This window comes from Ostrea edulis, chromosome 6 (genome assembly GCF_947568905.1).
Source record: "Ostrea edulis chromosome 6, xbOstEdul1.1, whole genome shotgun sequence".
Lineage (NCBI taxonomy): Eukaryota > Metazoa > Mollusca > Bivalvia > Ostreida > Ostreidae > Ostrea > Ostrea edulis.
The window spans coordinates 2,809,926-2,882,014 of NC_079169.1; the positions used below are offsets into that span (position 1 = coordinate 2,809,926).

General features: G+C 35.4%; 4 protein-coding genes and 3 non-coding genes across 12 annotated transcripts in view; 5 read left to right on the forward strand and 2 right to left on the reverse strand.

The window, feature by feature from the left end:
- LOC125646220 (elongation of very long chain fatty acids protein 4-like) overlaps positions 1–1,963 on the forward strand; it is an 11,740-nt gene extending 9,777 nt beyond the window's left edge. For 2 of the 3 annotated variants that reach the window (XM_048872418.2, XM_048872416.2), the window contains exon 8: positions 1–170. This exon is cut by the window's left edge and continues 818 nt beyond it. The gene's annotated coding sequence lies outside the window, so the exon portion shown is untranslated. Of the gene's footprint in view, positions 923–1,547 lie in introns of those variants that run through there. The other variant, XR_008796125.1, reaches the window with a different exon arrangement.
- Positions 1,964–2,037: 74 nt separating this feature from the next.
- LOC125646216 (NADH dehydrogenase [ubiquinone] 1 alpha subcomplex subunit 9, mitochondrial-like) lies at positions 2,038–15,755 on the reverse strand. The gene is made up of 11 exons (XM_048872407.2): positions 15,599–15,755; positions 10,170–10,340; positions 9,763–9,860; positions 8,981–9,075; positions 7,330–7,507; positions 7,064–7,172; positions 6,630–6,703; positions 5,866–5,942; positions 3,569–3,664; positions 3,395–3,452; positions 2,038–2,383 (listed from the first exon to the last, which is right to left on the reverse strand). Exons 1-11 carry the CDS (start codon positions 15,636–15,638, stop codon positions 2,195–2,197), a joined length of 1,185 nt encoding a protein of 394 aa, XP_048728364.2. The 5' UTR covers positions 15,639–15,755; the 3' UTR covers positions 2,038–2,194.
- Positions 15,756–19,633: 3,878 nt separating this feature from the next.
- Positions 19,634–20,584, reverse strand: LOC130047020 (craniofacial development protein 2-like). The gene has a single exon (XM_056141135.1). The coding sequence runs from the start codon at positions 20,582–20,584 to the stop codon at positions 19,634–19,636; it is 951 nt and encodes a 316-aa protein (XP_055997110.1).
- Positions 20,585–29,020: 8,436 nt separating this feature from the next.
- On the forward strand, positions 29,021–45,143 carry LOC125646529 (myeloid differentiation primary response protein MyD88-like). Of its 4 annotated transcripts, XR_008796127.1 has the most exons (7): positions 29,021–29,121; positions 29,252–29,444; positions 35,232–38,313; positions 38,408–38,514; positions 38,896–38,963; positions 39,677–39,768; positions 44,800–44,846. XR_008796127.1 is itself a non-coding variant. In XM_048872876.2 (4 exons), the coding sequence occupies exons 2-4, from the start codon at positions 29,257–29,259 to the stop codon at positions 44,997–44,999; spliced, it is 480 nt and encodes a 159-aa protein (XP_048728833.2). In that variant the 5' UTR covers positions 29,021–29,121; positions 29,252–29,256; the 3' UTR covers positions 45,000–45,143. The 4 variants fall into 4 exon arrangements, 2 of the variants coding, with proteins under 2 accessions (XP_048728833.2, XP_048728834.2); XR_008796126.1 differs by having other exon boundaries at positions 35,232–38,514; XM_048872876.2 differs by lacking the exons at positions 35,232–38,313; positions 38,408–38,514; positions 38,896–38,963 and having other exon boundaries at positions 44,800–45,143.
- A 6,761-nt stretch (positions 45,144–51,904) lies between these two features.
- On the forward strand, positions 51,905–51,976 carry Trnag-ucc (transfer RNA glycine (anticodon UCC)). The gene has a single exon. It is a non-coding gene; the product is annotated as a tRNA-Gly (tRNA).
- Positions 51,977–57,501: 5,525 nt separating this feature from the next.
- Trnag-ucc (transfer RNA glycine (anticodon UCC)) lies at positions 57,502–57,573 on the forward strand. The gene has a single exon. It is a non-coding gene; the product is annotated as a tRNA-Gly (tRNA).
- Positions 57,574–61,483: 3,910 nt separating this feature from the next.
- Positions 61,484–61,555, forward strand: Trnag-ucc (transfer RNA glycine (anticodon UCC)). The gene has a single exon. It is a non-coding gene; the product is annotated as a tRNA-Gly (tRNA).
- Positions 61,556–72,089: the final 10,534 nt, after the last annotated feature.

The window sequence follows — 72,089 nt, forward strand, 5'->3', positions numbered from 1 at the left end:
TTTTCATCTTATTTGTATATTTATGTACCAATTTTATTTGCAACTATGCAGGCTTTCAAGCGGGCACTTATTTTCCTTATTTGAGCTCTAGAATCCTAAAAAAAGCCTTAATTTTTTGTTGAAATTCCTACATTTTCAAATTTTGAAAGTTTTAATAAATTTGACATAAAGTAAGTGTTGGAATTTATTCAATTTAGTCTTGGTATACTTTCAGAAAATGAATATGTTGATTAAATGTACATCTCAGAAGACATCTTGATGGTTATCAGTTATATTCAGCATTGATTGTGAGCCATGGGAGTCCACCTGAATTATATCATGGTTTGTGCTGAATGTCGAATATGGCTGTTGATGACCACTGGTATGATCTTCTGAATGGGCAATCAGTTTTTAGGTTACCTGAGTAAACTAAGGTGACCTATTGCAATTGGTTTTCGTCCGTCGTAGTGCGTTAACAATTGAACATTTTTAACTTCTTAATAACTACCAGTCCAATTCTTTTCAAATTTGGTATGAAGCATTATTGGGACAAGGGGGACATAAATTGTAAATTTCAGGACTCCAGCACCCTGGGGCCCTAGGGGTGGGGCAAATACTGCCCCAAATTGACCAATTTTCAAAAATCTTCTCAAGAACCACACACATTAAGAAAAACTAAATGCATAGTGATGTAGAGCAGGAAGACCTTTACCAAACTTGTAAGTTTCATGATCCCCGGAGTAGGGGTTCTGACCCCAGGGCAGGGTCTAACTTGTTATATAGTGTTTATGTGTAAAACACTTAAATACCATTTTATTTCGTGCTTTTGATACTAAACTGAAATTAAATGGATAGAGCAGGTAGTCTTTTACCAAAATTGTAAATTTAATTTTCCCCAGAGTAAGGGTTTGACCCCAGGGTGGGGTCAAACTTAGTATATACAGTCAACTCTCGATAAACCGCCACCTTTTGTTCTTATGAAATTATGGCATTATAACGAATTTGGCGATGAATTGAATTACCGCCATCTTGAAGAAATAGAGTTACCGTTCTTTTATATGTAAGAGTTATCTTTTGTCCTTACTTGCATAAACCACATAAACAATGATTTGCAATATCCTGATGGGTACATTTTGGATGATGTTCTTGGTACGTAATGATTTGCTTTTTTTCATCGAAATTTAACAGGACCCTCTTTCGTGGCGAAACCATAGCTAAATTGAAATGTGTTTCTATGATGTATAAACAACTCGACTACAGTTCATCTCCAGTAATTTTCTTGTTTATTCAATACAGCAATTACTGGGATCCTTCTGTCCAGGTGTACGCCGGAGATCGATAATGACCAATTTACTGCTTCACTGACCACGTGCACCTATGGCGGTTTATCGAGATAATTAACACGGTGAAATATACTTTTGTAATGAAAACACTGTGGCAAATGGCGATAGCGAATTTGGCGTTTTAACGAGAGTTTTAAGTAACAGGAAAAATGTTCCTAGAAAAATGCGGCGTTATAACGAAAATGGCGATGAATTGAGTGGCGATAATTCGAGAGTTACCTGTAGTATTTATGTGTAAGTTTGCTGATACTGTATAAAATCTAAATGCATACTTAGGAATAGCAGAAAAGGATGTACAAAAAATGGTGAATTTCACAACCCAGGGTTATGACTTCTCTCACTATTAAAACATATCAATGTGCTATTGATTTTATAGCCTATCAAATGCATTTATCATGATTGGTTCTAAATTCATAAAAGTATTATTACCAATTCAGTAGTCATAGCTGATAAATTCTTGCATACTTTATGTTAGAACTTACTTCTTCAAGATCAGTGTGCAATATTCTTACTTTTGCTTTTTGTGAAATCATTGAGTGTGCAATTTTTCTGTCATTTTTTGTAAATAATTTAAATGTACTATCTATTCTTTTTTATTTTTTTGTGATAAAATGAAAATAAAAAGTTTTTGGTGTCCTTTTTCTTTGACTGACCTTTTTTCACATTAATTTTACAAGATGAGACCATGGGATATCAAATATAACTAAAAAATGAAGAAATCAACAAAATATTTATTATTTCTTCATTTAAATATCTGTCACAAAATTCCAGCACGGGCGTATCAGATTTTCTGCACTGTCCCCCTCTAAACACAAGAAACCCTCTGTCGACTGTTAATCCTCCACTGGTATGAGGTCAGGGACACCTGACTTTTAATCATCCACTGGTACCAGGTCCGGGATGTGTACCTCCCTAGTGATATACTCCTTGTCGATAACCTGGAAGGTGATGTATGGGTTGACTACGATTCTGGCCATGTCTCTCAGACTGCGAGGCTGGACGTGAAGGTCTTCCAGAGTCTTGGCCACATCTCTGTCCACGATGAAATCAGAGAGTGCTTCCTAAAGAGACATTCAAATGAAAATAGCTGATAATGTTTCACAAAGAAATACTATATCTAATTTGAATAGTGTGCAATCTAAAATATTGTACACGAGTTAACTGTGCTTATATTTCAGCAAAAATATTTCAGTTCTTGTGTAGTACTGTAAAAATATACTCTGTATTCAACATCAATTACCACTGTCCTGTTAGTAAATGAACTACAGCTAGTTACAACAGGAATAACAATACACGAAAATTTTAATGAAGTAGATTTTCATCAAAAAACTAGATTGTTTTTATGAAAAACAAATGTCTCCCTAGCTCCCAAAATTGGAAGTGCCCTGAACGAAACCTCCCTTTAATGTACTGCATGGTATGGAGGAGAAAGCACCAGCAAGAACATAGACAATATGAACTCCCATAAGCCACACAGGAAAAGTGTTCGCAAACTATTTTAAACCCTCCACCCCTCAGATCCAATATAACTATCAAGAAAACAATTGGACCCTCCTGTCCCTACAATATGCACATTTGCAAATGGCATTGAAGTATTGCACAAAATTTCAGGTATATCGGATAAGCCATATAGGAGGAGAAGCGTTCACAAGCTATTTAACATTCTCCATCTCTCTTAGATCTACTGTAACTTTTACGAAAATAATTGGATCCTCCCATCCCAAAAATAGGCAAATCTACAAATGTCAAGGAAGCATTTTACAAAGTTTCAAGTCTATCTGATGACTCATATCGAAAGAGACGTGTTCACAACCTATATCACATTCTCCACCCCTCTTAGATCCACTATAACTTTGAGGAAAATAGTTGGATCCTCCTGTCCCGACAATATGCACATCTACAAATAGCAATGAAGATTGTACAAAGTTTCAAGTCTATCCGATAACCCATATAGGAGGAGAAGCGTTCACAAGATTTTGTGACAGACAGACGGGTGAACATAAAGTACAAAAACAATGTCTCCCCCTGAAAGACATAATTCCAGCTAAAGTGAACACTAATCAGATACTTACTCTTTGTAGAGAATCAAAATTAATCTGTCTGTTATTTCTCTGTCTTATCAACTTCCGTCTAGAAAAGAATGACAAATCAATACTTCTATTTCTCTCCATGTAAGTGTGTTGCAACATTTGTGTATCAAATATGAAGACTTGAACATAAAATAAAAAGCAGAGAAGATGACTCACATGTATGAAACATCGAGGTCTGTAATTTTCTTGATGTCCTTGTGGCTTAGTTTGGTGAGGTGTTCTACAATGTTGTTTAAGGTATACCTCTCAGGTCTGTAATAAAATGATACTGTGTTCTACATGTTGTTATAGGTCTACAATAGATTCCAATATAGCCTGCCAATTATATAGTCTCCCAAATGAAGTATGGGCTTTTTCTGCGTACTACTGCCCCCCCCCCCCCCCATTAATAACTCCCTTGCATGAAATCCATTCCAATGAGAAACACTAAAATAAGGTGTGGAACATGCCTGTCAATAGTTGAAGAATAAGTTTATTTACATTTGTATCAATTTAAGAGTAAGAGGTCAAGATTACTGGAGTCACTTGACCTTGATATTAGTTTGTAGGTCACAAAATACTTTTATCCCATCTGAAGATTCCAGGTCTCTACCCGTCCCAGTTCTAAAGTAAAACAAGTTTTTTTAAGATCAAGGTCACTGGAGATACTAGTTTTTTAGGTCACATTTTGTTGCTTCTGGTTCTAGTTGATTGGTTGTATATTGTGTATGTTCTGCTCAAGAAATTTTCACTCAGATGAAGATGACACCATTGCCGGAGAAGGGCTTCAAAATTTAGGCCTATGCTCGGTGCTTACGGCTTTTGAGAAGGGAGGGGGGGTTATCGTGCCACACCGGATGTGACACAGGGCCACAGTTTTTGCGGTCCCATCCGATGGAACCCCATTTAATCACCTCCTATGACAAGTAAGGGGTACTGAGGATCTATTCTAACACAGATTCCCAAGGGATCAGTTCCAGGTCTAAAGTAATATGATTATTTATGATTAAGGTCACTAGAAATTCTAGTTTGTAGGTCAAAACATTCTTTTATCCTTCCTGAAGATTCCATGTCTCTCTCAGTCCTGGTTCTAAAGTTAAACAGGTTTTTATGTTAAAAGAGGTCAAGGTCATTAGAGTCACTTGACCTCAATACTAGTTTGTAGATTTTTGGTCCTTTCATCCTCTTATCATTTCCGAAGATCCCATGTCACTATAAGTCCCGGTTCTAAGCTTATACCAGTTTTTATGTTCATTGTCAGAGGTCGTCAGAGGTCAAGGGAATCAACTGACCGTGATGCTAGTTTGTAGACCCTCTCATTCTCATCTCATTTCTGAATATTTGTCAAGTTATGTCTGTTGAATTTTCCCCAACCCCATTTGATCCCCCATAATGTAATCTGAAAATAAAACCATTTCTGCACAACTAAATGCACTGTCCTATCATATCTACTATTTTTATTGATGGTTAAGGAGAACGGCTGCGGACAGTTTTGGGCGTGAGAAACAAGAACAAGAACAATAAGAACCGAGCAAAAACAAATAAGTCTCAAATCTTCGTTTGGGAGACTTAATTAAAATCTACGACGTTGTTTGAGGTACATGTATACCCCATGTCTACAATACAATTTGACAATGTTGGTTTTAGGTACACATCAGCAATCTGGAACTGACAATGTTGCTTAAAGGGTCATGGACACGGTTTGAGCTGAAAATTTCTAATCTTATTTTTTCATTCTTAATGTTTAGAATGCTTCACTAAGGTGTTTCTAATGGTCAACAAAAATTTAATGTCAGTTGTCGAGGTACATGAGAGATTCAGAGCTCACAATTCTTTGTTAAGTAAATAAGGCTCGTGTCCTGTTTTTGTTTACATATAGGCTAAATATACCAGTAAAAGTTTGTTTAAAGCAGAGTTTTCAATCTACAAGTTAACACTGAACATAATTTAATAATTCTAGTCTTTAGCACATCTCATTTCGTTTTAAACATGCTATTTTCTATCAAGCAATCTATATGTAAACAGAAACATGGCATGAGCCTTGTTTACATAACAAAAAATTGTGAGTGCTGTAACTCACTTATAACTTAAACACTGATATTATAAAATTTTGGTTGACCATTAGAAATGTTTTAGTAAGCATTGTAAACAATAAAAATGGAAAAATAAAATTTTCAGCTCAATCGTGTCCATGTCCCTTTATGTCTACAACAGAATTAAATTCCACAACGTTGTTACGATATATCTCTAGTCTGTAACAGAATTAAATTCCACAATGTCTACATCCTCTAGTGTATAATTAAAATCAATCCTACAAAATTATTTAGGTGTGCAGATCTTGGGTATTGAGTGAATACACTACCAATAGTTTCTTTCATTACACCACGCAATCAAGACTCCCTGATCATCAAATCAACGATTCCACATCATTTTATATTCTGAATAATTTTGAATGTCAAAAGTAAACCACTCACCCTACGCAGTAATATGTGTTTCCGGGAGCGTCTGCGTCAAAGACTGCGTTCATCACTCCAGTGGCAACATCACCAGCCTGTAAATAGAGACCTCTTCTTTAACAGCCATTTATCACTGAACTAGTCTCATAATTTACACGTTAAAATTCAAATGATTTCCTATCATACACATATCTCAAAAGTACAACAGGACCTCTGAATACATTGTCCAGGTATACCACTGTACTGTAAAAGTGCTTATTTACACTGGGGGTGAAATACACGTTTTCCACGTCCAACATAACGATGGGGGGGGGGGGGGGGGGTGGGGGAGGTTACATGGTAACTGAATAAAATATATATTATATCAAATATTTATGACTATATGCATGGGGGAAATTTACACGATTATGTGACAGCGTAATTAGTGTAGATTTCCCCCTCGCGTGAATAAACAATTACATGACAGCGTAATTAGTGTAAATTTCCCCCTCGCGTAAATAAACAATTACATGATAGCGTAATTAGTGTAGATTTCCTCCTCGCGTAAATAAACAATTACATGACAGCGTAATTAGTGTAGATTTCCCCCTCGCGTAAATAAACAATTACATGACAGCGTAATTAGTGTAAATTTCCCCCTCGCGTAAATAAACACTTTTACAGTACTAGATGAAGAGTACAGATTTTTTTTTGCATCACTTAAACATGAAAAAAGAAATAGACTGATGGGGCTTTAAATCAGAAGTCCACTGACTGCATCCACAGAATAAAAGTGAGCTTACGAAGATTGGCTGTTTGACCGTTTCATGTCCCTTTCTCCAGATTGGGAGCTTGCGACTGAACATCCCATAGCGACCTATCAATGTACAACAACAGTACAGCCATCAGCAATGAAACATAAAAATACATACTGACAATGCACAGGATATGTAATGTTTCAAAAGTAGATAGGGGTGACCATTATGGGGCACTCTTGAATTTTGTCATGGTACAGAATGAAATGCAGTAAGCATGTTTTTTTTTTGTTTTTTGGATCAAATTCATGAAGAGAGAAAACTACAACCATAAATGATTTTTTTTTTTTTACTTTTTAAATAGTTTACCACACTGGTGAGTTTAAGATAATTATCATAATTAATGTACATTTTAAAAATTTGAGTTATTTTAATCAATTCTATGATTTATTTCTGTGTCACAGCTGTACTCTCCTACTTACGCCTGTAAATGTATTTGTACAAGTATCTATCTTTGATTCCATAAATATCTGCTGGTCTGAATATTATCGCCTCTGGAAAAATCTCCCTCACTGCCTGGTCACCTTCCCACTGAAATACAAAACAAACATGTTCAATCCTTATATCAACCACAATTCCACATTGTTATTATAAACCTAGCAGTATTTTTTTTCTTCTGAGAAAAGAATTTCATGACATGCAATTTTTAAAGATAGAAATAAATCCTCCAATTGAAGTTTGATTTTACCTTTTTCTGTAACATAGAATTTCCTTTTGGAATATCATCACCGAAATGAATGAGATCAGTGCGCTTGGGGTCTGCATTCAGGTGAGAAAAATGGATTAACCTCTCTACACCCATCTCCTTGGCAATTTTAGCGATCTGAACTGCACCGTCCACATACAAGTCATGAAAATCATAGGACCTGTGGAAGAATACTCTCATATCAAGTAAATCATCCTCAAAACCTTTTTCATGTATGTAACATAGCAACAAGACTAGTTAACTTAAAAACTGTTTCAAAGAACTAGGTCCACTAACCGTCAGATTTGGCCCTATTTTTGAAAGTGATTGTGTAGGGAGTTTGTTTTGCTGTTTTCCGCCACACTCAACAATTTTTCAGTTATCTAGTGGCGCCCAGTTTTTTATTAGTGGAAGAGAGAACCATTGATCTTCCGAAAGTAAACTGGGAATCTTTCTCACTTACTGGCGCGAGCGGGATTCGAACCCGCGCCAACCAGATGTGACAGGCCGTGTGATGTTGAGCGCGATGCTCTAACCACTCGGCCACGGAGGCCCTGTGTAGGGAGTATAAGGATGAAAGATTAAAAGGTTCATAACATTAATCCATGTGATTACTGATCATATAATGATTAATTATCCATATCGATAATTATCTTTAATCCCACCCCCTGTTATCTCTATAGCAAGTTGTAAACACAGAAACGATACTTTGCTGTGTGGTATTCATATTTGCAAAATCAATTACGGTTTATGATCTTGATTTATGACTTTTTGATCCAAAAATAACCTTCTCCTCACCTAATTCTTTGCAGCAAGCATGAATGAAAACTATAATGACAGTCTTTAAACGGAGTTCACAACATTGTATCGTGACTTTCCACTAAAACATCCTCCTCCATATTACTATATTTATACCCACAGTTAACAAAGCTGATAAATCTTAAATAAAAAAGGGTCTTCCTATGCCTAATGCAAGTATTACATATAAAATTTATGAAAACCTTCCCAGGAAAGTTATCATCTGCAATAAAAAGTGCTAATATCTTACTAATATTGAAAAATTCTAAGTCCCATAACTCTGTGACGACAAAGCCAATAAATCTGAAAATTGGAAGGGACCTTCCTCAGCTTATTAAATCAAAGTATTTATGCATAAAAATCTTTACATGAAAACCTAAGTTATCGTGTGCCATAGAAAATGCTGATGAATGGATAGACAGAGTGATTTCTATTGGGTACCCAATACATGGCAAGTCACTGATAACATAGCAAGTCTGCAATACGCACAAACCTTCTGAATCTTAAAATTGTTTACAGCGATGTCACCCCCATTTTATCATTTTTTTACTTCTATCGACAGATTTCATTATAAATGTTCTGACGACATACACCCCACCGTCAAAACCATTCACCCGTGCATTCTCATGTGTTGGTGATTTGTTTATTCTTTTAATTTAATATACGGATTAATAAAGACTTCCTTTTCTGATTGATTTAATTACTTTAATTAATGTTTGTGGGTAATCATTATTTGGTGGTATTTAGCCTGACCACCCATTAATGTTGAAACAGACATCCTACAACTATATTGGCAGGGTTTACAGTTTAGAAACGTATTCTGTTACCAGGCAAAATACAAAAAACCTTCACTTACTCTGTCTCAAACTCTTTTCCGATCAGGTTGATGACCAAATTGGAGTGCATCATCGCTTTCCTCAACTGGTCCTCATGGTATATGCTGTCTATTGGCTGATAAAAAAAAAATTAAAAATTTCTTTCAATGTACTCACAGTCGCATATCATCCAGCCTGTTTCATTTAAAATTAAAATGTTATTGTCCCTTGTACATAACTGATATATATAAATAGGTGTTGACCTAATCACATATAAATTTTAAAGAACAGTAAATTCATAGGGCCAAAATAACATATGGATGCTTTTGGTTTCCTGACCCTACCTACAAGTACTTTTTTGCAGCCAACACTAAACATTTTATTGACAATATATATATAAATAAAATAAAAATCTGCAATTTTCAAACAATTTTCTAACAAATTTTTTTCTTGATGTGTTCAAGTTTCTCTGATTTACATTTTGACTACTATTGATCTTCAATATGTTTGAAAAGTAATAGTGATATATAGAGACACGAAATCAAAGTGTATCAAAAACTAAGATTTCAAATCAAATTCAAATGTTTCAATAAAATCAAATGTTTTAAAACCTACCTACCCCACATAATTTTTTGGGAAGAGAAATAGGAAAAGACATACAGGTATTATCATATTATCAAAGTTACTTGCACTAGTTCTCATAATTTGAAATACATATGAATTTTGAAATAATCTTCCCTAACATTTCCTGTGATGATATTTTTTGGTTAACAAAGGTCTAATATTGATCAGAAAGACTGTTAATGGAATGTCCCTGACTTACTGTGAACAAGATCTGTCCCAGGTCTCCAGCCAACTTCAGTCTTGCCACTCTATATGTGTCTCCTCTGTACGGAATAATCACCTGGGATCCAATCTGACCTGCATTATCAAACCTCTACTGTAGCACATTTATGGAGAAAAAGCCTCTTCAACGTACAGTGATAAAACCAATTGATACAGGAATTTTTTTTTTAGGTCATTTCGCCCTCATCCAGGATGGAAAAATTCAAAACTGGGCAAATTTGAACTTCATTATCTAGTAGCGTGGTTTGAGGTGAATTTCAGATGGCGTAATATTATTTTTCAAAGTGTCTGAGTGACAAGAGAAAAAAAATGTGGCAAAAATTTCACGGTACATTGTATTTAGTATTCAGTATCGATTGTGTAGATGAATAATTTCTTGACTACCTAATCTGTTTACAATATGTCTTCCCATAAATCCTGAGGCTCCAAAGACTGTAGCCACCACTCCACTGAATGACGATCTCCCACCACGCCCTCTTTTACACGCTGCCAAATCACTACCAGCATCTCTCTTCTGGATGTAAACTGAACTTGCTGCGGCTGGCAACTTCTGACCTGTGTGAATAGTTATTTCCCTTTAACAGCTACATGCATGTACATATCACTTATATCACAATGAGTAATGATTTCTATACCTACCAGAAATTACATCCTCAAAGTGACCATATTAAATAGTACAGTGAATCTCATATAATCCAGATGTTATGCAATCCAAAATGTTGTGTAAACTGTACACATATTTCATCACCAAAGTTTGGGTTGCATTTTATGTTGACTAATCTTCGTACGGAACATGTTCGGATTAGATACTGCGAGTTTCTCTCTACACACTTATCTACTGGCTGTGCAGCAGTGAAAAGCTAAGTTATCAAACCTGAGGCAATAACTATTACCCCAAGGGTTTTCCAGAAGAAAATGGTTTCTGCTGAAAGTTTGATAAAAAAGCTACATGTACACCCCCCCCCCCCCCTTCCCCCAGCTAATGGACAAGTGTTTTATTATATTGATATCTTTCAGAAATAACTTTAGCTATTAAATAATACTAATTAACAAAAAGACTTCCATGTTTAATCATACTAACAATTTGAATAAATTGATCAAAGCCAATATGCAGTTTCAAAGTGTCTGTTATTCAACATTTTTAGAAAGCAACTTGAACAATATCATCAATTCATACACATATCAACAATTACACTTTCCTGCAAGTCACATCCCTTGTCCGCCATCTTGTGGAGCTGCTGGAGAAACCTATCAACTTGTACGAAAACTTAATAGCGAGCGAAGCTCGTGTCGCGAAGCGACAAGCTCGCTCCAATCATTACACATGAGTCAAGTGATTTGCTCTTCATCAGCTGAAAAAAAGATGAGTATTACCCGTAATGCTACTGGGAAAATCTCACCGTCACTGTGGTATACTTCATTGACAATCCCATAATTAAAACAATTAGATTGTTTAGACAGTACCATACACGCTTTTAAATTCCAGACAAGCTTTCTCATAGCTTCGAACTTTTGTTTTTGCTTGGTTTGAAAGAAGAAGAAAAAACGTCGCAGCTAATATGACTTCACAATGTAACTGTTTACATCCACCATGTTATATTTCCCGCGTTAAATATAGAGGCGGATAAAATGTCTACAAGTCGTGTTGCAAGATGTTAATGGGCTTCACTCGTCTTAACGGTCACACCGTACAACATATTAATAATCAGCTATAATTCATAGTTGTAATCTCTTACATTTGGTAGAGTAAAGAATGAAAATTTTGCTATCACCGATCCCACAAAGGGGGACAATTTAAATTATTGTTTGATACTAACGTGTTTTGCAACCAATCAATAACCTCTTATGACATCACTTTATAACATTTACAGTTTCCAGATCATTCCATTATTTCAGTGCATATGAACGCATCTGGGAACTTGTCATATGATCTGATTAACCAATCAAATTGCAACGAATGCACTAAAATCAGCATTGCTTAATTGGCATTGCAGGGGTATTAGTCTTTCGAGGAGCTGAGACAGGAAATCTTATACCCCAGGGAATAGTTCTACTATCAACATCAAGAAGTGTAGATGTTATTCTTTTGGTGCAAAATAGTTATTTTCTCCTCTTAACCCCGTACATGGCAGATATGCATTTTTACGCATCTCCGATGGAGTATATAAAATTGTCCAGAATCATCCCTGTTATACAATGCTTATACAGAGAATATCAATCTGAATTCATATAATATAAATTGTTGGTACAAAAACATTATTTATTTTAAGGAAAAAATGGGCATTTTGGTACCCAATTGTAAAAATCTCAAATTCTCATTTTTCAAAAAACAAATGAAGAATCAGGTATGGAAACAATTTTTACTTTACTGGTCAAAACGACGTGAAGACCAAGTGGGTCAGAAATCAGGAAAACTCGCAACATATTTTTCGTATAAAGAAAACTTTACTATGGAAAGTTAAATATTTTTAGAATCCCTAGAATTAAGAAAAACTCCATGTAGATTTCGAATTAGTGCACATGACCTTCAAATTGAAAGAGGAAGATATGAATTTACAAAAACCAATTCTGGCCAGAAGATTTCTTTAGAAAGAAACAAAAGAATATGTGAATTATGCAACCTTAATTGTGTAGAAGATGAATTTCATTTCCTTACTGATTGTCCATTCTATGTTGAAGAGAGAAATATGTTTTTTAATGCTATATACAAGCTCAACAAAAATTTTATCTATCTAACAAATAAGGACAAATTTACTTGGTTGAAGATTAATGAAGACAAACCAGTAATTGTCAAACTGAGTGAATATTTTGAGCAAACTTTCAGAAAAAGAAGTGATGCTTTAAAACTGCAAAAATCATTAGAGTTTATTATTCATATGTTGGTATAATACTGATACTGTCTATTTACTTGTGTATATACATGATTAGCAATTTATATATGTATGTACTTGTTTCCCCAACATGCTGCATCCACATGCAGTTTGCAATCTATGTAACCTGTAGTTAATGTTGTAAACTTTCTTTCTTTTTTGAATTTCCTTCTTTACTGTTATGCCCTCTGGGCCCAAAATTGGAATAAACTTATCTTATCTTATCTATATACGGATGATTTGCTTAAAGTCTATAAATAAGGGTTATAACATTCAAATGAAAGGGGAAAAATCAACAAATAAGAAAGAAAACTTTTACTGATTAAAATTTACGGTAACAATTATAATTTTCTTTTAAATTCATGGAGTAATATGTTAATCAAATTGTATTGCATATTTGCGATATTTTTGACCTCGTATTATATACTGCATTTGCTAGATGTACTGTTTTCAAATAGTTGTGTGAAAATGTGAAAAGTCATAAAATCGGAATAAAGATGACATAGCAAAAGATCATACAGTTGTTTGTATTATACTAAGTTGATAAAAAAAAAAAGTAAACTTTTAGAAAACAATGTCGATTGTTGTCACTGGTTTACGTGACAGTTCATCATTGTAATATTGCATATATATTTTATTACACATGTAATAAAATCAGCAAATCACCATATATGATTTAAAATCAATTTACTAAATAACACAGAAACATACTCCTTTTAACATATCTCAAATGAAATATCATCTTATATATCGTCAAATTGTGTTACAAAATATTTCATCGGGATCTGCCAAGATCCACTTGTAAGTGGTGTACTAAGCAGGGTGAAAAAAAAGGAGAAAAGGGATATTGTATGAATGTGCTAGTTGTAATAAGCATTTCCGAGCAATTCACTTGGGCATAAATTTGTGAATTATATTGTTTCGAGTAAATAATTTTCTTTAAAATGTTATGAAGTGTTCTGTTTTATTTCGTTCTATACTGTGGTAAACAATAAGGCTGAAATGATTCACCGAAATATCGATACTGTTCAATATAAACACTCGATTCACTGTTTGATTCATTGTCTTGATTTTTGATTCAATACGTTTATTACAAACGGGTTCAGTAAAATATATAAGGCTTGGCCTTCATGTACTTCTTATTTTTACCTGGGGAACAAAATTGTGTCGAATAATTGCCTTGAGGTTGACGGAAATAAAAATGAACTTTATCAGTTTAAACTACAGAACCAACAGGCATCTTGCCGTTTGGCAGTTTGTAAAGATTTTGCTTTTAAAATTAAGATTTTGAATTTTGGTAATTAATTTTTTCTTCAATTGATGTAATTGTTGGCTTCTTCTGTAAATTGTATCATATTGAAAGTATTGAATCGTGGTATAAGTATTGCAATATGTATCGTATTGTGAAGGGGGTGTATCATTTCAGCCCTAGTAAACAAAATGAAATGTACTCAGCTTCATTGAAAACTTTACACAATTTGACCCATCTGTTTTCATTAGAATCTCTGAATGTATTGGCATTTTATCATGTCATTGACATCAAAATAAAAGGTCTATGACCTTGAACTATGGACCTAAATTAAATTTAACTTAGTTTTGTTAAATTATGACCAACTTAGGATAGAATGAATAGTAGTTTGACTCCATTTAGCCCAAGTTCACACTAATCAATAAAAGTATGGGTACTCACTAGTCACTGTTCATTATCTTCACCTTTTCACTATATCTCAGCAAGTTGGTAACTATATCATCTGAGTTCTCTGATTGATTGATTGTTTGCTGTTTTCCACCACACTCAACAATTTTTCAGTTATCTGGTGGCGCCCAGTTTTTATTGGTGGAAGAGAGAACCCAGATACAATGTACCTGGGAAAAGACCACCGACCTTCCGAAAGTAAACTGGGAAACTTTCTCACTTTCCGGCTCGAGTGGGATTCGAACCCGCGCCGACTAGAGGTGAGAGGCCATGTGATTTTGAGCGCGATGCTCTAACCACTCGACCCTCTCTGAGTTCTCTGATATATTTTTGTTTATAGTGTCCCCACAACACTTTCAAAATATATATATGCATTTGATAGCATTGGTCTCATTTCATTATCACCATTTATCTCATATCTATAGTAAATGAAACTTAGAATATAGCTATTGGAATGAATTTTCACAGTATCACTCCGTTCTTGTTGCCATGGTAACAAAAAAACATTTTGAATGTCATTTTCATAAAGTTCATAATCTAACCTTTCAGGAAATATATACTTATTTATAGGTAAATAAGACCAAATCTAGAGAGAAAATACATTGATCATACACGTAAGTTGCTAATTTACAAGAAACCCACGGATTTCTTTACCATGTCTTCATTCTAATAGAAGTTTAATAAACAGAAAACCTCCAGTACATCACGTTCATTCCTGGAAAGCAGTAGACTTTAATATATCAATTTTCATTTTACACCAAGATGTGTCCCAGTTTTTAGCAATAGTCTAGACAATGTCTTACAGTGAAAACTGAGAACCGCATTGCTGATCTTTTTATTTCACATCTACTTAATTAGGTGCGAATAAAGAGTTGAATAAGTTTAAGTAAAACAACTTCATCATATAGTGAAGCTGTGCTTTAAGTTTACAAACAACACAGCCCGACATGAATTCCATGATAGTTTTCTGCTAGTGATTACTAATTATGACAGTTGGATATCATTCACAGATAAATAAAATAATATGTTCATATTTCTACCTGAAATCAAAACAATAATACATTGATTCATGCACTAGAAAAAGATAAACCGCAAATATTGCATTTTCTATATTTGAACGTTTTTCGAGGAAATTCGAACCAAGGCATTTATACGCATTCCACATCATCGGAACTGATTGATAAAATAGGCAATACCTATGCATGAATTGAGTTACAAAACTATGCATTTTTTGTATATGTACTTACGACCAAAGCGTACAGCACAAGTCGCCAGAGAGTTGGCCATTGTCAAGGTCTTCCACTACACAATTTTAGAGCAGTTATACGTATATATTTCGACAAGTCCACCATTCATTCACAAAATATTCGTACTTGTACACAAATAGGAGAGCATTCGACTCAAATAGTGAAATGAATATTATACCCATTCAAAGTATTCTCCGCGGTTTGAAATACATAATTTCAATCTCTAAATCCATTTCTGAAATGCATCTCGGCACACTGATTTAGGTAGACCTCGGCCTCTGAGGCACTGACCGATGGCTGAGCCAAGTGTAACGACGACCAGATAAGATTTTTTTTTTTAAGTTTTGGAAAAAGGAAAAAGTCGCATGGGGCTAGATCTGGGGAGTATGGTGGGTGTGGCAAGACGGTAACCTTCTCCGACTTCAAAAATTGCTTCACAAGCCATTCAAGAGTATCATCATCCACGAAATCGTGCAAAGTGTTATCTATGGGAAGCCATAAATCTACCCGCGTTTCTTACAAATCCACTTTTGACACAGAACTATTGTTCTGCGTTCCTTTTTCGCCTCTAATTTGAGCATTCTTTCTTCCAAAGCGGAAATCCTCTTTGATAAAAAACTCTGGACTGAAACAAAAAAAAAAAAAAAAAAAAACAAAAAAACAAAAAAAAAAACAAAAATACAACGACGCTAAATACATGTAGATACACAATACGCACAAGTAATAAATCTGTTTTAATAATACGAAAGAATTAAATCAGCTTCATAACAATATCACTTTTCGTAAAACTGATAAATAACAGATGAAAGCAAAACAATTAGTTTACATTTGTAGAAAAGGTTACTTTCAGAGTTCAGATCGGATTTCGACAAAGACCTCTGTAGAGGCGAGAAGAGGTGTGTCCTTGGAACACCCTAACATATGGAATAGTAAAATAAAAATAAATAATGGTAAAATATAGATAAAGAATAGTAAAATAGTAACAAAGAATAGTGAAATATAGATAAAGAATAGTAAAATATAGATAAAGAATAGTAGAATACATGTAGTAATAATTAAAGAATAGTAAATTATATATAAAGAATAATAAATAAAGAATAATAAAATATAGATAAAGAAAAGTAAAATATAAATAAGAATAGTAGAATATAATAATCTTTTGGTATTGATACTTATGTTGAAGATATAGTTACCCCTCCCCTCCAATTGTAAATATTCATCAAAGAAGTTAATATCAGAATAAGATAAGCTTCCTTAAATCGCTAAGAATGAAATTACTTACTACATTATTGATATGAGGCGTGCTCTTATCTAAAGGAGAGAAATTGTAAGAGTTGTTTGCCATTCTGAAAGAGATATTCATATAAAAGTAAGATATATGTACATGTGTACATGCGAAGATCTAGAAGAGGGGGTCGGGGGAGGGGGGTCCGGACCCCCCCTCCCCCCCCGGAATTTGCAAAGATAAAAAAAAAAATACAATATAACGATTTATAAGGAAAATGAGTTATACCACGGGTTCGATTTTGTGAAAAGGTTCGAACCCCCCCCCCCCCTGGAAAAAATTTCTGGATCCGCGCTTGTGTGTATATTATAGGATTAAACATTCTTTTAGAAGAATTTATCGACGTGTAAACTCCGAACATTTTACACACAAACTGAATAAAAGTGCGATATCGTTGTGAGAATGTCGATATCGACATGGTAATCATGCACGACGATATGGACTCGATATCAATTTGATATTATCGATATCGACGATATCGATATTGGATTAGATCTTGGACATGTATGGGGGAGCGAGGCCCTGCAAAATGTGTGAGATATTAATAGCAATAGAGCAAAAGGAACGTACACTCCTCTTACAATTTGCCTCTAAAACGACTTTTCCTTGCACGGAGGCAGGTCATGGAAGAAATTTACCAGCATCAACCACAGTACGCTTTTCGTCTAAATTTGGAATCTGAACTCGTCCTCATCAACATCGAAACGGATGAATCGGTATTTCCGGCCGCTTGTCAACCAGTCTCTCCATACCTGACCTACATGTCATCATTATCAATCCACTTCGTCCCATGGGGGACATAGGGCGGCTACAGTGGCTTTCCCTCTCCCTCTGTCTTGTGCAATGGTCTTAGCTTTTCCCCAGGTCTTGCCAATTTTCTTCAGGTCTGATGTTAAGACCCTGCGCCAGGTGTTCTTTGGCCGTTCCCGCTTTCTCTGTCACTGTGGATTCCATTCTAGGGCTTGTTTTGTGATATTAGTACTGGGTTTCCTCAGTGTATGCCCTATCCAGTTCCATCTGCGTGTTCTGATGGTGATTTCCACTGGTTGTTGGTTGGTCCTCTTCCACAGGTTTGCATTGCTTATAACATCTGGCCACCTTATCCCGAGGATGTTTCTCAGGCACTTGTTTACAAAGACCTGAACTGATTTCATGGATGTAGATGTTTCTCTCCAGGTTTCAGACCCATATAGTAGAACAGACTTCACGTTGGTGTTGAAGATTCTGATCATGGTGCGTGTTCTCAGTGCCTTGCTTCGCCATACTGGTCTTAACATGGCAAAAGCTTGCTGGACCTTCCTTTTTCTTGCTTTGATGTCTTCGTCTGTGTCCCCTGATGTACTGATAATACTTCCTAAGTAGGTGAAGTCTTTGATGTCCTCTACTTCCATGTTGTTTATCTCGATTGTGTCAGTTTGTATAGAGTTGATTCTCATTGATTTTGTTTTCTGGGCGTTGATGTAAAGGCCAGTTCTTTTTGCTGTTGCTTCTAGGTTGGAGGCTTGATGTTGGGAGTCTTGAAGACGGTGATATAGTGTGCAGATGTCGTCAGCAAAGTGAAGGTCTTCCAGACGTCTTACTAGTGTCCACTGAATGCCAGTTGGGCTACTGAAGGTTGTTTTGCTGACCAGTATATCACTAGAAGGAAGAGAAGAGGAGAGAGCAGGCATCCTTGTCTCACCCCGGTTGTTACTGGGAATGGCTCTGTGATGGTTCCTCCATGGATTACTTGACATGTGAATCCGGCATAAAGTTGTTGTATGATGGAAATAACTTTTCGCGGAATTCCATAGTGTCCAAGGATTCCCCAGAGCACTTGGTGGTCAACGCTGTCGAACGCCTTCTGGAAATCGATGAAGTTGAGGTAGAGTGATGACTGCCACTCGATTGTCTGTTCGATGATGATTCTAAGCGTGGCTATCTGGTCAACGCAGGAACGCTCTTGTCTGAATCCTACTTGTTCATCTCTCATCTTTTTGTCCACTTCTCTCTTAATCCTAGTCAACATGATGCTGCATAACACTTTACTGGGTATTGATTACAAAGTAATTCCTCTCCAGTTGTTACAGAGAGAGGAGTCCCCCTTTTTTTTTGGTAGTTTGACAAGGAGTCATTTGTGCCAGTCTTCTGGTATGCATTCATCATTCCATATCCTATTCAGTAGATGGTGGAGATAGGATAGTGACACGTTGTCCATACACTTTAAGGCCTCGGGAGGTATGTTGTCTATTCCCCCGGTTTTCCCGTTTTTAAGATTTTTATTGCTGCGATGACTTCAGCTTTGGTAATATCACCAACTTCGATGTTCAAGGTTGGGCTATGTTCTACATTTGGTGGATCTATTGGAGGGGGTCGATTTAACACCTCCTGGAAATGTTCTTTCCACCTTCCAAGTTGGTCTTCTAGCCTGGTAAGACTTACGCCATTCTTGTCTTTTACAGGAGTGTTGCTGTTTGATGATCTGCCTCCGAATTGTCTTGTGATGTTGTATAGGGATTTAATATCACCTTTCCCACATGCACTTTCTGCTTGCTGTGCCAGATGTTCCACATAGTCTCTTTTGTCTTGTTTGCAATTTTTTTTTCACTTCACTATCTCTTTTGACATACTGTTCTGTCGCTTGCCTCTTCCGTTGTCGCGTTGTTGCGTGAAGTACTTTTTCTTTATCTTGCCTTCTTTCACATACTGTTTCCCAGGTCTTTTCGGAAATCCACTTTTTTCGGTTGTGTTGGATGAATCCCAGTGTTTCTTCACACGATGTAATGATGTTCCCAAGTACTGTTTATGTCCTCTTCGTTTGCATCCAGCTGCTGTAAAATGCTGAATTTGTTTTGGAGTGTCAACTGGAATTCCTTTGCTATGTTTGGGTCTTTCAATCTTCCTATATTGAATTTTCTTCTCTTTGTTTCTGTTCTTTTCTGTGCTAGGATTTTCAGTCTTATCTTTGCTACCACTAGATGATGGTCCGAAGATATGTCTGCTCCTCTTTTAACTCTTACATCTAGTAGAGATGATCTCCATCTTCGGGCAATGACAAAGTGATCTATTTGGTTCTCTGTTTCTCCAGTTGGTGACATCCAGGTTGTTTTATGGCAAGGTTTGTGTGGAAAGAGCGTGCCTCCAATGACCAAACTGTTCACTGCACAGAAGTCAGCGAAAAGCTCATCATTCTCATCGATGGTTCCAATGCCATGGGGTCCGATTTCACATTCTCGTCCCACTCTCTCTGACCCAACTTTAGCGTTGTCACGTTTGGGTACATTGTTAAAAACTGTTTGTAGTGAGGAATAAAAATCTTCCTTCTCATTCTCCTCTGCGTTGTTTGTTGGAGCGTACACTTGAATGATAGTAGTTTTCTGGAATTTAGTCTCGAATCTTGCTGAGATTATCCTTGATGACACTGGGTTCCATTCCAGAAGAACTCTTGCTGTTTTCTTGGTAAGCATGGATCCTACTCCTTTGTCATGTGTGTCATCTTTGCTAGGGTTGCCTGAGTAAATGATGGTGTGCCCAGATGATAAAGTGGTCATTCCTGATGTGTTCCATCTAACTTCACTGATTCCTAGGATTTCAATGTTATACCTGTCCATCTCTCTAGCCAGCTGTTGACATTTCCCACTTTGGTATAACGTTCTGACATTCCACGCTCCTATCCTCGTGGAATGTTTGGCTGAGAACAACATTGTCGGCTCTCGCGTCATGCGTTGTCCTCGTTTCATTTGAATTGGAATATTCTCCTCTTTCTCAAGTCTGAGACGAGTAAGAGGGGTTGCTACTGTAGACGTTTCTGTAACCGGATTTATCCACTGGTGGGTGGTTGGCCCTCCAGCTTCACCAGAGCCCCGTTAGCCGGCTCACACCGTTTCCAGGCTCCACGGCGAGGACGAGGGGTTGGGCTTTGGAACCCTGACCTACATGTATCTACGTGTAAACGTGAAGAACCCCTAAAGCCCAAACGACGGCTAGAGCGATGGGACGTCGGGGATTACATTCTAAATCAGAGACGATCGAGTAGGCCTCGTACTTACATGTACGACCTCCCGTGCAAACTTCGAAGACGCAGTGTGTAATCAGTGTATATCAGTATATGTATTAAAGTTTACAAGTGGGTTATGAGTAAATATCAGTACATATGATGTATTTTAAAGTTTACAAGTGTGTTATTAGTAAATATCAGTAAATATGATGTATTTTAAAGTTTACAAGTGTGTTATTAGTAAATATCAGTAAATATGATGTATTTTAAAGTTTACAAGTGTGTTATTAGTAAATATCAGTAAATATAACAATCTACTTCGTCCGTACAACCTCGCATTGGGTCAAATGCTGTCTGACGTGTTTTATACCGATTGTTAAGCCGTTCTTAGCACACTGATTTTGACTGCGGATAACTCCGTTTACCTGATCAGGATATAGGGCTCACGGCGGGTGTGACCGGTCAACAGGGGATGCTTACTCCTCCTAGGCACCTGATCCCACCTCTGGTGTGTCCAGGGGTCCGTGTTTGCCCAACTATCTATTTTATATTGCTTATAGGAGTTATGAGATTGATCACTGTTCGTTATCTCCACCTTGCATATGATGTATTTCAAAGTTTACAAGTGTGTTGTCAGTAAATTTGATGCATTCTAAAGTTTACAAGTGGGTTATTAGTAAATATGATGTATTTTAAAGTTTACAAGTGTGTTGTCAGTAAATGAAAGGTGAAGATAGCGAACAGTAATCAATCTCATAACTCCTACGAGTAATACAAAATAAAGAGCTGGGCAAACACACCAAAGGTGGATCAGGTGCCTAGGAGGAGTAAGCATCCCCTGTCGACCGGTCACATCCGCCATGAGCCCTATATCTTGATCAGGTAAACGAGCTATCCGTAGTCAAAATCAGTGTACCAAAAATGGTCTAACAATCGGTATGAAACACGTCAGACAGCATTTGACCCTGCAGCATCAACTTGTTTGTGAGTAGCCTGCCTCGATTTAAAAACTGACCATATGCAGAACAAGTTCTTGCGTATCGAATCAGTCGAGAGATATAAACACCATATACAAGTGATGATGGAATATTGCTACATAAGTATGGAAAGTTGGCGACGAAGAAGCTGAAATCATCCCGTTTGTCAGACAGTTGAGTTATTATTTTGCCGTTAATATCTCGTACTTTCAATAACATAGGTAAGTATGAAGCAAAAGCATTTTATAGCAGTGTGTTATCAGTAAATATTACTTCTAAAGTTTGCTAGTGTGTTATTAGTAAATATCAGTAAATATAATGTATTTTAAAGTTTACAAATGTGTTATTAGTAAATGTAAGTAAATATGATGTATTTTAAAGTTTACAAGTGTGTTATTAGTAAATGTCAGTAAAATATGATATATTCTAAGTTTACAAGTGTGCTATTAGTAAATATCAGTAAATATGATATATTCTAAGTTTACAAGTGTGCTATTAGTAAATATCAGTAAATATGATATATTCTAAGTTTACAAGTGTGTTATTAGTAAATATCAGTAAATATGATATATTCTAAGTTTACAAGTGTGTTATTAGTAAATATCAGTAAATATGATATATTCTAAAATTTACAAGTGTGTTATTAGTAAATATCAGTAAATATGATATATTTTAAAGTTTACAAGTGTGTTATTAGTAAATATCAGTAAATATGATATATTCTAAGTTTACAAGTGTGTTATTAGTAAATATCAGTAAATATGATATATTCTAAGTTTACAAGTGTGTTATTAGTAAATATCAGTAAATATGATATATTCTAAGTTTACAAGTGTGTTATTAGTAAATATCAGTAAATTTGATATATTCTAACTTTACAAGTGTGTTATTAGTAAACATGAGTAAATATGACATATTTTATTCTATAGTGTTATCAGTAAATATGATATATTTTATTCTATAGTGTTATCAGTAAATATGATATATTTTATTTGCAGTATATGTCAGTAAATAAGACTTATTTTAAAGTGTATAAATGTGTTATCAGTAAATATGATGTTATTAAAATAGTAGTGTGTTATTAGTATATATCAATAAATATGATGGATTGTATTTTCGACGAAAACATTGACCTTTCAACTTGACATAAAACATTTCATAAATAAACAGAGATGTCCAAAACAACGTTTTCTTTTGTCAGAACTCTGTAGCTTCAGGGGGCTTGGCCCCCTTGTCTCCCATTAGGGTTTCGCCCTGGACCCTCTGGGTTTTTAAGACATCCACAGGCCCCCATCCTCTTATGCTTACCCCATTCTGAAATTTGTGGATTTACTTCTATAGTTAAGACGACCCCCACTTAATATCCCCATTTAGAATATTTCCCCCTCCCCAATGTTTTGTTTGTATAGCTACATAACTGAACTCAAATTTCTCTCATACCAAATTTTCATGATATTATATCTGTTTCAGTCAAGATCGATAACCATATAACCCCGTGTGTCTGGATGAGTACACTGTTCCCTACACACTAGTTCATAACCATATCATCCCGTGTGTCTGGATGAGTGCGCTGTTCCCTACACACTAGTTCATAACCATATCATCCCGTGTGTCTCGATGAGTGCGCTGTTCCCTACACACTAGTTCATAACCATATAACCCCGTGTGCCTCGATGAGTGCGCTGTTCCCTACACACTAGTTCATAACCATATCATCCCGTGTGTCTCGATGAGTGCGCTGTTCCCTACACACTAGTTCATAACCATATCATCCCGTGTGTCTCGATGAGTGCGCTTTTCCCTACACACTAGTTCATAACCATATCATCCCGTGTGTCTCGATGAGTGCGCTGTTCCCTACACACTAGTTCATAACCATATCATCCCGTGTGTCTCGATGAGTGCGCTGTTCCCTACACACTAGTTCATAACCATATCATCCCGTGTGTCTCGATGAGTGCGCTGTTCCCTACACACTAGTTCAATATGCGATTCCTCTAGAGTGCTACAAGGAAGACGATCTGTTTCTGCAATCCCCTTACATAGCATTATCGGTGACAAGTCAATGGACTTAGTAACCAATCAAAATCTGCCAGACCTACTTCTTGACACATGACATTATCTATCAAAACTTCAATGACCCTTTAAAGATACCACTGCACTCGGGGACTGATAGATTTATAACTTATCAAAGGGCGCGGTGGGGTGTGCCACCTAAGATGACGCTTACGGAAAAAAGGGATTGCAGTCCTCAAGAGTGACGCAAAATGCAGCAACCGTTTTGGGATATTTTTTAAAAACTCTATAGATCCACCGCTGTGGCACTCGATAGCAATGTGCAAACTCATCTCTGTATTTTCATCAGGACATTGAATAGGACTAAGTATTTGATTTTACAAGATATACGGTTTACCTGACCAAGATATAGGGCTCACGGCGGGTGTGGCCGATCGACAAGGGATGGCTACTTGGCTACTGGGCTGTAGAGACCCTCGGGGACTAACAGTCCACCAGCAATAGCCTCGTTGCACGATGGAATATTTGACACAGTTAAAAGTTTCTGTTCACAATTATACTGAGAGTACCACGGATAAACGATGATTTCTGTCACCATATGTTTCATAAGACAACTATTGGTTTAAAACTGCACATTTTATGAAGATTATAAAGTGATATTTTCAAAGATAGATTTATGCACACTGAACGTGTTAAAACAAGCATATAGTTTCCCAGCAAAGCCACTTTTATTTTGATGATTTGTCAATAAAGTTTTATCCGTAAGGAATTTTCTCATCTAACGATTTTTATGGAGATGCAGAATAAGCCTAAGTGATAAATGCAGAATAAGCCTAGGTGATAAATGTTTTTATACTTTTGATAGAAACATTGACTTTTCGACTTGACATAGAACCCTATAAAATTAACTTGAATGACAATACATGTATATCACTGCATGTTCGTTATCTTCAGCTTTGAAAAGGAATTTTAAATGTCTAGGTTTCTTCCTAACATTCATCGATTATGTAAATTAACAGAAGCTTCTCATATTTTTATGGCAATAGTCTAGACATTCATTTCTTCACATCCGGGTATATCCATGTTTAAATTGCATCAAATATAAACTTACTTTGTAATCATTTTTTTTTCAACAGCTGCGTTTTATAGACCTCAATAGTTGTGAAAATGCAGCATCGACAACAATGTTAAGAACAGATCCAGCATTTGGACGGGTAAATTTAACCGTCATCAGTTTGCAATAAAAACCTCTGCAGAAACGTTTTGGAACTTTGAATGTAAACGCTATATCTTTCCTTGAATTTCAGACATTAATCATTTCCATTTATATGGTCCCGTGGGGATCCGGGTGAAAATAGGTCCTCAGTACCCCTTGCTTGCCGTAAGAGGCGACTAAATGGGGCGGTCCTTCGGATGAGATCGCAAAAACCGAGGTCTCGTGTCACAGCAGGTGTGGCACGATAAAGATCCCTACCTGCTCAAAAGGCGATCATAGTCCTAAATTTTGCAGCCCTTCACCAGCAATGGTGACGTCTCCATATGAGTGAAAAATTCTCGAGAGGGACGTTTAACAACATAAATCAATCATCCATATATATGTATACTCGAGGGACTTTGTGTTGATCTTTCTATGTGCTTGTTGGTTTGTCTGTTAGTTTGCCCATAATTTGCATAGTAACCATATTTATCAGAATAAAGCTGATCAAGGACAGATCTCGGTGGTAGATCAAGGTCGTCCTAAGTGACCAAAGTTAAGTGTAAGTTTTCCGTCACATAGAATAGTCAGGAGTAAGACAAGAATCACCTGCGGTGTGGGAACATTATGTCGTGTATATATAACGTACATCGTTTGCATTTCGTTGCCTAGGACTAGATCTTCGCGAGATTCTCGTTCATACACACATAGTCTCAGTCGTTGACTCTGTTATCGAGATCTTCATTAAATATAGTCCTGGTTATTTATTCTCTGATGGAGAATTCAACATTTCTTTATTGTAAATATCCGCTTACTTTAAAGTTTTACACTCAACTAGTAAGTTTATTTGTATTGTGCACTGCATAGGTTAAATGACTGGCAAAGTCAAGCATAATGTTTGGAATTTTAAAGTATTAAAAACATATTCTTATATGAAAATTACTTCTCATCATCTTAATAAACCTGATATATTATTTTCAAACCCAGTAAGTAATCTGCTTCATGTAAAACTTATACGGTACCAATTTTGATGCACCAGATGCGCATTTCGACAAATAATGTCTCTTCAGTGATGCTCAACCGAAATGTTTGAAATCCGAAATAACTATGAAGTTTTAGATCTGAATATAGCCAAAAACAGCGTGCCAAACAAGTGGAGCCAAATTCGTCCAAGGATAAGAGCTATGCATGAGGGAGATAATCCTTAATTTTGAAATGAATTTCTAAATTTTATAACAGCAATTAAATATACATCCGTATTTTCAAGCTAGTAACGAAGTACTTAGCTACTGGGATGTGACTTTCTATCAGTAAAGATGGCTGCTAGTAGCTAGCTTTTTTCACAATAGGTAGCTGGTTGACGGTATCAGTAGCAGGATATTAGTAGCCAACTTTTATCTGTTTGATTAGCCAGTTACTAGTAGCTAACCTTTGTCTATCTAAGTAGCGTGTTAATGGTAGATGGTGACTAGTAGCTAACTTTTGTCTGTTTAAGTAACCAGTTACTAGTAGCTAACTTTTGTCTGTTTAAGTAGCCAGTTACTAGTAGCTAACCTTTGTCTGTTTAAGTAGCCAGTTATTAGTAGCTAACCTTTGTCTGTTTAAGTAACCAGTTACTAGTGGCTAACTTTTGTCTGTTTAAATAGCCAGTTACTAGTAGCTAACCTTTGTCTGTTTAAGTAGCCAGTTATTAGTAGCTAACCTTTGTCTGTTTAAGTAACCAGTTACTAGTAGCTAACTTTTGTCTGTTTAAGTAGCCAGTTACTAGTAGCTAACCTTTGTCTGTTTAAATAGCCAGTTACTAGTAGCTAACTTTTGTCTGTTTAAGTAACCAGTGACTAGTAGCTAACCTTTGTCTGTTTAAGTAACCAGTTATTAGTAGCTAACCTTTGTCTGTTTAAGTAACCAGTTACTAGTGGCTAACTTTTGTCTGTTTAAATAGCCAGTTACTAGTAGCTAACCTTTGTCTGTTTAAATAGCCAGTTACTAGTAGCTAACTTTTGTCTGTTTAAGTAACCAGTGACTAGTAGCTAACCTTTGTCTGTTTAAGTAACCAGTTATTAGTAGCTAACCTTTGTCTGTTTAAGTAACCAGTTACTAGTGGCTAACCTTTGTCTGTTTAAGTAGCCAGTTATTAGTAGCTAACCTTTGTCTGTTTAAGTAGCCAGTTACTAGTAGCTAACTTTTGTCTGTTTAAGTAGCCAGTGACTAGTAGATAACCTTTTTCTGTTTAAATAGCCAGTTACTAGTATCTAACTTTTGTCTGTTTAAGTAGCCAGTTTATAGTAACTAACTTTTGTCTGTTTAAATAACCAGTTTATAGTAACTAACTTTTGTCTGTTTAAGTAGCCAGTTACTAGTAGCAAAAGTTTGTCTGTTTAAGTAGCCAGTGACTAGTAGCAAACTTTTGTCTGTTTAAGTAGGCAGATATTAGTAGCTAACATTTGTCTGTTTAAGTAGCCAGATACTAGTAACCAACGTTTGTCTGTTTAAGTAGGCAGATACTAGTAGCTAACGTTTGTCTGTTTAAGTCGCCAGTTACTAATAACTTACTTTCTTCTATTTAAGTAGCACTTACTAGTAGCTGGTTACTAGTAGCTAACCTTCCGTTTTACTCCAAGCCATGTCGTGCTACCGTCTTTAACTCTTCATCCAGTTTTAAGAGGTCGACTTTTCCAACAATATTCATGATACTTTGCATTACTTTTGATGTTTTTTCTCCTTCACATACTTCGCGTCACTTGGAAGTGTAATGGACAGGACTGAATATTATACCCTTTGATAAGCAAGTACATGCACGCAAAGACGGTAATTTTACTTCGCGTAAGCAGCCGGTGGTCAGTCACTTTGGGAAATCACACAGCGATTCTATTTGCATGGATCTTTTCAGTCGATAAACTGTGGTCGCACGCACGTGTGTTTGTTTGCAAATATAAATTAATAAAAGTAACATTGCATCAACATCAATATGTATGTTTACGTTATTGTGGTGGATATTGGTGACGATGTAACGATTAAATTCCAGTGATGCATTGGAAGGGTCGGATACTTTAAGGCATTCTATATCAAGAAACAACTGCCATATTTTAGCTACAACCATGGTGTCATATGCAGGGTTCCAACATAGAAAACTGTACTGCATGATGAATTAAACATTCTAGCTAGTGAATAGGAATGACATTCGTCGAATATTTCGAAATTGTTTTTCGTTACTCTCAAGGTTTCGTCTAGGGCAGATAACTCACGAAAAAATTAAATTGTTCACATGTAGAAATAGTCCCCATATCTTTATCTAGCCTTAACCGAATTATTGAAGCCGGTTTATACAGAAGTTATCTGGCGACCGCCAAGTAAGTTTCTTTAGTGGCCGCCATCAGATAAATATATACTGCATGACGGCCACTGGAAAAGTTTATTGCGGCAGTCAGATAATTTTATTTGGCAGCCGCTCTAAACGTATTTTGCGGCCGCCAGATCAAATATTTTTCTCGCCAGCCGGATTCCGTACCTCGATAATGATTTGTAAATTAATTTTCTGTAACAACACACTGATTTGTTGAAAGTCTCATTCATTAAAATGGAATACCTTTAAACGTCCGTAATCGCTATGTGATAACAGTAGATTAGTTTTACTTCAGTCAGCTGGTAATTAAACTGTTATCGGACAGATTGCGGAAGTTTTGTATTGCAATCAGTTCTGATCAGAAACCTGTTACATGTAGTTATATCATATAACACGGAACATTTATAACAAATCAACGAGGAAAGTGTCGCTTTTCGATTTAATGGTACAACATTTTGAAGTAACGTAACCTTGTTTGATTATCTCATATTTCAGTTTTCATTGGTTTGTTACTTAACCAATGGCTGAGCCGTGTATCTGTTCCTTCCAGTTATGTTAATTTTGTGTTTACTCACCCATTGCTAATGTTGCAGTGGTCGATATATAAATAAAACCCTGTTAAGCAATATGTTACAGTGCTCCCATTCACATATTGCTTTCATTCATATATCTCACTGTGGAAGGGTACAGATCACGAAGAGACGTGCATATTCCAATACGTCTTTTATAAAGTACATGTATTGCATGAAAGTCTATGATTGAAGTGGGATTATAAGTTTAGATGTTTAAAAAGCCAAAGATAATTGATTTTTGAGATAATTATAGAAATATTTTCCCCCTATCGTTATGTTGGTTTTTCAGCTGTGATGCATAAGATGAGGGCTGAATTTGATTATGATGCCTTTGTGATATGCAACCCTGACGGCGAGGATTTAGAATTCGTAAACAGCTTAGTGGACACAATGCAAGCTTCTCCATACCACCTGAAGATTTGTGTGCCGTGGAGAGTCACAGATAGATATTACTGCAGTGATGAACATTACATACAGCAGAGGTAACACATATTCTATTATACATGTTACTACAGAGCTATCTATATTTCATTTGCATTGTATTACATTTATTTACAGACAGGTAGCAGCACTTTCTGACAATGTATTTAGCTAAAAGTTTCGCTTAAAGCAGACTTTTCAAATTTCAAGTGACTTTTGAACACAATCAAATAGTTTCTAGTATTTGCCTCATCTCATTTTGTTGCAAACATGACATTTTCTAGTACACGTAAACAGAAGCAATACACGAGTCTTGTTTACATAACAAAGAACTGTGAGTGCTGTAACCCTATATGCATTAAGCAGTGAGAGTTCGTTAAATGCATCGTGCAGTTATGTTTACAAGCGAAGTTCGATTTATTGGCCTTGAACACCCCACTACTTCTTTCTTATAGCAGTAGAGTATAGTAGAGGCGTAAGCTTGAACCGACGACGCATTGCCTGTATGCTGAAGAAAACTTTTCTTGCTTTTACTCATCAAAATTTTTCTGACAATACTCTCCTTTGAAAAACGATGCAACGTGAATGATTTGTAGATTAGTATGTGTTGATATAAACACATAGATATTTGGAGAGCATTAGATAATGCATTTTACACAGGTACCAGTTATGGTGTCTCAGTACACGCTGTCCAACGGCCCTAAAATTCCTGTAAAATTCCTATTTTTAGTTTTGCTAAAATTCCTTTAAAGGTGTTGAATTGAAGGATAATTCCTAAAAAAAAAAAGCCCTAATTATTCATGTTAATTCCTATTATATATATATATATATATATATATATATATATATATATATATATCCAAATTGTGTTTTTTAAAAAAATCACAGTGTCCGGTATAAAATATTAAAAGAAATAGAATAAACAGTACACAAAGTTAAAAAATTAACGCAAGTGCTTTCATTAAATTTTTAACTGTGTGTACTGTTTATTCTATTTCTTTTAATATATATATATATATATATATATATATATATATATATATATATATATATATATATATACACCCTGTGTGTGTGTAACAGGGTGTTGATTGCGAATAGATAATGATGACCAACTCCTGTTGAGGTTCTGAAAAAGGCGTTTATTCAGCAAAGTATAAATTAAGTTGCTTGAAAAGAAAGCCCTGTAACAATTGTATAACAATAATCAAACATTTGTATAAATCATAAAATAGAATATTACTTTTACAGACTAATTGATATACAATTAATGATAGCAATATTTACATACTTCAAGGGAGATAACTTTGTCTTACACAAAGTGCTATACATGTAACATTAAAGACACAAATGCATCTCCCAATACTTACTCTTGCCTATGGATAAAATCTTTACTGTACACTTATGCTTATCATACTATAAACATTACAGTTATTACTTTGACATAAAATATCCATTGTGAGAAATATTGAAGTCAGTAACTTAAAATACTCAAACATACCATTCTATGGGAATAGGCCAATATATACAATGGTGAACTGCCAATGTGATTAATAAATGTCACCATATATACATGTAGTTCAAACCTGCAAGTTAATCAAATAACTTACAACTAGCTGCTAATGCAATTATCATAAAAATATTACCATCAATTAAGATACATCATAGTGAGACAATTGAACTACACGTATTTACACTTTATAGTTAAAATAAATTATTCTCTCTCACTATATACTTTTACTCAGGATGAAGTGCATAGGAAATTAATCTTAATGCAGAATTATAGGATTTACCATTTTAGATATATATTAGAAGTATATTATCATTAGTAATTAGTAACTTACCGATTGAGAGGAAAAGTCAGTCTCAGGTAGTACTATCAGGTCTATGTCAACTCAAAACTTATATACTGATCTATATGGACTGGTCACTTCAAATTTCAGACAAAGAATGAACTGACACAAAGAACTTTTGGAGGGAACAAATCCCAAAACCAATAAAAACACAAGACACAAAACTAAAACACCAATGAAATCAAAAGACTTATGGACAACTTGGCCAAGACATAATTAGGCACCTCAGGCACTCTATACCAAAGAACTCACTAAGTGTTATGCTTGACTGACCGAATATTGAATTGCAGATCCATTAAAGGATTATATAATTAAGGTCTTCCGTAGCAACGGAAGACCTACTTATTGTGCTGGTTAAGATTATTCTTATTATTCTTTTTTTTTTTTTTCCTAGACGCTAACTTTAAAGCTTCATATCTCGCTCATTCCTCAACCGATTTTGCTCAAATTTTCAGCTTTAATACATTTTACTAAAGACTTTCAAAATACTTTTAAACATTTTGGATATTCTCTTCCGCTTGCGAGTTATTTCCCTTTTAGTGAAATTTTAGGGGCTTTGGTTTCCAGATAAAGGCTCCGAGACTATAATAATTAGAGCAGAGAAAACACTGAATTGGTAAAGTAGAAGCATTGTAGTTGTGCACATCATATTTTGTTTTTTGATTTCGCCATTTAAAATGGCGATAGAGAGGGGTCAAAAATCAGGACGCCTGAAAGAGCGAAAATTTGCACATAATTTCCTTTGTATCTTTTAAACTAAAAATATTTTGTTAAGACATGTAGAATAAAAGTTGTGTAGAATTTCAAGAGCTTTTATTTGACACCAGTAAAAAGAGGCTGGCCCCTTAAATTAGGGATCTACGGCCCCTAAAAGTTTTCGCTTTATAGCTCAAAAACGGCAAAGAATTCGATATGGCTTCCGATGGAAAAGTTGTTCTTTAACATCTTATTTATCTCATGAAATTGTTATTTTGTTCGAATCTTGTGTTATATTAGAGTAAAAAGCTATACCCGTAAACAAGTAGCCATTTTCATTTGGCAAGTGAGCGAGAACTCTTCATGCGTATAACTGAAATAAACTTGCTAAAAATAACATACCTGACTACAATAGATACTAATATTCATTTTAAATAAGGTTTTTAACATGCTCTGTGGTTCAAATACAAATTATTTAATGATACATTTCTCTTTTTCTTTCGTTTTAACATAAACAAACCTTCAACAACAACAAAAGGAGAGAGATAAATTATCTTTTATTTGTTTCATATTAGAATTAAAATAAGTAATATACATAAAAATAAAACGTTCAAACGTAAAATAAATCATGGTCAATAACTGCAAGCTGTTTACATTCTTCACGGTCAGCGTTGTTTATACAGTTATGTAACCCAACTCTCGCCTCGCTCGCAGGTGGCCAGAGTGACAAGCTTGCATAATCAAAACAAAAACATCGAAGCTAACTCGGTTTTCGTCCATCGCATAAATAAACACATCAATTACTGGAAAATTATGTTTGAAATCATTTTGAATCCTTTTACATTATATCATACTTAATTAACAATTATATTATGTTTTATTTCAATTATAAAGTAATTGTAAAGATGCTACCGCAAACATTTCGAGTTAGTGATCAATGGACCTCATAATATTTGTGTCAAGTTATACATACATTTAAAAAAACCTACACAATTTTCCTGATTATTTATCGGGTTGTCATTTTCCTCACAATAAGTTTACGGTAAGGGTATGTGACGTTTCTAATTGTCAGAAAAAATCGTACTAAATAAAATGAAGTAGTTTTAAGTTTTATTAACTTATAATTGTCTGCATACAGAAGGATTTATTTGTCGGTTCATTTCATTTCATCTAAATACAATCATGCGTGCAAGTAGATGCGGTTTTTATAAGTGAAATGAAAAAGGCAAGAGCGCCCCAAATATATATATACATCTCAAGCGTCTTATTGTGTTTAATTTTGGAGATTCATCACATGTGGACAAGCAATCTGTGATTTAACTCTACTTTAGCCAGTTGATACACAAGCTTTCTGCATTCTCTACAAAGTGAAAAAAATGGATCCTTTTTGTAAGCATAACAAATAATTTATAAACTTTATTTTTTAAATCACGGGTTCTTATCATGATTATACCAACTCTAAACATGTATAGAAAATCATCAGAAATCCACATCGAATCAGTCTCATTTCATTCAGTCATTAACTGCAAGCATTTTACATACACACCGGGGTTTGTTCTTGTTTACAATTACGTAACCCATGGCTCGATTGCCCGAGTTCGGAGCCATCGCATGTGTACCAGCGATCAGCGGCAATACATGTACACACAAAAACATTACCGTTTTAATGTAATTTGCAAACACAACGATTTACAGAAAATTATGTTTTTAATAAAATCGGATTTTTCAAATGATTGGTGGAAGGACAGGAAGTTCCAGTTCCCACCCTCCAATATTTTTGCCAACATATGCTTGACAGTATACAATACAGATCGTTAATTTACGGTCATGCCCTTTCCAGGCACGTAAAACCCGGGGGGGGGGGGGGGCAGGAAACCTAACGTTTTACTGTTAATTTACTATGAAAATGGTCATTGGAAGGCCTGTTGCCCCCCCCCCCCCCACTTTTGTAGTGAAATGCGCTAATATTATGTAAAGAACAAATTTTTTGGTGTACAGAAAAGTTGGAACCTACCCCACCCCACCCCACCCCCCACCCCCCCCGAAATAGGATTTTTGACTTTGGGAAATTGTCCGTTTTCTTTCTTTTTTTTTTTTTTTTTCTTTTTGCTTGTCAAAGATTTTTTGGTAAGTGGAATTTATTTTTTCTGGCTGCCCCCCCCCCCCCCCCCACTTTCAAAAACGATGTTACGTGCCTGCTTTCAATCTGCCTTATGTCTACCTCTTTTGTTTTTACCTATTGAGGATTTTCTGTTTGGTTGCCTGCCTCTAACTATATTGCTTTCTACGGACTTGACTCGTGACTCTTATAATGATAGTACGCTGATGAAAATGTCTTTGCGCGTTCATTTCGGTGTTGAAAATGAATACACTTGCCGGTCAATGGAAGGTTTGGATTTAGATTTTTAGAAATAAAAATTGATATAGGACTTTAAATTGATACATCATTTTATATATGAAAAAACCTTATTAAGATTTACTTATTAAAGAATTGATTAATCATATTTTCCTGTTGAAACATGAAAATTTGAACACAGATTCTGAATTGCATACATGTATTACTTTAATTTATAGTAATTCAAAAAACCTGCTTCCTGGGCTTCGAGATTCAAGGCCAGAGCAGTTCAACAACAAAGATGTCGACATTTTCAAAGACCTGTATAGGACGTAAAACATATACAATAGATCATATAATCACTGGGATGAACTCAATGAGAAAAAAAGCAATTGTTGCTTATCAAAGTTCGAGGGGGGGGGGGGGGGGGGAGGGGGGGGGGAGGAGGACCTCCAAAACACACTCACAATTAAAGTGTGGAACTCGTAAGTTGATAGATCTATTGATTGTGTCAATATGTTAAAAACAATAATTAGAGTTTCAATTTTCGGTCATCTGGCGGGAAAGATAATTTCCTTTAGATATTTTTTTAAAAGTGTGAGAACTATAGGGTCAGTGAAAAAAGGTGCTATTATATTGTAAATTACATTCTTTAGGCCTATAGGTCATAAGCACTGTATATCAAAATAAAACACGTGTTACTTACGATTTGAATGACAGACACTTTTCTGATACTAATGAAATGAAAATATGTGTTCTAGAAGGATGTGCGCACGTAGTATCGGGGGAAGGGGGTGGGGTGTGAGAGGAGAAGCTTGTCCCTTACGCTTTTTTAATTACGATTTGAATGACGGACATTTTCCTTATTTAATGACCCCCCCCCCTCCACACACACACACACATACAATCACACATACACTATACTCTGGGAAGCCTTTTAATTATTTTTTTTTTTTGCATTGTAGATGATGTCGAAAATATGTGTTCTTGAAGGATGCGGGCACGTAGTGTTGGGAGTGGGGGTGTCAGAGGGGAGGCCTGTCCCCTCTGCTTTTTTTTTCAAACATAAATATTACTGTTATTCTACTAGGAAGATGTTCATTGACAGTCCAGTCCCCCACTTTTTTGAAATGTACCATTGCGGTTAACGTAAAGAATTCTTTTCTGGTCACAATGTAGTAAATTGACCCCCCCCCCACACTCACACACATACACTCACACATACACTAGACTCTGGGAAGCCTTTTTGTAAATTTTTTTGCATGTCGATGATTTTCTGGCTAGCCCTTACTTTTCATAAACGATGTGAACAAAATGAACGAAAATATAGATCTAAATAATGGCAAATTTTAATTAATACTGAAAGAAAAGTTTCCATATGATCAAAGAAAGTGTCCTGGCCTTGACCCATGCTCATATTGTCAAGTTCACTTTTTTGAAAATACAAACCCTGTCCTGAACATATGCTGTAATGAAGAAACATTTAGATTTCATACTTACAACAGATTTTCATGTTAATTGAGGCTGCATTAGGACCTGACCCAAGGACATATGGTCAAGTTAAAGGTTTTTATGTCACACAGCTCCGACGGAAGACCTCTCGTTGCTTTGCAACGAGATTTGCTCTAGTTCAATACACATAACATTGATGTTAAATTGAAATAAAATGAAATAATAATGCATACATGCATATATATATATATATATATATATATATATATATACATACAGTATTATATAATATAAGCACAGAAAATTTCACTTTATTTGGATACCCACTTCCTCCCCTACCCGGGGTTGAACTCACGACCCGCGGAACCAAATCTCCTAGCAGCATGTAATCAGCGCGCTAGACCGCTCGACCATCTACATGTAGGCACAGGGGCATCTTATCCGCTCTGTTCTCTATCACACATATATAAATACACAAGGGAAGAATCGAAAGTAGCACACGATTTGTAAACAAAGTCATAAAACACCTTACTTGAAAAAAGTTACACAAATCCTCGTATGCACTAATGCAAATGATGTCCTAGAACTTATCCAGACTCAAATATTCCAAATATTCCCAATGTAAATAGTTTTTATCCACATAAAATCCCAGCTTGCTGCACAGTTTTGAACTCTTAGGCCAAGAAAAGATAACTCTACTTCAGACGACAACTTCCGGTATTTGGAATCTATATTTGAGTAGCATAAAATCAAGGATCAATAAAGTAAAGAGGCGTTAATTTGTAAATCAGTGTCTGAAAAGAAATATTGTAATATAATAGGCAATTATACAATAGATTTTCCTTTAACTTTGAATTACAAAAAATAAATGAATAAATTAAAAAAACAAAACAAATAAGAAAAAGAAACAACAACCAAATATGAGAAAGGAACTTGACTTTATATTACAAAAGAAAAGCAGATTTTAGAAATGTTTAACGTGTCTTCAAAAATTATGAAAATAAATCATCTGTCCTCAACTGTAATCTGTCCCTGTCTGGTGCTATTTTAACCCCCCCCCCACCTTCACACAAAATAAAGAGTTTTTGAGTTATGTAATTTTCCTTTTTGAAGGTAAGAAAAAATAGGTAATCTGTCTCTGATCATCGTGGAAATGAAGAATTTGCCCTTTAATGGCATGAGAATAAATGAATAATCTAACTTTAAAAATTGTAGGCCCCCCCCATCCCCCCCCCCCCCGAATTAAATGGTATTATACCCTTATATGGTTAGTATGAATATATAATAACTGGGTCATTCATTTAATTACCATAACATGTGAGAAACAGATGAGCAATTAAAATAATTTTCCTTCACATTGAATAAAAAAATTCAAATATGGACAAGAACTTGAAATGAATATATGTATATATATATATATATAATCCAGAAATAAGTATAGAAAAATATATAGGCCTACAAGTTAGTAGCATAATAAAAATATCACAAAGCCGACTGAGCATACTTGTCTAGTTTCAGGAGTTACATATAAGTATTTAAGTTCAAAACAATATATTCTTATTATATATAAATTTTATATAAATGAATATATTGAAATTTATACAAATTAAAGAAACTAGTATTTTTATTTATTTATTTTGTATTATTATTATTATTATTACTTTTTTTTTTTTTTTTTATTGTAATATAAAGTCAAATTCTTTTCTTATATTTTATCCCCCCCTCCCCCCATTTTTTTTTTATTAAACCCGACTGTTTACCAACAATTGTGCAATGAATTACGCTAATTGAATTACAATAAAAGTATGTCAACTCCATGCTTACAATAAGATAGATATTTTTTTTTCAAAAATTGATAAATATAACCAAAAACCGGAAGTTGTCGTCTGAAGTAGAGTTATCTTTTCTTGGCCTAAGAGTTCAAAACTGTGCAGCAAGCTGGGATTTTATGTGGATAAAAACTATTTACATTGGGAATATTTGGAATATTTGAGTCTGGATAAGTTCTAGGACATCATTTGCATTAGTGCATACGAGGATTTGTGTAACTTTTTTCAAGTAAGGTGTTTTATGACTTTGTTTACAAATCGTGTGCTACTTTCGATTCTTCCCTTGTGTATTTATATATGTGTGATAGAGAACAGAGCGGATAATATGCCCCTGTGATGTAGGCAAGTCATAAAATTTACTTTATGGAATTCTCGCCACGCTGTCACACGCTACACGGTCATTGAAAATGGAAATGGGATACAGTTATTTAACGTACATTTAAGAGGATCGTACATGATACACATTGCATTTGAAATATTTTTATATAAAGCACAGAAATAGCAACGAACTCTTAATTGAACATAACTGCGCTAAGTGAAGAAATATTTGATATAAAGCACAGAAAATGTCACTTTATTTGGATACCCACTTCCTCCCCAACCCGGGGTTGAACTCAAGACCTACGGAACCAAATCTCGTAGCAGCATGTAACCAGAGCGTTAGACCGCTCGACCATCTAGGCAAGTCATAAAACTTGCTTTCGATGACGATGTAAATTCTCGCCACGTTGTCACACGCTACACAGTCATTGAGAATTGAATTGGGGTATAGTTATTTAACGTACATTTAAGAGGATCATACAATATATATATTCTAGCAATTTTGAAAATGCATTCATACTAAATGTGTATTGACGTAGTTTGCAGATCTTATTCAGATAATGCAGTAAAAGGCAGTAGACCAGTGGATCCATGTTTCAAGCTAGTTTATTGGTTGTGACTGTCTGACAAAGATGTTACTATTAAGGTATATAAATAGCAATAATTTTAAGCAATATTTTTCCCAAATGGAGATTATCGGAGGGTAAAATGCATTCAACATTTTCCGTATAGACGGTGTTTTGTGTGGTATGTTTTGCTGTGGAGTTAAATTGTGTAAATGTCTGCTAGTTTTATACACTTCATAATCAATGCCTAACATAGTAGAAAACTAAATTTTTAGTGCCCGATTCACTGTACGATGTAGCAAAAGATAAAAAAAATAGTGGTGAGGAAATGAGAGGAGGCCACTTATTGTTAATAGGGTATATAGGTAGTGGATAATTTCTTTAATATGTCTATGACAATCCTCTTTTTAGAATGTGCTGTTCTCTTACAGAAATTCATTGCACCATTCTGTATATTTCAGGTTATAGCCAATAATAGCTGAGACAATGGACCCAGGAAAACGCCCTTCCTGCACATAAAGTATTTTTTGTGAGTTTTATTGTCAAATTGCGAAGGTGATTCCATTTAAATTCCGAAAACTGCACGATGTATTTAACGAACTTTCACTGCTACGACCCCACGCGTTACGCATATAGGGTTACTGCACTCACAATTCTTTGTTATGTAAACAGGACTCTTGTCATGTTTCTGATTACATCTATATATAGATTGCTTATTGGAGACAAACACTGAAAGTTTAATTGTGTTGATAAATAATTTAAAATTTGAAGAAATCTGCTTTAAACGAAATTTTTACTAATATATTTAACCTATGTGAATAAAAACATGGCACGAACCTTATGTACATAACTAAGACTTGTGAGCTCTGTATCTCTTTTGTAACTCAACAACTGACATTAAAATTTTTGCTAACCTTTAGAAATACCTTGTATTACCATTAAAAACGGGGGGGGGGGGGGGGGGAGATAAATTTCAACACAAAACGCCCCGTTAAGATAGTATTATTTGTTTGGCAATGCATACAATTTTGTCAACTGGATGTATCTTGCAATTTGATGTGTTTTACTTATGAAATAAATTTCATTTTTGAAATCACTTTGGCATACCTGTACGAGTACTTCATACTTCATCACGTTAATATGCAGCGTGAAGTATTATTTCTTGTCTTTACATTTAATTTTGATTTCTTTTGAACTTCCCAGCTGTTACAATGTAAACTAGATGATTTTGTACTCAATCAGAAGCAGAAGCTGTATCGTGGTACTATCAAACAACTTTAATAAAAGCAAAGAAGCAATCTCTCAGCTGCAGTTTGCCCATAGTTTGTCGCCAGGTAAGTCTGGAACAGTAAAATCTGTCTCCACTGACAAGGGCTATCTATAAAATCTGTGTCCACTGACCACGGCTAGTGACACTCACTCTAAAAAATCTGTCTCCACTGACCACGGCTATCTATAAAATATGTCTCCACTGACCACAGCTATCTATAAAATCTGTCTCCACTGACAACGGCTATCTATAAAATCTGTCTCCACTGACCACGACTATCTATAAAATCTGTCTACACTGACCACGACTATCTATAAAATCTGTCTCCACTGACCACGGCTATCAATAAAATCTGTCTCCACTGACCACGAATATCTATAAAATCTGTCTCCACTGACCAGGACTATCTATAAAATCTGTCTCCACTGACCACAGCTATCTATAAAATTTGTCTCCACTGACCACGCCTATCTATAAAATATGTCTCCACTGACCACGGCTAGTTAAAAATATGTCTCTACTGACCACGACTATCTATAAAATCTGTCTCCACTGACCACAGCTATCTATAAAATCTGTCTCCACTGACCACGACTATCTATAAAATCTGTCTCTGACCACGTCCATCTATAAAATATGTCTCCACTGACCACGGCTAGTTAAAAATCTGTCTCCACTGACCAGGGGTATCTATAAAATCTGTCTCCACTGACCACGGCTATCTATAAAATCTGTCTCCACTGACCACGGCTATCTATAAAATCTGTCTCCACTGACCACGGCTATCTATAAAATCTGTCTCCACTGACCAGGGCTATCTATAAAATCTGTCTCCACTGACCACAGCTATCTATAAAATCTGTCTCCACTGACAACGGCTATCTATAAAATCTGTCTCCACTGACCACGAATATCTATAAAATCTGTCTCTGACCACACCTATCTATAAAATATGTCTCCACTGACCACGGCTAGTTAAAAATCTGTCTCCACTGACCACGACTATCTAAAAAATCTTCCTCTTATCACAGCTATCTATGAAATCTGTCTCTGACAACGCCTATCTATAAGATATATCTCCACTGACCACGACTAGTTACAAATCTGTCTCCACTGACCAGGGCTATCTATAAAATCTGTCTCCACTGACCAGGGCTAGTTAAAAATCTGTCTCCACTGACCACGGCCATCTATAAAATCTGTCTCAATTGACAAGGGCTATCTATAAAATCTGTCTCCACTGACCACGGCTATCTATAACATCTGTCCCTGAACACGCCTATATATATAATATCTCTCCACTGACCACGGCTAGTTACACTCACGCTATAAAATATGTCTCCACTGACCACAGCTATCTATAAAATATGTCTCCACTGACCATGACTATCTATAAAATATGTCTCCACTGACCACGGCTATCTATAAAATCTGTCTCCACTAACCATGACTATCTATAAAATCTATCTCCACTGACCACGGCTATCTATAAAATCTGTCTCCACTGACCACGAATATCTATAAAATCTGTCTCCACTGACCACGGCTATCTATAAAATATGTCTCCACTGACCACGGCTATCTATAAAATCTGTCTCCACTGACCACGACTAGTTACATTCACTCTATAAAATCTGTCTCCACTGACCACGGCTATCTATAACATCTGTCTGACCACGGCTATCTATAGAATCTCTCTCTGATCACGGCTATGTATAAAATCTGTCTCCACTGACCACAGCTATCTATAAAATCCGTCTCTGACCACGCCTATCTATAAAATATGTCTCCACTGACCACGTTTAGTTAAAAATCTGTCTCCACTGACCACGACTATCTATAAAATCTGTCTCCACTGACCACGGCTATCTATAAAATCTGTCTACACTGACCACGACTATCTATAAAATCTGTCTCCACTGACCACGGCTATCAATAAAATCTGTCTCCACTGACCACGAATATCTATAAAACCAGGGCTATCTATAAAATCTGTCTCCACTGACCACAGCTATCTATAAAATCTGTCTCTACTGACCACGAATATCTATAACATCTGTCTCCACTGACCACGGCTATCTATAAAATCTGTCTCCACTGACCATGGCTATCTATAAAATCTGTCTACACTGACCACGACTATCTATAAAATCTGTCTCCACTGACCACGGCTCTCTATAAAATCTGTCTCCACTGACCACGGCTATCTATAAAATATGTCGCCACTGACCACGGCTATCTATAAAATCTGTCTCCACTGACCACGGCTATCTATAAAATCTGTGTACACTGACCACGACTATCTATAAAATCTGTTTCCACTGACCACGGCTATCAATAAAATCTGTCTCCACTGACCACGAATATCTATAAAATCTGTCTCCACTGACCAGGGCTATCTATAAAATCTGTCTCCACTGACCACAGCTATCTATAAAATCTGTCTTCACTGACCACGCCTATCTATAAAATATGTCTCCACTGACCACGGCTAGTTAAAAATATGTCTACTGACCACGACTATCTATAACATCTGTCTCCACTGACCACAGCTATGTATAAAATCTGTCTCCACTGACCACGACTATCTATGAAATCTGTCTCTGACCACGCCTATCTATAAGATATATCTCCACTGACCACGACTAGTTAAAAATCTGTCTCCACTGACCAGGACTATCTATAAAATCTGTCTCCACTGACCAGGGCTAGTTAAAAATCTGTCTCCACTGACCACGGCTATCTATAAAATCTGTCTCAATTGACAAGGGCTATCTATAAAATCTGTCTCCACTGACCACGTCTATCTATATCATCTGTCTCTGACCACGCCTATCTATATAATATCTCTCCACTGACCACGGCTAGTTACACTCACTCTATAAAATATGTCTCCACTGACCACAGCTATCTATAAAATATGTCTCCACTGACCATGACTATCTATAAAATATGTCTCCACTGACCACGGCTATCTATAAAATATCTCTCTGATCACGGCTATCTATAAAATCTGTCTCCACTGACCACGGCTATCTATAACATCTGTCTCTGACCACGGCTATCTATAGAATCTCTCTCTGATCACGGTTATGTATAAAATCTGTCTCCACTGACAACACTATCTATAAAATCTGTCTCTGACCACGGCTATCTATAAAATATGTCTCCACTGACCACGTCTAGTTAAAAATCTGTCTCCACTGACCACGACTATCTATAACATCTGTCTCCACTGACCAGGGCTATCTATAAAATCTGTCTCCACTGACCACGACTAGTTACATTCACTCTATAAAATCTGTCTCCAATGACTACGGCTATCTATCAAATCTGTCTCCACTGACCACAGCTATCTATAAAATCTGTCTCCACTGACCACATCTATCTATAAAATCTGTCTCCACTGACCACGACTAGTTACATTCACTCTATAAAATCTGTCTCCACTGACCACGGCTATCTATAAAATCTGTCTCCACTGACCACGACTATCTATAAAATCTGACTCCACTGACCTCTACTATCTATAAAATCTATCTCCACTGACCACGACTAGTTACATTCACTCTATAAAATCTGTCTCCACTGACCACGGCTATCTATAAAATCTGTCTCCACTGACCATTACTATCTATAAAATCTGTCTCCACTGACCACGACTAGTTACATTCACTCTATAAAATCTGTCTCCACTGACCACGGCTATCTATAAAATCTGTCTCCACTGACCACGACTATCTATAAAATCTCTCTAATCACGGCTATCTATAAAATCTCTCTAATCACGGCTATCTATAAAATCTGTCTCCACTGACCACGACTATCTATAAAATCTGTCTCCACTGACCACGACTATCTATAAAATCTGTCTCCACTGACCACGACTAGTTACATTCACTCTATAAAATCTGTCTCCACTGACCACGGCTATCTATAAAATCTCTCTAATCACGGCTATCTATAAAATCTGTCTACACCGACCACGGCTAGTTACACTCACTCTATATAATGAGTTTTTAATTTGTACGTATTTTGTGCATTGGCTTCAATTTCTGACGCAATTGAGCTAGTTACGACTTGTACGATTGCATCTCCAGTTTTACATTTGAAAACAAGTTTGCACCTGAGATTTGGAGTAATGTTAATCTCTTTTGTATTTCCGATTTCTAGATGAAAGGAGAATTAGGAAATTAAAACGAAAAGGATGGGTCGCAATGCTTGTTATTTGACTATAGTGTTCTAAACATGGTAGTTTTGGACTTTGAATCGACTCGAGATTTATTCAATTAAACTTGATTTGTCTGTTGATGTCAATACAACATAAGCAATACAAATCAATCATTACATAAAATAGATACAAAATCATGTCTTCTAACACTACAGATAAAAAGTTTAATACTAGTAATTGAAATAAATAATGACATTTTTGCACTTGAGATACGAAATAAATCATGATGAAAGGTGAAGATAACGAACAGTGATCAATCTCATAACTCGTATCAGCAATACAAAATAGATAGCTGGGCAAACACAGATCCCTGGACACACCAGAGGTGCCTAGGAAGAGTAATCACTCCCTTTCGACCGGTCACATCCGCCGTGAGCCCTATATCTTGATCAGGTAAACGGAGTTACTCGTAGTCAAAATCAGTGTGTTAAGAACGGTCTAATAATCGGCATGAAACATGTCAGACAGCATTTGACCCAATGATAGGTTGTATTGACGAACTAGATCGTCAAAACGACCATAGAATTTACGAAATGCTGACTTCAATCGAAATTGTTGAAACTCCTGTACCATCAACTTGTTTGTCAGTAGCTTGCCTCGATTTAAAAACTGGCTATACGCAGAACAAGCTCTTTTTTTAAGTGGAGAGGGTTCATTAATAGATTAGTGACACCAATGGGATCAGTATTGAAACAGTAAATACTTAGACATAGCATTCTGCGCAGCTGTGTTCAAAAGCTTAAGAACTAATGTCCTTTAAGGCGATTATATTGCGATGCTGTACAATCATCAATAAAGTCTATTTCTATTGTAGCAGACTAAACTGAATTCTCACCTTCCATTTCATTCATTTTATACTTCTAGCTGGTAAAGAGAGACGGATTCTCCCTATTTGTTTAGACGAATGTGAAGTTCCAGGTTATCTTCAACAAGTTTCCAAAGTAGATTTTTACAACACAAAGACTCGGATGTGGCTTTGGGAACGGTTGTACTTATCACTGAAGTCATCAGCTAACCCAGTACCGGATGTAAATTTGAAAAACCTGCCTGATGTAGTACAGTAAACTAACTGATGACCGCATCCACTTATAATCTTGCAGTAGTGCATGTATATTGTAAACACATGCAATGTCCACTTTTCTTGTTTCTAGAAAATGCAAAGCTTATATATTTCTTATTTTCTGTAATAAAAAATTGACGCCTCGTAATTCCATTATTCATATATCTTTATTTCCTCCAAAGTAATGTAGAGTTATGGGAAATTGAGTACTAGAACATTATACAATTTAATATAAACAGTTACAAACAAACACAATTATATGTGTACAAAGTTATATTTTATGACAATCAAAGCCAACGAGATTTTTCAATTTGAAAACATAGTTTGCAAGAATTTGAATTACCCCTTTCCATTGATCACGAAACACATTCCCAAAGCTAGTACCATTGATGCATACCCAAAGAGAACGATAACGTGTTTCAATACTACAGCTTTCAATATTAACATATTCTTCAAAGTGAAAGGTGAAGATAACGAACAGTGATCAATCTCAGAACTCCTATAAGCAATACAAAATATATAGCTGGGCAAACACGGACCCCTGGAGACACCAGAAGTGGGGTTAGGTGCCTAGAAGGAGTAAGCATCCCCTGTCGACCGGTCACACCCGCTGTGAGCCCTATATCTTGATCAGGTAAACAGAATTACTCGTAGTCAAAATCAGTGTGTTCAGAACGGTCTAATAATCGGTATGAAACATGTCAGACAGCATTTGACCCAATGCTAGGTTGTATTGACAAACTAGATCGTTATAACGAATATAGAATTTGCGAAATATTTACTTTAAACGAGAATGTTGAAACCCCTGTACCATCAACTTGTTTGCCAGTAGCTTGCCTCGATTTAAAAATTGACCATACGCAAAACAAACTCTTGCGTATCGAATCAGTTGAGAGATATAAACACCATATGCAGGTGACAATGGAATATTGCTACATAAATATGGAAAGTTGACGATGGAGAAGCTGAAATCATCCCGTTTTTCATAAAGTTGAGTTGTTAGTTTGTCGTTATATCTACTTTCAATAAAATATCTAAGTATAAAGCAGAAGTGAACGACTATGTGGGGTCTTTTATTTCGAATTCATATATCAAAGGATGTATCAAATCGCCATATGAATGAAAGTTATTATTAATAATAGATAAAACGTCGTCGATATATTGTATTGTCGAATTGAAGGCCACAGAAAGAGATTTTATTTGTAGAAGTTTTTGAACAAATTCCGCTTGATATGAATATAAAAACAGGTCAACTAACAAAGGAGCACAATTCGTGCAAATTGGAATTCCAACAAACTTTTGAAAGACCTGACCAGTATTTTATAGACCTGATATGATTACTTCTCCGAGAGTGGAAGTAATTATTGCTTATTTCATCGCTTATTTATTTTCTCAACAAAAGACCACAATTTACCTTCAATTTGAAACCCGTCACTGCAGATTACAATTGCTTTCGTAAAATCATTCCAAATTTCCAATACGGAGAGAGAGATCATTTTTGCTATATAAGTAGCATTTAATTTGGAGCTCTAAGTAACTTTCTATTAATCAAGGTTTATCAATAAATATAACAGAACTAAAGCACGCAATTTTCATAAATTGTTCTTAGATTCATTTCAATTAAAGATATCTCTCATTCAATACATATGCGCAAACACGCATTAAAAGTCCTTCCTCTATGCAATATTATTTGTGATTTCCTGCGCTTGCGCAGGGTCATAGTTGTATATAATTTAACGTGTGGTTTCTCTTATCGGGTTCACAGCGGGTGTGACCGGTCAACAGGGAATGTTTACTCCTCCTAGATGCCTATTCCCACCCCTGGTGCGTGCTGTTCCTGATGTTGGTTTTATTTTAGTGATAGATAGATAGATAAATAGATAGATAGATAAACAGATAGATTGATAGATAAATAGATAGATAGATAAATAGATAAATAGATAGATAGATAAATAGATAGATAGATAAATAGATAGATAGATAGATGGACAGATCTATAAAGAGAGCGATTTTTGTGTCCAAAAGATGGCAAAAATATTCAGTTTTGTAAATGTGTATATTGTATATGTAAATAGCATACATGTATGTATACAACATACCTTCATATACTATTTTATATTGTATCTGTATAATACTGCTGTCTGTATATATGTTTTCAGGACCACAATATAAACTAGTTCTAAACTAATTGTGCTATCCTGTTTAAATAAAGGACATTATTATTATTAGTTTTCATTTTCGGCCGCGAGATCCATTCTCTTTGATAATAGTAAACAGCACTGGTATTGCAATCTGCACTGTATGAAAGGATTTCTGAATAAGTCCAAGAAGTGTGTATGAATACAGTAATTTGTCAACTGTATATGTACTACTTCATCCAATAATGGAAGAACAGGGATAAATAAAATATTGCTGACGCGTTTCATATTGAAAGAAGTGGAACAACACTCAAACAAAGGCTTGTGCACGACATCAATGCTTGTACTGTTCATTAATACTTCCAAGAATTTAATTGGAGGAGACAACCCGGAAGAGGAGATCTATTATTAATAATAACTTTCATTCATATGGCAATTTGATACATCCTTTGATATATGAATTCGAAATAAAAGACCCCACAGAGTCGTTCACTTCTGCTTTATACTTAGATATTTTATTGAAAGTAGATATTAACGACAAACTAACAACTCAACTTTATGAAAAACGGGATGATTTCAGCTTCTCCATCGTCAACTTTCCATATTTATGTAGCAATATTCCATTATCACCTGCATATGGTGTTTATATCTCTCAACTGATTCGATACGCAAGAGCTTGCTCTGCGTATAGCCAGTTTTTAAATCGAGGCAAGCTACTGACAAACAATTTGATGGTACAGGGGTTTCAACAATCTCGATTGAAGACAACATTTCGCAAATTCTATGGTCGTTATAAATTTCTAGTTCGTCAATACAACCTATGATTACCTATCATTGGGTCAAATGCTGTCTGACATGTTTCATACCGATTATTAGACCGTTCTTAACACACTGATTTTGACTACGAGTAATTCTGTTTCCCTGATCAAGATATAGGGCTCACAGCGGGTATGAACGGTCGACAGGGGATGCTTACTCTTCCTAGGCACCTGATCCCACCTCTGTTTGTGTCCAGGGGTCCGTGCTTGCCCAACTATCTACTTTGTATTGTTTATAGGAGTTATGAGATTGATCACTGTTCGTTATCTTCGCCTTTCATCAGTGTGAATTAGCCCATTACAATTCATTGTATCATTGGTCAGACGATCGCATTTCTCAGGGTGGGCTTACATATCACGGTATGTACAAAAAGAAATACTCGCCCAATCAAAAGCCAAGCAGCTGACATTTTTTTCAGAACTACAACAGAATCATATCTTTTCACAGTTTCCTCTTGATTCCTGTATCTGTATTAATTTTCTATTCGTTACTTACAGTCAACATATTGTTTATTGTCTGAACTTCTGTTCGAAAATATTTGGCTTATGTAATTCAATAAAATATATTCAGACTAGACGCATAGGATTATATTTCTTTGAGCATGAAATCTCATGGATGTATAGCAGATTCTGTAAAATCAAACACTGTTATTCTAAACATTATTTTACCTCAATGACGTACATGTACAATTCAACATACTCTGATTTGATTATTCTAAAATTTGCAGAAAAAAATATATCAATGTTTACTATTTCTTTACTTTATTATAATTATGTTTTATTTTGTGTGTATCCGTACTTGTATGAAGACTAAGGTCATATCTGTTTTAGATATTAGAAATGGTATCAAACTAGCATTTAAGAAATTTATCATTTAAATGAAATAGCAATTGAAATTTCAGGTATTTTGTCCACTGTCTGTAAATGTTCATCTATCTATAGAAAATTTCTGAGCAGAAATCAGTGGACCATATGAACGTACTTTATTTAAAAATTAAATATGTTTTTTTCCACTGGATGTTAAAACGTGCAACTTTATATTCTAAATCTGTATTGCTATTTAATTCATATACCAAAAAATAGAATAATTGCAGTGGCATAAAAACAACAGACTTACATGAATAAAATAGCCGAATCAGCAGTTGCGAACATACTTTATTGATCAAAAGAATAGAAAAACGTTCTTACAACTTATTGTTCTTTCTCCTTAATGATACAAACAAATTGTAAATGTTACTAAATGTAATACATACATTGTAACTTATACTTACAAAACATGATGCAGTGCGGCAAGGCAGGAGGAAAGGAAATAGTTTGTCAGTGGCGGATCCAGAGGGAGAGAGAGGGGGTCTGGGTGTTGGTCAGACAAATTTGATTAAAAAGGTACAAATTGGGCATTTTGAGGGTGTATCTCCCCTTAAAAAACCACAATCATTGGCAGACCTTCCTTTAAACATTCCTGGATCCTCCCGTTTATCATTGTGCTATACGTTATACATGTAACAAACCCGTAGATAAATACATATAACAACCACAAAAACATTCAGCACCTCGGGTCCATATCTCACGTTACATATACATGTACAATACATTTATAACATACTCAGCACCTCAGGTCCATATCTTACGTTATATATACATGTACAATACATTTATAACATACTCAGCACATCAGGTCCATATCTCACGTTAAATATACAATACATTAATAACACACTCAGCACCTCAGGTCCATATCTTACGTTATATATACAATACATTAATAACACACTCAGCACCTCAGGTCCATATCTCACGTTATATATACATGTACAATACATTTATACCACACTCAGCACCTCAGGTCCATATCTCACGTTAGATATACATGTACAATACATTTATACCACACTCAGCACCTCAGGTCCATATTTCACGTTATATATACATGTACAATACATTAATAACACACTCAACACCTCGGGTCCATATCTCACGTTAGATATACAATACATTAATAACACACTCAGCACCTCAGGTCCATATTTCACGTTATATATACATGTACAATACATTAATAACACACTCAACACCTCGGGTCCATATCTCATGTTAGATATACAATACATTTATAACACACTCAGCACCTCAGGTCCATATTTCACGTTATATATACATGTACAATACATTAATAACACACTCAGCACCTCGGGTCCATATCTCACGTTATATATACGTGTACAATACATTTATAACATACTCAGCACATCAGGTCCATATCTCACGTTAAATATACAATACATTAATAACACACTCAGCACCTCAGGTCGCACGTTATATATACATGTACAATACATTTATAACATACTCAGCACCTCGGGTCCATATCTCACGTTAAATATACAATACACTAATAACACACTCAGCACCTCGGGTCCATATCTCACGTTATATATACAATACATTAATAACACACTCAGCACCTCAGGTCCATATCTCACGCTATATATACATGTAGAATATATTTATAACACACTCAGCACCTCAGGTCCATATCTCACGCTATATATACATGTAGAATATATTTATAACACACTCAGCACATCAGGTCCATATCTCACGTTATATATACATGTAGAATACATTTATAACATTCTCAGCACCCTAGGTCCATATCTCACGTTATATATACAATACATTAATAACACACTCAGCACCTCAGGTCCATATCTCACGTTATATATACATGTACAATATATTTATAACATACTCAGCACCTCAGGTCCATATCTCACGTTATATATACAATACATTATCCTTGGACGAATTTGGCTCCACTTGTTTGGCACGCTGTTTTTGGCTATATTTAGATCTAAAACTTCATAGTTATTTCGGATTTCAAACATTTCGGTTGAGCATCACTGAAGAGACATTATTTGTCGAAATGCGCATCTGGTGCATCAAAATTGGTACCGTATAAGTTTTACATTATAACACATTCTGCACCTCGGGTCTATATCTCACGATAAATTACAGGTTCTTGAACTTAGTCTATTTGGAAATGAATATTCTATGGAGGGTACATAATTTGTCCGCCCAACTCCACTGAAAATATCACTGAAATGGAGAAAGAAAATAAACAATGACAAAATAATTCAATATGTCTGATCCTCCAATGTAATATGATACAGCAAAAACTAGCTGCGGTGACCTTTCTCAGCATTTTAAGACATAAAGATTGTTTTAGATGATAATTAATAAATGAAATGGTTATGCACTTATATTTTTCCATGAAAACAAAAATAGTTTTAAAAAAAAATCTTTCTGAATAATCTTATATCCTTTGCAAGTTTTTCTATTTATATATATTAAATAAAATGCAGATTACAGAAGGAGAAAATGTTGGAGCAAGATCTCCTGCATAAGTTAAAAATTGAAGTTCTAATCCATTATTTCATTTATATTTAGATTCAAATACCAATGCTTTATTTTCAAGGAATTCACTGTTCAGTTGACAATAAAAATACTTTAATATTTAAAAATAAGATAACCGTAACGCGTTAGTATTAAATAATGGGATCATGATCAAACGGTAAACTCCCTTAATCCTTAAAATAATGAAAACAAACACAATATATTCCAGATATTCATTTTTTAAAGGCTAAATTAAAGTAAAAACATCTACGAAGAGTGGTTAAATTGCATTAATTATGAAGTTTTACCAACGTACTCGAAAGTACTCTGTTTAGTAGAACCGGTAATTAATTTTCATACTCTGTACTAAAAATGATTGTAACATTTTCACTTTGAAAAGGTAATGCAGTTACCCATTTGATTTTAAATTCGAAGGTAAAGAAGAGAACCTTTTTCAAAATCATAATGATAATGATACCGTATCGAGTATCGATCATATTCACCTGTTGATTACCTGAAGGATATGAGGCGAATCAAGTCTTATTAAATTATAAAATACAGCGTCGGTGGTGTAATGGTCAGCATGGTTGCCTTCCAAGCAGTCGATCCGGGTTCAATTCCCGGCCGACGCAATTTTTGTAAAACCTTTTCGTTTAGTTTTATAGCACGGCAGTGAGAATGCTTTTAAAAAGTTTTAAATAATTTTTCATTCAAAGTACCGAAAATTATCGTAAGATAATAAATAATGTCATTTCCTATCAGTAAACGAGGGAGGGTCAGAGTAGAATGATCCCGCTTATATATATTCAATATACTAGTGTTTTAGAAGAATGCAATCTTAATATAATGAGATTGGAAGGATACAGTTTTTATCTTACAAAAAATAAAAATAAATGTTTATAGCTCAAATTTCATTTTGAAATTAATTTTGTATAAGGTTTGTTGACTGCAATTATCAAACTTCAGAATTTTGAAATTGGCTGGTCACCAAAACATTTCAGAAGTAAATAGTAGGTAGCGACTCAGTCCTCTTCCACGAAGTCACACTAGTAGGTACCGACTCAGTCCTCTTCCACGAAGTCACATTAGTAGGTACCGACTCAGTCCTCTTCCACGAAGTCACACTAGTAGGTACCGACTCAGTCCTCTTCCACGAAGTCACACACCGTTTTGCGAGTCTATCCTCCTATTTCATTAGGTATGCAAGTTTACAAATACAAACACATCCTGGTACACATGTTAGAATACATGACAGCAATTAACACGTTAAAGATATTGCCAACCTGATGGAGGAATCTGGAGTACGCCGTACGTAACATGGTATCAATCAAATTAAGTGCATGAAGTCAGTATCAAGTGGACATTTTGTTGTCCGTCGTCCGCTCAAAATGTGTTAGTCATCCGTTTGCCAAACTCCTGGTATCTCATTTAGTACATCTCCTACATTTACAATCAAATTTCTCAAAAAGCAGAGTTTGGTAATAGGGAATTTAAGAAAGGGGATTAGTAATTGTAAAAACAGGGGGTGTTTAAGAATTAACACATTGTTCGATAGGATACCGTACACATTTTACATTCAAGAATTTCCACGACCATTTCTCATGATAAATCAAATGGTAAGATTTTTGAGATCATAAACATGTTTTTTTCTATAAAATTGAAACTCGGATATATTCGTATCTTGTGTTCCGTCATCCAAATTCCCCCTTATAGAATTATGATTCTCACGCACGAGTACACTATAATTGATATTATAAAGATGTCGGGTTTCTTAATTGAGAATATCGTCGTAGTCTCTGGGGATCGGGTCTTCCTACAGTCTGTTGGAAATGCGATGGGCACGAATTGTGCTCCATTGCTAGTTGATTTACGAGGGGGTTGGTATCTTAATACTAAATATATTCATAGTTCGCTAAGTAGGTTTAATTCATAACTATCAATCTAACATTCTTCTCATTCACAACTTATGCTAATTAGTGGAGAATCTCATCCACTTTTTAATTGCAGTACAAAATATAACAAATGATGGGCATTGTAAAAAAAAAGTGGAGGCCAGCGCCCCCTTGATTGTATGTACCTGCTGTATAGAGGGCGGTATAAAATCGTTCTTAGTAATGCTAAAGTGAATTATTGCAATGGAATTGTTCAGAGACAATTTTTTCCATAGTTTTACTAACACATCTTATAACATCGATTGAGATTTGCTAATTTCTGTGGAAACGAGGTTTTTTTTTTATATTCGGTCTTTCCTATCCCCCTCGTTTCTGTCCAAGCCTTCATAAAATATGTGGGAAATCAGTCGCGCTTCGGTTTGAATTCATTTCAGCTTACATTTGATGTGAATCGTTCGAAAACTTACATAAATCAATTCATGAATGATTTTGCCGCAAGGGAATACAATTCAAACCATTCAATTCCACACTAAAGCAACGATAATCGTCGTCATTTCAAACACTACAGTACACGACACGAGTTTTATGCGTGTTCCACGCAACGCGGTGGAACAAATTTGCCCCAAACACGGTGGACCTTTAAAAATGTCGGCACCTTTGAAGTCCTATTTTTCCGCGCGAGCTAGACATTGAAGTCCACGGAGGATCTCCGTGGATGCCACCGCGCATTTCCGTGGATGTCACCTGTACCTCCGTCGATGCCACCGTGTACCTCCGTGTGATAAAACAAAGAAATAATTTCCGAAATGATTCACCCCAAAAACCTTTTCGCTTAGCCAGCATGCAAGCCCCCACCCCATTACTTATTTAGAAATTAGCTATCAATCATTCAATTCTTGTAATTGTTGTTTAATGATACGTTGGTGTTTTCGGTACATATCCGATTGTAGACTTCCCTGCAGACGCTCACACCCTTTTATGAAACGCCCAAATTCTCGACATCCTGTATATAAACACCTGTGTTATTCCTACCACTCGTCGGTACATTGTTTCACGGCACGTGCAGCACAATTTCACCAAATAAAAGAAGGGTCGTGAACAACGACAATCACATGCCAGTAATTTCAATTTGATAAATAGCAGTTCAAAGAAATGTGTACCATAAGCAATGGTTTATTTTTACGTAAAGTTTTCATTGTAATTAGGAATATGTGATTAAGGTCAGCTATATACATGTACATGTTTACATTGGAGATGAATTTCATTATGTACTCAACTGTGAAGCAATGTGAGCAAAGAATCAAATTTTTATCACCTAAACAAATAAAAATTAAGAATATCTTTACTTTTAAACAAACCTTTAGAAAACTCCGTACTTTCATTAAGAAAATAATAAAATAAGATGTGCTCCCCTACCTAGAATGCCCATACTTCACATTAATAATAACACGGTTTTTTAAGGTTTTTTTTCTAACTTGAAAAATACTTTATTACACGCATGTATTATTTACTAAATGTATATATAACAGCTTTTTGTCTTTATATTTCTGTATACCATTGCATAATGGTGATGAGATCCAACAAATTGAGTTGAGTACAATCCATGAAGTCTTGAAATATCACAAAGTATAGAGTTGACAACCACTAAAATAAAAATGCAGACCTTTTCTCGTTTATTCAGTAACTCAATAACTTGCGCGTCTTCTGAATGAAAGTTGTAAAACAAACGTACAAGGTTTTGGTCAGTTATAACATAATACGGGGGTAAAATTCATCTAATCTCCGCTAGCAATGGGTTTTGAGTCAACTGTGCCTTCGTGGACGAATAATCTCGGCTAGCGAAGATGGGTAGGGGGGGGGGGGAGCCTAGATAGTCCGCTTGCATTAACATGTATTATGAAGGTGAAATCGAAGAATTATCCAGTAAATCCAATGATGTTGCAGTATATATAGCATGTATTTATTTTATTTTTGACTGAGAGGGAGATAGACAGCTAAGCACGTAACATCGTTTTGGAAGGGGGGGGGGGTTACTCATTCATTAGTCCTAACCCGGACCAGCCGAAAAATTTAACATGTAAAGAAAACAAAATGGGAAATAAAAAACAATATCAGAATGAAAGGGGATGGATAATTAATCAGAAAGAAATTGTACTTTCAAGATTTATATTGAACGTATTAAACTTCCCGTATCTGCATACAATCATAAATATTATAATCAATGATTGCCAATGCCCGCTCTCTCTCTCTCTCTCTCTCTCTCTCTCTGTTGCTTTCATTATCTAATACATCTAAAGATTAAATTAAAGATTTTAATAATCGATAGCGTATATGAATAAAAGCAAATAATCGTTAAGTCATTTCTGTTTATATTGATATTAGTCTTTTTCATGAACTACATGTAGTTGCAGATTTACATCCTTAAATATTGATATATTGATTACAAGCACGTAGAATCGGAGAGGGTGTAATTTGAAAACTTGAAAGTTAAGGATTTAGCCTTGTAGCTTGTAGCGACCTACCCACTGCACGATTTAAGAAATTGAAGTCGGAAGGGGGAATTGAGACAGTTTCAGACTACTACCCCCCCCCCCCCCCCCTCCACACACACACACACGCTCCCAATTTAAGGTTTTCGTAATCGGACAATTTAAGCACCATTTTTGTTGTTATTTTATTGCTTGTCAAGAAATTTACACAACTTAACCGGCAACATACCCCTACTGATACATTGAAAAATATAAGTAATGTTAACACGGGGCACTATAAAGTTTAATCTGCAGTTTGGTCATACTTCGTCATTCAATAACTTATTCAAAATAAAAAAAAAATGTTTGTCGGGTTTGCGGTACTATGATGTATGACTATAACAATGACCTGTGTATAACTTGTACATTCCATGCAAATTCGAAGGAGTTTTCGCCTCAGTAGAACAATGGGGGTCAGCTAATCCGTGTATTTGAAATCAACAGAAGTGCTTGCGGAAAGTGTGAAATATATTGGGTCGGCGCAAGATACCCGTGATCTTAGACTAGATCTGATATCGCGCCGACCCAATATATTTCACATTTTTCATACTGTGACAAAGACCCTAGGAATTTGCATGGTATATACTTATTATACAAAAATCATTGAATTATCCAGACACTCCCGATGAACATTTTTTTTAAATGAAAACCTCTTATCAAAGTACATCGAACATAAGTCTCGGTCAAATGTAATTAACTCGGGATTTTAAAAATAATTCATTCGATGGTTTGTATTTTTGCTTCTATTAATTACGTAATAAATTAATTCCAATTTGTTAATCATCGACAATGCTCTAATTTCTATATTGGATCAAGTTATATTTGTCAAGATGCATATTAACACAATATGATGGAAGTAATTATGTTAAACAGCGCATTTGTCAGAGAGAGAGAGAGAGAGAGAGAGAGAGAGAGAGAGAGAGAGAGAGAGAGCACATCGGTAATTATTAAATATCCCTATCACATGTTGTACATGTATGTTTTTCATTTATTGAATATACTAATTCGCATTCAAAACAGGAATTGCCTGCAAGTACGCATTATTTAAACATAGAATTTAAGAATATTTTAATGAAGAAAGAAAACTATTAAAGAAAAAAATTCAAAACCAGGTTTTCTTAAAAACATAATATATAGTGTTTGGTATCGTTAGAATTGGCTCAAAATGCTGAAAAACAATATAAGTATCAGGAGGGAAAATAATGACATTTTTTTTCTTTTCTTAAAATTCCACCCTTATCTTGATTATTTGGCCTGCGGCACATTTTCACATCTCCCGCAAGGCCCGTGGCTAGAACAAAGCTTTTAGCAGCTGTGTGTATTCGCAAATAACACACACCGTGGAACACGGAGGACACGGTGTATCTCCGTGGATTTTCCACCGTGGTCTTTCCACGGTGGGGTGTATAAAACTCGTGTCGTGTACTGTACATATTCGCCTCCACGATAAACAATGACTTCAGCGCATGCGTCACCTCATTTTGTAAAACAGCCCAAGAGGGTTGAAATGCCTTACTTTAGCAAATCGCACAAAAATCTGCCTAATTAGCTGATTTCTGATCTGCTGTCCCCTCGATTTTAAATTCAATTTATTGATCGATCAATTATAAAGCCGACAACAAAAATCATGAAGAACAATGTCTGTATTAACTTGTTGGGCATACATGTGTCCCTCATCTGTAGATCACCTCTATGCTACGAAATAAAGTTTGTCATACGATTTTTCAACACAGACAAGCGTCGGTGGTGTAATGGTCAGCATGGTTGCCTTCCAAGCAGTCGATCCGGGTTCAATTCCCGGCCGACGCAATTTTCAAACATTTTCTTTTAAATTGATAGCATAGCAGTGAAAATGCACATGCGATCTTTCATTGTGAGCTGATTATCAATAAATATATACATGTATGTAAGATATCATATCAGATAGGGTTTATGTGGAATTGTGGTCCTTTACTAGGTGACATGTTTTTTTTTATATTCTTACGATTGAGGCAGAATTCATTCAAAACCTTCTAAATAAAAAGAAAAAATTCTGGCTGTGACCTTCAAATCGACATTTAGATATAACGAGGACGTATTATATATTAATTAATCATTTCCATTCATGTGTCGACTCGATATATCCTAGAGAACTCGAAATAAAACACACAAGTCTTCTGTATATTCTTTATTCTTGGATATTTTATTGAACATGGATGTTAACGGCAAACTAATAACTCAACTTGATGACAAACTGGATGAATTCATCTTCTCCATCGTGAACGTCCCATATCTATCTAGTAATATTCCATTATCACCTGTACATTGTGTTTAGGTCTTTCAACTGCATGATTCGATACGCGAAACCTTGTTCTGCCTATGGTCAGTTGTTAAATCGAGGCAGCATATTAACAAATATGATGCTTTTGCAAGGGTTTCAACTGTCCCGTTTAAAGTAAGTAAATTGCAAATCCTATGGTCGTTATAACGATCTAATTTACAAATAAAACCTGCCATTTTGGTAAAATGCCGTCTTGCGTGATTCATTCTTATTGTTAGACCGTATTTTACCCACTGCTTTTGACTACGGATTACTCCGTTCACCTATTCAGAGCGGGTTTGGTCGGTCTATAGGGGATGCCTAGACATCCTAGGCACCTAATCCCACCCCTTGTATGTCCAGGGGTTCGTGTTTTCCCTACGTTTAGTTTTGTATTCTTTATAGGATTTAGTTGATTGATTACTGTTCGCCATTTTTATTTTTTTGAAACTATTGTTCAGAGAATAAGGAAAAGTTATAGCATAGAAGAGAGGTTGGGTGAACAAATATTTTTGATACATTGGTATTTAGCTTGATTAGCTTAATTTTTGTGTGGTTTTAATGAAACAAATTTAAACCATTGCACTTCAAACTTTTTCTTCATAAACATCTGATTAATTGGCTCTACTTTGTTTCTCGCAAAAGGTGATACAATATACACATAAAGAATGAAGAAATGAAAAATGTTCTAGATAACCTAGTCATTATGCATTATCATAGTTTGTTTAATGATGATTCTTTATTTCAAGAAGGTGACGTTGTTACTGCACGCACTATTCTTCCCCAGGCTTTCCGGTTATACATTAAAATAGTCATACATAACAGAGCATCGAAAGCATGAACGCGAAGGATTGTATCAAAACCTAGTAGAAATCACTTACTATAACTGAATATTAGTGACAAACAATTATAATTAGATATCAATAACAAGAAATAAAAAAATATAGTGTTACAAATTCCGATTGAAAGACCTAAATATATAGAAATTGTATACGAGAAGAAAAGAAGAATGCTCAAATAATGGTGCGGCAGCCGATAATGTATCTCTCTACATTATTTTTAAAGATATGTTGTGTGTATACAAAACACCAATAGAAAAACTGCAGGAGTAAATCTTGTATTGATGATTAATATAATGTATTTCCAAAATATAGAGACACATTAATTTGACATTGGGAACTCCGAAAATGAATTATTTTTTAATATCATGTTGTATGCTAGATTAACCACTATCTGTTGTGATTAGATTTACATATGTTTGAAGTAAAGGAAATAAATGACTTTATCTTATTGTACGTATGTATAATATGATTAATGTCACAGGACGACGACGATGGTGTAGATTTCTAGTGCAGACTGCCCAGGGGCCCCTGCTACACTAGATGTCACACGACATTGTGACCGGAGGTAATTTTAGGACTCATTCGCACTGTTATTGGTCAAAGTGAATAAAGTCTTCGTGGTGGGCGTTCACATCAAACAACGTGAGACAATTCAGGTATACTTCCCCAATCAGGAGGCAAAACAAGGATGACAATTAATGCAATGCTCCAAGATCGTGCTTTCTTTACTTTCTGTTTTGATATGTGTGTCGGTCAATTTTGTTATCTTTTTATACACATTTTTGGGTCAATGTTTGAAATGTATAATAGTAACACTCCTGAGAGAATGTGGTTGAATGTCAAAACATCAGCCAACATAATTGGTTAATTTTAGTCAATGAAGTATGTTTAAACTAAATCCCTTTAGTTAATTAAAATTCGTATCAGCATGAAGCTTTTTATTGCATTATTTACATTTACTATAGGCATATTGTATAATAATGCAAAGTCGAATGTAATGAAAACTAACACTTATTAAAGACCATCAATCCCTGGACGATTGTAAGTACAATATGTGCGTCTTAAACTATTCTCGTTCAATCTTTGTGTGAGACATTCATTCTGTGTGGTGTTCAAGTCACTGTACATGGAGCCGGATCTGACGACACTAGAACTGAGAATTCCGTTCTCATTATATTCCCTGACAAGAGCATGTCCCCTTGTAATCAAACATTTTCTACGATGTCGACACATGGATATGTCAGTGTTCTTGAAAGATATTTGGATACTCCTACTAAACTCCCACCACTAGTGTCAGATGAAATATTAAGAGTGAAGGAAATAGTTCAATGTATAAAACACAAGAAGCTGTTCAAAACAGGGACATATATACTAACATAGGGATCTATATACTAACATAGAGACCTATATACTAACAGAGATCTATATACTAACATAGAGACCTATATACTAACATAGAGACCTATATACTAACATAGAGATCTATATACTAACATAGAGACCTATATACTAACATAGAGATCTATATACTAACATAGAGACCTATATACTAACATAGGGACCTATATACTAACATAGAGACCTATATACTAACATAGGGACCTATATACTAACATAGGGACCTATATACTAACATAGAGATCTATATACTAACATAGAGACCTATATACTAACATAGGGATCTATATACTAACATAGATACCTATATACTAACATAGAGATCTATATACTAACATAGAGACCTATATACTAACATAGAGACCTATATACTAACATAGGGACCTATACACTAACATAGGGACCTATATACTAACATAGAGATCTATATACTAACATAGAGACCTATATACTAACATAGAGACCTATATACTAACATAGAGATCTATATACTAACATAGAGATCTATATACTAACATAGAGACCTATACACTAACATAGAGACCTATATACTAACATAGAGATCTATACACTAACATAGAGACCTATACACTAACATAGAGACCTATATACTAACATAGAGATCTATACACTAACATAGGGACCTATATACTAACATAGAGATCTATATACTAACATAGAGATCTATATACTAACATAGAGATCTATATACTAACATAGAGATCTATATACTAACATAGAGATCTATATACTAACATAGAGACCTATATACTAACATAGGGACCTATACACTAACATAGAGATCTATATACTAACATAGAGACCTATATACTAACATAGAGACCTATATACTAACATAGAGATCTATACACTAACATAGGGACCTATATACTAACATAGGTCCCTGGTTCAAAAGTAATTAATGTTATACTTTGTATTGAAAATAATTGTAACCTTTTACTTTATAAAAGTCACACATCTGACAGATTGAGTTTGAACTCGACTTTGACAAAGAAAACTTTTATTTCACAAATAATAATAGCGGGTCAAAAGTAATTAATGTTATACTCTACTGAAAATGATTGTAACCTTTTCACTTTGAAAAGTAATACAGTTGTCTATCGCGCATATTCACCTGTTGCTTACCTGAAGGATATGTCTTATTAACTTACAAAATATAGCGTCGGTGGTGTAATGGTCAGCATGGTTGCCTTCCAAGCAGTCGATCAGGGTTCAATTCCCGGCCGACGCATTGATTTTTAAAAATTTTAAATACATTTTCATTCAAAGTATTGAAAATCATCGTAAGATTAGAAATAATGGCCATAATCATGTTATTCGCTCCGCGGATCGAATTAATTTGACATTGTAGACGTTATCGTCAATTTATACACTATATAATTTTAAAACAAAAATCATTCAGTCAGTTTTACGGAATAAATGCTATCGTTCCTCACCTCATCTTACCTATCTATCCTCTTATTGGCCGCTGGTACATAAGGCTCCAAATGCTATCATTAAGTAGGTAGAAAAATTAAACGTAAGTTTTTTTTGAAGCACCAAAAATTATTAGTAAACTCTCTCTCTCTCTCTCTCTCTCTCTCTCTCTCATGAAAGGGGAAGATGATGAACAGTGATCAATCTCATAACTCCTATAAGCAATACAATATAGATAGTTGGGCAATAACGGACCCCTGGAAGTTGTGAATGAGAAGAATGTTAGATTGACAGTTATAAATTAAACCTACTTATCGAAGTATGAAATTATTTAGTATTAAGATACCAACTTCCTCGTAAGTCAACTAGCAAAGGAGCACAATTTGTGTCCATCGGAATGACAACAGACTGTATGAAGACCAGATACCCAGAGACTACGACGATATTCTCAATGAAGAAACCCGACATCGTTTTGATATCAACTTCAGTGTACTTATGCATGAGAATCATAATAGTATAAGGGGGGATTTGGATGACGGAACACAAGAACACAAGATATAAATATTTCCATGTTTCATTTTTATAGAAAAAAAAAACGTGTTTATGATCTCAACAAATGATCACGTGACGGCCATTTAGAATTGTTTAAAGTATTTCACATAAATTGCTTGCAGCTTATTAAACAATTATTTTGACCTTTTTGTTTCATAGATAAACTCAAGGTAACCTTGTGTACCCGAACTGTTCTTGGGGGGAAAATGGTAGTATTACGTGCATAAAAATACATGTATTTCATGAAGAGTTCAACTTACCGACATATTTGAGGGTAATCTGTATTCAAACAAAGTCATCAGACATTTTTTCCAAGCAAGATTAAGGTAGAGAACAAACTCCTTTTAGGATTTCCGTAAAATATTTCAAATGGATCCTCATCAATTGCCTGCGCTAGACTCTTTTATAAACGCATCATAAATTCTGCCTCTAACCACTGGTATAAAACAGTAAATTTCAAAAGTGTATTTTTCGAAAGCAGTTTGAACACGCTGAATTTTGATTAAGGGTAATTAAATAAACTATTTCAAAATGTTCGGACATATAAGATTTTAAAATACAATTCATACACGTAAATTTTGCAATAAGGTCTAAAGTTGATGACACTCTCCCCGTCATAACAGCTCAAGTTTGCAGGGTGACTAGACGTCATTTTCCATTATGACGTTACATTTTATGGGAAGCCTTAATTAAACTACCTGCGAATATCTAAGTATGAAGCAGAAGTCGGCGACTCTGTGGTGTCTTTTATTTCCAGCTCACAGGGATATATCGAATCGACATATGAATGAAAGTTATTGTTAATAGACAAACCGTCGTCGATATATCTAAATGTCAAATTGAAGGCCACAACAAGAGATATTTTCTTCTCACGTTGAAGTATTTGAATAAATTCTACTTCAATGTATAGAAATTGAATACATGAAGAAAAGAAACATGCTGAAATAATGGTGCGGAAGCTGATAATGTATTTCTCTATATCATTTTTTAAAATATGATGTGCGTGTAAAAACATCAATGCAATAACTGTTCGAACAAATCAAGTATTGAGACATATATGTACATGTATTCCCAAACTGTATAGACACATGAAAACTAAAGTACGTACCATATATCCTTCTGTGTTTAGTAAACCAAAAGTGATAAAAGAATTAGATAGGTTACATGAGGAATATGTTTTGGTTCCAGCTGACAAAGCTAGTAACAACATTGTCTTTGCTTGTAAGGCTCATTATTACAACTGTATTTTAAACGAACTTGGCATTAATTCCACTTTTGGTAATCATACTTATACTCCAACTGCCCTTTCAAAAGACGAAATTCTTCAAAACCATGCTTCAGTTTTAGACACATTTAATATTCCAGTCAATGGGTCGAATGAATATGAGTTACCGTACCGATACTGGATTCCTAAACTACATAAAGACCCTTACAAATAAAGATACATTGCTGGACCCAGTAAGTGCTCTACCAAGCCCCTATCTTTGCTCCTCACGAAAATGTTAACAGCTGTGAAGGAGAAACTTCAAACTTACTGTGCGACTACATATGCCAGAAGTGGTGTTAATCAAATGTGGATTCTAAAAAATTCTAAAGAACTTTTAGTAAACTTGAAATCACAGAATTTTTCCCAAATCAATAAGATTAAAACCTATGATTTTTCAACACTATACACGACCATTCCTCACGATAAATTAAAGACTAGACTTCTTGACATCATCGACAGTTGCTTCTTCAACAAAAACGGAAAACGGAAATATTCATATCTAGTGATCAGTCACTCAAAAACTTACTTTATTAAACACCACTCTGATTCCACGCACAAGTACTCTGAAGTTGAAATTAAGAATATGCTAGAGTTCCTCATTGACAATATCTTCGTGGTCTTTGGTGATCAGGTCTTCCAACAGTCTGTTGGAATTCCCATGGGCACGAATTGTGCTCCTTTGTTAGCTGACCTGTTTTTATATTCATATGAAGCAGAATTTATTCAAAAACTTCTACGTGAGAAGAAAAAATCTTTCGCTGTGACCTTCAATTCGACTTTTAGATATATCGATGACGTTTTGTCTATTAACAATGATAGCTTTCATTCATATGTCGATTTGATATATCCCTGTGAGCTCGAAATAAAGGACACCACAGAGTCGTCCACTTCTGCTTCATACTTAGATATTTTATTGAAAGTAGACATTAACGGCAAACTAACAACTCAACTGTATGACAAACGGGATGATTTCAGCTTCTCCATCGTCAACTTCCCACATTTATGTAGCAATATTCCATTATCACCTGCATATGGTGTTTATATATCTCAACTGATTCGATATGCAAAAGCTTGTTCTGGGTATAGTCAGTTTTTAAATCGAGGTAAGCTAATGACAAACAAGTAGATGGTACAGGGATTTCAACAGTCTCGATTGAAGTCAGCATTTCGCAAATGCTATGGTCGTTATAACGATCTAGTTCGTCAATACAACCTCGCATTGGGTCAAATGATCAGGATATGGAGCTCATGGCGGGTGTGACCGGTCAACAGGGGATGCTTACTCCTCCTAGGCACCTGATCCCACCTCTGGTGTGTCCAGGGGTCCGTGTTTGCCCAACTATCTATTTTGTATTGCTTGTAGGAGTTGTGAGATTGATCCCTGTTCGTTATCTTCACCTTGCATAGAAACATTAAATTGACATAGGAAGCTCCAGAATTAAGATATTTTTAGTTTCGTGTTGAATGCTAAATTGAGTACTATCTGTTGGGATTATATTTACATATGTTTCAAGTAGAGGAAATAAATGACCTTAATCTATTGCACGTATGTATAACATGATTAATGTGAAACGACATTGTGAGCGGTTGTAACGTTAGGACTCATTCGGGCTGTCATTGGTCGAATTCAACAATGACTTCGTGGTGGGCGTTCACATCAAACAATGTAATACAATTCAGGTATACCTCCCCAATCAGATGGCAAAACAAAGATGACAATTTATGGGATGCTACAGAATCATGCGTTTTTACTTTCAGTTTTGATATTTGTGTCGGTTAGTTTTACTTTCAGTTTTGATATTTGTGTCGGTTAGTTTTGTTATCTTTTTATTCAGTTTGATCAATGTATGATACTAATACACACAGAGAATTTTGTTGAATGTCAAAACATGAGCCAAGATAATTGGTTAATTCTAGTAAATGAAGCATGTTTAAATTAAATCCCTTTAGTTAATTAAACTTCATGCTATCATAAAGCTTTTTATTGCATTATTTACATTTACTATCGCAGAATAATGGAACTTTCAACATAATGGAAAGTAAGTGGTGGTTTATTCTATAACACTTATTAACGACAACCAATCCCTGTATCATTGTAAGTACAATATGTACGTCTTAAACTATTCTCGTTCAATCTTTGTGTGAGACATTCATTCTATGTGGTGTACATCATAGTTGCCAACCTCCAACATGTAAAAAGAGGGTCCTGACCCTCTTTGGAAAGCAAAAAATCTGATCAAAATGTGAAACGGCATTTATGAGATACTTACTAGAATTATGTGTGTTATAAGTGTTTATATTTCAAACATATTTACAACAGAAATATGTGCATTGTCTATTGAAGGGGAGTATATTTTAACTGACAGTGGCACATTTTGAGTTCCCAAGACTGATGGAGATGGACAATATTCAAAGAAGGACAAAGATTGCTTAAATTTACATGATAAGAGGACAATTAAAGTTTTATTGTTTACTTTAGATCTGAATTCTGTGTGTATTTTCTTTACAATATTAGCATCCGAAGATGATGTCAAAAATGACGACAGTGATTAGATGACTTTTGACAAAAGTATTTTTACATGATTTTGCGTTTTGGCAAGTTTTGTCAGATTAATTTGGCTCCAGATCCAATAGTGCGAGTTACACAACAGAAAATAAGCTCCATGCTGTCCTCAATGCCTTTTTAAAACAAGAAATAAAATTTCCAAAATTTGTTGGTAGATACATAAATATCATTTTGTTTTTGTTTGCGTGTCTGTTGGCCCGGATAAGGATCTTTTCTTGATGGAAGCCATTTTGCATAATGACATCAACCCCCAATTTGTCAAAACTCACAGAAAATTATTAACATCTGCTTCGATGACCTCTCTGTAGTGTACATGACCATCGACATAGTAACTGTTTACGTAGGTCCAACCTTGTGTTATAAATATGAAATGACATGCACAATCTAATTTACAAAACCAAATCCGAAAATCGGGTGAAAGGTATGACCTGCCGGGGCATAAAAAATAATCGGGTTACGGATCGAAACATCGGGTATAACCCGACAAAATCGGGTGAGATTGCAACTATGGTGTACATGGGGCCGGTTCAGATGACTCTAGAACTGAAAGTTCCGATCTCATTATACCCCCTGACAAGAGCACGTCCCCTTGTAAAACGCTTTAAACGATGTCGACACATGAATATTCAAATTTGTTCAAACCATGTAATCAAAGTATTGTTCAATAGGAAACATTCAAAACTTCCCACGACTATTTCTCACGATAAATTAAAGACTAGACTTTTTGATATCATAAACATCTGTTTCTTCCATAAAAATGGAACACGAAAATATTGATATTTTGCGTTCCGTCATCCATTTTGTCTTAAATACTATCAGGATTCTCACGCACTAGTATTCCGAAGTTGAAAGTAAAAAAGATGTCGGGGTTCTTCATTGAGAATATCTTCATAGTCTTTTTAGGGTTTAGGTCTTACAACAGTCTGTTGTAATTGCCACGAACACGAATTGTGCTCCTTTACTAAGTGACTTACAAGGGGGTTGGTATCTTAATACTAAATATATATTTACACTTGGCTAAGTAGGTTTAATTCATAACTATCAATCTTACATTTTTCTCATTCACAACTTCTGTTTAATAGTTGGGAGACTGTCACCCAATGACTCTTGTAATTGCATTACAAAGTAACAAATGCTGGACATTGTCAAAAACGTGGAGATCGCCCTCCCACTGATTCTACGTACCTGCTCTATAGCGTCCTGGTATAAAACACACGCACCTGAAGTCAAAAACGTGGAGATCGCCCTCCCACTGATTCTACGTACCGGCTTTATAGCGTCCTGGTATAAAACACACGCACCTGAAGTATGGTTATCACTACCCACCACCCTCACTTTTCTCACATTCCTTAGGTAACGGTGTAATTACTTGGAAAACGTGCCCCGAAACGGGGACTCCGTCTTTGTTTACAAAGTTTTGTTTCATGCCTTGTGTATTTTCTTATACCGGTAGAAGACCAATTTCTCTAAAGCTTACAGGAAGCGTAAAACGAATACATAAATGGAAAGAGGAGTGAGATAGATAGGGAATGCGCACATTTCAGAGAAATTATTGCAACAAAAAATATCAAGGGGGGGGGGGGGGGTAGTAATATCCTAGCTGCAATAATGTTTCCCTATCCGATTTTTTTTATTCTGACGTTTTCGAGATAGGGCTACAATTCCATAGGGTCTCTGTAATGGTGCAAAATAATTTTATGAATAACCGATAATAAGCTCCGTATATTAGTCCCAAATGTTGTTTACGCCAAAAGGAGTACCAACTTTATGCTCGGGTATGTCTAATAGAGGTGTTTTTCATTAAACATCGCATACAGCATGCAAAATTCTTCGCCTGCTCCGCCATGCTTGTTATCGCGAGATCTCGTAGGTGAATCTACTGAAAAACCTAAACATAGACAATCTGCGCGAAAATGTAGTACATCAAACATGGCGCACAAATATGAATCGAGAAATTGGAATTTATCGAAATTGCTGAAAACGGTAGAATACTTCAACAGAGCCTCACAAATCGTAAGTTGCAAGTTGTAAATTTATATATTGATTAAGAAACATAGATTATCATCTTATTTTACGTAAAGAAAATCGTCAAATGTTAAGAATGATCGAAAATGTTGCAAGAGTGAATCACTCCCGCATTTGCACCAATACGGAGATCCTAAGGAGTTGTAGCCCCCCCCCCCCCAAATCGGAGAGGGCTAAATTATTGCAGCTAGTAATATCCTTGCTTCAGGTGCCTGTGGTATAAAGATTGCTTAGTAATGCTAAAGTTAATTATTGCAGTGAACAGTCTGATGAAAATGTTCAAAGACAATTTTTTCCATAATTTTACTAACACGCCTCAGCAACGATTAAGGTGTGCAAAATGAACTGATTTCAGATTTGCTATGACCCTTCGATTTTGAAGGGCCATAGTAGATCTGAAATCTCTTGATTAGGCAGACCAGAATCGTTGCCAAGCTGTGACAGACAGAATGAAGCAGAGGTTGGCGACTCTGTGGTGTGTTTTATTTCGAGTTCACAGGGATATCTCAAATCGTTATATGAATGAAAAGGATTTCTTAAAAGATAAAACGTCCTCAACATATCTAGAGGTCGAGTTGAAGGTCACAGCAAGGATTTTTGCTCATTGTTTGTCGTTTAAGGAGGTATGCTACACCAGAGAAATTTGTTGTAGATGGAAAGTGGAGGATATGTGCAACAATATTTTGAAGTTGAAAATTTTCAAATTTACTTTATTTTGTCAAAAAATACAGTTTTAGTAGAAGGTAATCTGAAAAAAATTTAAAACCCCTGCTGGACTCGAACCTGCGACCTACAGTTCAGCAGTCGGTATTCTAACCTACTGAGCTAACGGCTATGTATTTAAATGGAAAAGGAAAAGTCAGATATTGCTGGTATCGAATTTTTCATCCATGTTTTTAAAGGAAGTCAGCCATTATGACGATGTAGAGTACTACCTTAACTTTCTGTGGAATGATCCGATAAGATGTATGGAAAGCCAAAGGGTTCAATATTCTATCTTTGTAATTATGTATTAATTTTGTTGTTCCTAAATGCACCATCGGTTCAATGTAAATAGAAAAATGTTAATCGTTATCTTGACATTTGTAGTGCATAACGGTATATTCGTCATTTGAATGGCGTAAGATGTAAATGGAATATATGTTTAGCATTTGCACATTGTAATTTGTTAAGTCTATGCGAGTTGTGGTAAATGTGTTTTGGTAATCCGTCCGATGTTAGTTCGACATTCGCATTTGCGCAATTCAACATTTGTAAATTGTTCTACCATTATGACGACAGAGGGAGCGCGCTACATCGTATCTTTTGGGAAACAAACTATAGAATCATATAGAGGACCAGTTAATAACACTCGGGACTACTTGGGTGTCTAGCACACTCAACATTAACCGGTTGGCGCTAAAAGTCGTTGAAAATGTGCTGCTGAAGTAGTTTGATCAGACTTCATGTAGAACATTGTTGTAAGCATCAATATAGATGACTGGACTGATTTTTTCCATGAGTTTACTTTAAACAAACAGTGTATGCCATTTAGTAACCATATACCACCAGAGACGTTACATTTATTTGTGCGAGACCAAGAACTCTTGTACATATTTGCTTTGATTGGGATTGATTTTCGTTTTCGCGCCCCTTCCCCACCATTTTTGCATTACTGCCACTGAAATACGTAATTCACAATATTAAATAGTTAGTATGTACATTGGGTAAGAATTCTAAAACACGCAACAACTATTCTGGTTTCATAGGCGTCGGAAAGTGTGTGTGTGTGTGTGGGGGGGGGGGGGGGGGGGGGGGGGGGGGGGGGGGGGGGCTAAACCAACAAAAAAGTTTCTACGTCGTTTGGGGGAGGGGGTGTTATTATGTCTATTATGTCTATCTTTGCAAAAAAAGTGGAGGGGGCTAAGCCCCTCCCTAGTCCCCCACCCGGTTCCGACGCCTATGGGTTTTATATTTGTAAACAAAGTGAATCAGTTATCATTTACCTGTTGTTTTCATTAAATGACAGCCAACCTTGAATGTAACATATTTAAAGTTTTTATGTAATAGACCAGTCGGGCTATTTTTCCATAATTTTTAATAGGCCAGGCCATAAAACCAGTAGTCTGAGCCATGGCTTAGATTTGAATTTTACATTATTTACACAAGCACTTGTTTCGTATCTGATCACCCCCTTCTTTTTCTCTCCACAAGATAGCTAACTCAATTTCAGACACCAATTTCAAACTCCTATATATATATTTTTAAAAATATATCATTAATCAACATTAACGGGGGTATTTTGATATAGTTTAATTTGAGATACTTTTCTCTTGTCAAAAAATTGTTCCAGCTGTCCTCTGTCAAGCCTTTTTATCGTAAACCACTCATTTTGTCTGTTTAAAGCAGAGAAAGAAACATTATCTTTTTAATTCATAGTCTAGCTGTTAGAGGTTATTTATAAACCTTGTTGGCCACATATAGAGTCGTTGTACATATATGTAAATATACGCTTCCTAGATTCTAAATATTTAGAGGATGTAGAAGTATTCTTGCACTTAATTTTTTACTCAAAGCAAACACGAGAATAGAGGGGAAACAACTGAAAATCCCACGATACAGTTAATTACACTAAAAAGAGTAACAATTCCATTTTTAGTGTAACAATTGCCCTGTTAGGGAATTGAGTCCAACCTTTTAAACAGTCGTAGTGATGAACCATCGGAATATTTTTTCGTGATTGATTATCAGTATAATCGGACGCACTATAATTGATTATTAATCGATTAATTTCAAGTATTAAATTTGTTTATTATTGAATGAAGAATGAATTGGTAAAGAATTTGGGGTGATTTCTGAAATGCATTTTTGATGTATTTTTTATCATTGGATTCATTTATCTAATTAATACTTATGAATTAGTTACATTCACAGAAAATAAATCAAAATATCTTCCTTGCACAAAATAAAATAATTTACCTCGGACTTCGAAAGGCCGGGGAAATAATAGCTCCGAGGGATTGACACATAAACTGGTCCTCCAATATGATTCTATAGTCTGTTTCCCAAAAGATTCGATGTAGCGCGCGCCCTCTGTCGTCATAATGGTAAAACAACGAACAAATGTTGAAATGCAGTAAACGAATGAGCAAATTCGAATGTCGAACTATCATCGGACGGATTACCAAAATTTTTTTTACTGTAAGGTAGCAGGGGACAGTTTCGCACTATAGTCCCGGTCAACTTTTTCAAAAAATGGAATTGCCCCGTATTTGAAGTGATATTACATGTGTAAAAATGTATACAATAATTTTAGGATGCATGTCAAATGTAGCGGAGTGCTTAGTAAAAATGTTGATATACAACATGTAGGTGTCACCATGATTCCTAGCATATAGATGGGTGCAAATACGAAACTAAGACACGTGGTCAGTTGCTGAAGAAATTCCGGTGAAAACATGCAGGGTCTAGCAAAAGGTCTGTAGCTGTGAGGGAAGGTGGATGGCCCCATATGAGAGGTAGATTTTTGAGAAGGGCAGATAGGGTTCTTGATTGTGCACAGTGTCTAAATCCCCATGTTTGGTACTGTGATGGTGTGGGGGTGGTGCGGATTAGCCCAAATGAGGGAAAATCAAAGCAAAAAAGGGGAACCTGCTCAGAGCATGTTTTGTGCACCAGCACCAGTATTTATAGATTACATGTAATTTAGGGTCATAATTTATTAACTACACTAATATGAAATACAAGTATTGACATAAAAGGGAAATATGATTTTTCATTAGTCTGTCATAATCTGACTTTGGTGTATACCCCCTATCCACATGTTTCAAAACCAAAGAAACTGTCCCCTGCCACCTAACTCGCAACTGCAATGTGCAAATGCTGAAATACGGATGACGAAGATCTAATTTCAAATTTACATTGAATAAATAATGCATTCACTTGTTACGCATCTACACA

Excerpts from the sequence above, each read along its gene's own strand:
- LOC125646216 (XM_048872407.2), bottom strand. The coding sequence starts at position 15,638 with ATGGCCAACTCTCTGGCGACTTGTGCTGTACGCTTTGGTC. Across the intron at positions 10,341-15,598 it reads TTGTGCTGTACGCTTTGGTC|GTCAGAAGTTGCCAGCCGCA; the intron begins GTAAGTACATAT and ends CTATTCACACAG. Across the intron at positions 9,861-10,169 it reads ACATATTGTAAACAGATTAG|GTCAGATTGGATCCCAGGTG; the intron begins GTAGTCAAGAAA and ends TTGATAATGCAG.
- LOC130047020 (XM_056141135.1), bottom strand. The coding sequence starts at position 20,584 with ATGACGCGAGAGCCGACAATGTTGTTCTCAGCCAAACATTCCACGAGG.
- LOC125646529 (XM_048872876.2), top strand. The coding sequence starts at position 29,257 with ATGCATAAGATGAGGGCTGAATTTGATTATGATGCCTTTGTGATATGC. Across the intron at positions 29,445-39,676 it reads GAACATTACATACAGCAGAG|AAGCAGAAGCTGTATCGTGG; the intron begins GTAACACATATT and ends GTACTCAATCAG. Across the intron at positions 39,769-44,799 it reads TGCCCATAGTTTGTCGCCAG|CTGGTAAAGAGAGACGGATT; the intron begins GTAAGTCTGGAA and ends TTATACTTCTAG.